Genomic DNA, 72089 nt, shown 5'->3' with positions numbered 1-72089 from the left:
AACCCTATTATAAGACTTTCTCTGTGTTATCCTAGAGGGTGTAAAATTCCAGGTCCCTTCATTTTAGCAGTTGAGTGGTCAAGGGAGAATTATTGCTTCCTTTATTTTATGGCCCTAGTGAGTCTCCAGGATGTGCAACTGAAAAATCAATACCAGATGGCTCAGTAGGAGACAAGTCTAATGGTTCTGTGTTGCTCTCAGTCTCCCCAAGAGGAAAGCTATACAGTGGGTTACACAGGATTGTCATCTCAAGTGGTTAATAACATTCGTTCAGTATTCACAGTGTGCTGAGGTCTGTGTTACATACATTGTCTCATGAAATCATCACTGCAACCCTGTAAGGTAGGTATGGTATTATGTCATCTATATTATTCGTGTCATAGCTGAGGCATAAGTGACTTTCTCAAAATCAGACACCCTGGAGGCAGCAGAATCAGAATTTGAGCACATAATTTTTTTGGCACCAATGTCAGTGCTTTGAACTCTATTTTGATGCCATTGGGTGAAATGTTGGTACCAAGAAACAAGTAAGTTAACATCTCAGTATATCAGTGAAATCTATAACATATCCAGATGGGACAAAGTCTCCTTTGAATATGTTTTCTAGCAGCCTTTCTCAATGGGAGTTTCACAAGAAAATTAAACTCTACCAAAAACTGATTTGAATATTGTCTTCTCATTTCTTCAAAGGAGGATGGCACATAACTAATATTCTAGATGCAAATGAGAGAGGTTAATTCACTATATACAATAGATGCCTTAAGGCATTAGGGTTTATTTTCTCTCTCTCTTCTCTTTCTCAAGTTTGCAAGGGTAACAAGGATACACTGCAATTATCAGCTGAATTTTCCCCAGTTTCATTAACAACACTTGAAGGAGGTCTTTTACTCAGGACTTTATATTGCTGACAAAAGGATAAATGCTATATTGTGTATTGTTACTCATTGTGCCACATTGTGTAGGGTTAAATAAAACCCATCTGGTGAGATTTTTATGGTTTGCAGGGTGTGAGTCCCCAGGCCCTTACATAGGAATTTGGGCAAAAGAGAAAAAAGATCAGAGTTTAGACCTCACCAACATGCATACATAGAAAACAGATTATCAATAGAAGGAAATGTACCAAACATCACAAATATTTATGTCTGGTTAATAATATTATAGCAAAACTAAGCAACCACTTATAACACAACAGACTACAAATAAGATATAGAGTACTTCTGGTAGTCACTTTAATCTGTCATTGTTAAGGGATAGGCAAATTAATTTCTGAGCTGGGAGGACCAAAAGAGAAGTTCCTCACCTTGCCCTTTGCCCTATGTAGATGGTTTTTTGTGGGGTTTTGTTTTGTTTTGTTTTTGAGACAGGATCTCACTTTATCACCCAGGCTGGATGGAGTGCAGTGGCCCCATTTTGAACACCTGGGCTCAAGTGATCCTCCACCTCAGCCCCTCAAGTAGCTAGGGCCACAAGCACACACCACCATGCTCAGCTAATTTTTGTACATTTGTAGAGATGGGGTTTCATCATGTTGTCCAGGCTTGTCTCAAACTCCCGGGTTTAAGTGATCCCCCTACCTCAGCCTCCCAAAGTGTTGGGATTGCATGCATGAACCAACGCACACACCAATCGTCTTTTTTAAATTTGTCTTATTCATCATTGTTCGGTGATCCTTTTTGGAGTTCTGTGCTCCCTATTGGAGGGGATTTACAGGTTACTACTTGTATTAATACAATTACTCAGTGTTCAAACTTTAACTACAAAATCTCCATCAAAGCTAATTTGTATCTCTGAAATGTGTTGCTGCTGACTTGCTAGTCAAGAAATAATGGCACTTGGAGTAGTATGTTTGGATAGTGGTGCACACTCTACAGTTTGTTTGGATAGCAGTGTGCATGTTCTGTAAATTCCAAATAACTAGGACTTCCTTTTCAATTTCTCTCCCTTTCTTTCTTATTGTTCCTTAATCTTGCTCTTTTATTTTTCAAAAGAGATCAATGATCAGGTTAAGTGCGAGGTGAAAAAGTCTTTTCTTTTGATACTGATATTCCCATAACTTAATGAGTGTCATTGTTCATGGTTAGGTGTGACAATTTGGTTGCTTCGTGCTGACTTTCATTTAAGCAAATCTATCATAGATAGCTATCAATGATTGTTTGGTGTTCCAGAAAATATCCCTCATGCTAGATAGTTTGATGCCAAAGAATGTCTTTTTTTAAGTAAATATGGAATGTTTCAATAATATTTGCTTTGTGTAGAAAAGTAAAAAGTATAAATTTCATGAAGTGTTTTCAAGAAGGTTTATAGGATGTCTTATAGACTGTAATTGGCTTGTAGGACCTAAATACCAGCAACATCAGTGACAACAAGAAAAGTGTCACAGGGCATGCCAAGTTCTCTTGTTTTTCATCTTTGGATACCTGATATAGTGGAATGATGCCAGTTCCTGAACTATTTCTTTGACTCACCCTCTATTAAACCTCCAGTCACATGGGGCTTGTGATTAAGAGTGTGGGCTTCAGACTCAGAGCACTCAAGCACAGCTCCACCATTCCTAGATAATAATACCGAGGCAGAAGAATAGGGTCTGGAGGCAGGGAACCTAAGGACTTCCTAGAACTAAATCAAACAGAAAAATCCCCAACCTTCTACACCCAAGTAAAAAACTTTGTAACTTTACCTCAGCTACAGTAGCAAACATCCTCTTCATTTGCATAAGGTGTACACTAAGTAAATAATCTTATAACTTCACTTCATGCTCTTCATTTACATAGGATGTTCACCAAGTAACCAGTGGGAAACCTCTAGAGGATAATAATATTTAAATCCTAGAAAATTCTGTAATTGGTGCTCTTGAGCTACTTGCTCTAGCCAACTCCCACTCTGTGGAGTGTACTTTAGTTTCAAGAAATCTGTGCTCTTTGGGCTGGGTGTGGTGGCTCACACCTGTAATCTCAGCACTTTGGGAGGCACAGGCGGGTGGATCACCTAAGGTCAGGAGTTCGAGATCAGCCTGACCAACATGGTGAAACCCTGTCTCTACTAAAAATATAAAAATTAGCCGGGCGTGGTGGTGGGTGCCTGTAATCCCAACTACTCGGGAGGCTGAGATGGGAGAATTGCTTGAACCCGGGAGGCAAAGGTTGCAGTGAGCTGAGATTGCACCATTGCATTCTAGCCTGGGCAACAAAACAAGACTCCATCTCAAAAAAATAGTAATAATAAAAATTAAAAATGTGCTTTTCTTTCATTGCTATGTTTGTGCATTTTGTCTGATTCTTTATTCAAAACACCAAGAACCTGGACACCCTCTGCCAGTACAAATACTACCACGTAGGTGTGCTGTGAGGGTAAAGGAAACAAGGGATCACTTAGCACAGTATGTGGCACAAAGGCATACTAATAATCATTCTAATTTTTTTTTTGCCGTGATTGATATTTATTGAGTACACAATGAATGCCAAACATTATGCTAATAACTTCTATGGATCATCTAATTTACTCCTCACAACCACCTTAGGAAGAAGATACCATTATTATTTTCATTCCATAGGTGAGAAAACTAAGATAAAGAAAAGTTAAGCAACTTGTCCAAAGTCACATTGCCTATGTGAGAGTCTGGGTACCAAATCAGGCAATCAGACTACACTGCACTATGCTGTTCTGCTAAATAAAAAACTCTTAGCAAAATATGATTTTTGATCCTCTGTGATCCTTGCAAGCAACCTAAAGCACTGGACATTTAAGCAGAAGTTCCTAATTTAAAGAACTAAACTCAGAAGCCTTTCAATGTTGCTCATTGTCAGAATTAAGTAGCTAAAGCATCATCCATAATCAGTTGCCACTATCCTTGGGAAGGTAAAGCTTGAAAAAAAAATATTTTCCCACCAAGAACAACAATGAGCTCATTATCTTTGAGATTAGGAAGTGTGAACTGCTTAAATCTTCATTCAAAGACTGTAATCTTTCTCCCACATTTTCATCCTTCTTAGGATGGTTGAGAGGGAATTTTATACATCCTAATGGCATTGGGCACACAGGTCTATGGTTCTATATGTGATCTTTTGTGCTTTAAAATGTTCCTGGGATTTGTTTTAATTAGGTATGACAAGACATGCAGATGGAGAAATGACTGTTATGAATGGAGAAATGGCTGTCATGCAAGGCCACATGGGGAAGCACAAAAGTCAGTGAGGAGGCCAAGGAAGCAAGAGGAAAGCATGGGAAAGAGCCCTTATCGTGGTTTTCACAGGAAGGAAATGGTGGGGCAGGGTAAACAGGTTTAAGATTGGCTAGTTTGAAAAATCTTGCAAGTTCTCCGACATTGGGACTGCCCCTAGTTATCTGATACCTGGCCCTGGGATGAATAAAGCAGGGCTACAGTGGCTTGGCCCGGTAGAGGAGGTGGTTGAAGGTACGGGGCCTGGATTGGTTGATTTGAAGAATATACTCTTGGGCAAATGTTTTCTGTCTCTAAGATTTAGCTAACCCTGGAAAGAGCAGACTCTCCCCAGCGAGCGGGGCCTCAAGATGTCAACGTATCATAACATACAGAAAATAAAAAAACATGATTAATATACTCTATTTAAAGTGTCTTATCCCATTTGTCTCCAACATTGTCCTTGGTCCTTAACTATTTCTACTCTTAAAGTGTCTGGAACCCATGCCACCTTGCTTGATATGAGCAAGGTGTTTGCTTCAGGACAGCTCAGCTTTTTCTGTGGCTGACTAGGCCCCAATCTCTGCTATTCTTTATACTGATGATTCTTTAATTTTAATTACAACTCCTATGCAACCCAAGCTTATGTAGGTGGTTAGCAAAGGGGTTGACAGAAATGGCAATACGAAGGCAGCTTGTGTCCTTTTGGAATCACTGAGAAGGTTACCTTACAGAATATCTTCATGTCAATAGCATTCAGTTGCAGTGGAGTCAAAATGGCAGCATGATGTGTTTAGGCAGAGGGCGAGTCTGGGCCAGCACCACCAAATTTTCAGCAGTTCCTGTTTGACATTGAAGAGGTGCAGAGGTTTACTAGTGTCCATTATGAGCGTGAGAGGAAAGAATGTTACCTGGGGTAGAAAAGAAATATCAAGTGACTTTTTTTTCACATAAGAGATGCAGTGGGTAAACTGCCAACTCCAATCTACAGAGAACATTTGGTAATAATAATTTTGAAAATAGTAACAAAATAGACAAACTTCTAGGTAGGCCGATCAAAATCAAAAGTGACAAAACAGCAACATAAGGAATTGTAAATACAATAGTCTTATTAAAATAATTAAAAGCTATAGATAAATTTGAAAATTTCAGTGAAATGGTCAGTTTTCTAGAAAAAAAAGTTACCAAATAACTCTTCAAATGTATCAGAAATATTCCTATCTCAGGGTTGTCTCAGAGTTGTTTAACTTCTGTTTCCTCTGCCTGGTATATTCTTCACCCAGATAGCTGAAGAGCTAGGCTCCCTCACTTTCCACAGGCTTTTTTCAAGTTTGCATTTTTATGAGGACTTCTGTGGCCACTCAACTTAAATTTGAGCTCTTCTTACAGAGTTTGTATTTCTTTTTTCTTGTTCTTTTCTTTAACAGTGATCACTGTATAACATAATATATATGTTACTTACTAATCATAATTTTTTTTGTTTTTGTTTTGTTTTGTTTTTGTGGTTTTTGAGACAGAGTCTTGCTCTGTTGCCCAGGCTGGAGTGCAGTGGCGTGATCTCGGCTCACTGCAAGCTCCGCCTCTCGGGTTCACGTCATTCTCCTGCCTCAGCCTCCCGAGTAGCTGGGACTACAGGCACCCGCCATCACGCTCGGCTAATTTTTTGTATTTTTAGTAGAAACGGGGTTTCCCCGTGGTCTCGATCTCCTGACCTCGTGATCTACCAGCCTTGGCCTCCCAAAGTGCTGGGATTACAGGTGTGAGCCACCAAGCCCGGCCTATTAATCATAATTATTAACCGATTCCTTCAATGTAATCGATGAAGGCAACGATTTCTTAAAATTTGTTTTATTTACTGCTGTACTTCTATTGCCTAAGTGCCTGTCACGAAAGTATTCAGTGAGTACTTACTAAATGAATGAATGAACGAAAAAGTCCCGAAATTGCCATGTTTAATTAAATTTGTGTGTGACCAAATGGATTCATGCTAGGAAGGCAAGGGTGATTTAAAAATCAGGAAAGCCTATAAAATTAATAATATTTACCATATTAAGCAATTGAGGCTGGGCGCAGTGGCTTACACTTGTAATCCCAGCACTCTGGAAGGCCAAGCCGGGCAGATCACGCGGTCAGGAGAATGAGATAATCCTGGCCAGCATGTTGAAACTCTGTCTCTACTAAAAATCCAAAAAAAAGTTAGCTGGGTGTAGTGGTGCGCGACTGTAATCCCAGATACTGGGGAGGCTGAGGCAGGAGAATCGCTTGAACCCCGGAGGCAGAGCTTGCAGTGAGCCAAGATCACACCACTGCACTCCAACCTGACAACAGAGCAAGACTCCATCTCAAAAAAAAAAAAAAAAAAAAAAGAGAGAGAGAGAGAGAGAGAGATTGACAGAGAAATGCCATATGCTCCTCTCAATAAAGCAGAAAAACCAACTCAAAAAATGTGTATAGACGGCAACTTCACCTACCCAATCAAGTGAATCTACTAAACACTGACAGCAAGTATTAGTCAAAATGGTGCAACTTCAGAAGCGTTTATATTAAAATAAGAAATAAAACATGGATACCCACAATCGTTTTACTTTCCAATATTGTACTGGCATTCCTAACAAAAGCAATAATAAGGGAAAAAAGAGATATAAGGTATAAGGATTGAAAAGAAGAGAGGAAATTTTCATCAGTAGACTATATAATTGCCTTCCTAGAAGAAATCTAAAGAGTCTTCAGCTAACTTGCAAAATTTAGTGAATGCAGAAAATTACCCAATCTAAAATCGATTGTCAAAAAGCAACACCATACTTAACAGCAATAATGATTAGAAAAAGCAATACAGGCCGGGCGCGGTGGCTCAAGCCTGTAATCCCAGCACTTTGGGAGGCCGAGACGGGCGGATCACGAGGTCAGGAGATCGAGACCATCCTGGTGAACACGGTGAAACCCCGTCTCTACTAAAAAATACAAAAAACTAGCCGGGCGAGATGGCGGGCGCCTGTAGTTCCAGCTACTCGGGAGGCTGAGGCAGGAGAATGGTGTAAACCCGAGAGGCGGAGCTTGCAGTGAGCCGAGATCGTGCCACTGCACTCCAGCCTGGGCGACAGAGCTAGACTCCGTCTCAAAAAAAAAAAAAAGAAAAGAAAAGAAAAAGCAATACACTTATTTAGAAAATTGGTCAAGACATTTATGGAGAATATTACAAAGCTACATTAAAATTCATAAAATAAATAGAGTACAAACACAAAAATATAATTGGGATGCATACACCAGATGATGTCAAACTTCAGGAAAAGGGAAAAGAATGGGCCTGGTGAAGAAAACACACAGTATTTTAAAAAGAAAAGAAAATCTGAAGAAAATAAAAGTTGTTTGTTCATTTTGGTGGTGAGCATTTATCATAGATATTCATTGCATTTTCTGTATTTTGGGGCCACCCCCTCCAAATATGAATAAGGGAGGGATCTCATTAATCTGAAAAAAAGATCTTGTGAAAAATATTAATATTAATATCTTCATTGATAAACTATTACCATCTCATGTTCATAGCCATTTATCAATGTTTTCAGAAATATTACAATATCCTTAAATCCTCTCTTCAGAGCCTTTTAGGCATCATCCACTTCCTGGGTTGCAACAGAAGTTTTTGAGACTAGATGACATAAATTGCTGCAGAGATTTCCGGGCTTTATTCTCGTAGATTTGTCAGAGGTGTTTGAACCAGAGCAACTCCATCTTGAATAGGGGCTGGGTAAAATAAGGCTAAGACCTGCTGGTCTGCATTCCCAGGAGGTAAGGCATTCTAAGTCACAGATACAGGTCATAAAGACCTTGCTGATAAAATAGGTTACAGTAAAGAAGTTGGCTAAAAACCCACCAAAGATGGTAATGAGAGTGACCTCTGGTTGTTCCCACTGCTACACTCCCACCAGCGCCATGACAATTTACAAATGCCATAGCAACATCAGAAAGTTACCCTATATGGTCTAAAAGGGGAGGCATGAATAATCCACCCCTTGCCTAGCATATGGTCAAGAAATAACCATAAAATGGGCAACCAGCAGCCTTTGGGGCTGCTCTGCCTATGGAGTAACCATTCTTTTATTCCTTTACTTTCCTGATAAACTTGATTTCACTTTACTGTATGAACTTGCCCTGAATTCTTTCTTGCACGAGATCCAAAACCCTCTCTTGGGGTCTGGGTCGGGACTCCTTTCTAGTAACAGATTGAACACTATTCTCAGGTACTTTTTTTTTTTTTTTTTTTTCCAGAATCTGCATCCTGGTCATTGAAGCTACATGTAGAATGTGAGAGTATTAAATAACTGAACAGCCTTAGCATGCCTAGGCAGATATCCCAAAACCTGTACTCTCTACCTTCTGCTGCCCTATTTGGCAAGACATTTTTGCCCAACATTAAAGAAAGTCTTTTATTGGAAAAGACTCAAAATTCTATGGCACAGTGAGGCAGTCTTACATGTTTTCAGAATCTTGAGTTCTTTTTCCATTTTGAATTATGGGAAATTCTAGTGTGTGGGGAGAGATTTTATGAGCTTGGTTTTATTTTATGTAATTGTTCCAGAGTTTATGCACTTTTCAGAATATGCTTTGTGAGTTAATTTATATGTTAATAACTACCACCCAAAGGGCAAACGATATACAAAGTATTAAACCAGACTGGCTCCATATTATCTTTTTTTTGGACAATTACTTTTTCCAAATAACACCAATCAGACAGCTATAATTAGTTTGCGTCCTGCTAATAGAGATCTGGTAGAGAGCTAGCAATCAGAGAAGTCACTATCTGAGGCTATAAGGAAGACTGTTTCTTAGAATGTCTTATAGGCATAGATTTCATTTAAATAATAAGAAAGTTACCAGTTTACTTCATGAGAGCAATATGTATGTTTTGACCTAATATGTGAACATTTTGGTTTACTTTTTATTCACTGATCTACTTTATAACAACTCTCAATATGATACTGCTTCTGTATATATAGGAGTTGGGCAAACTCCGATGTGACTATTAAAAAAAGAATATTCATAACAGGTGTCAAAGTGGGGAGGGGAATAAGCTCAGAGTATTTTTCTCTGACCTTTTTCTGAACAGTTTAGTTCTGAAACAGAGCCTCTGTTCAGCAAAACTATAAGACAAACAAACTGATATGAATTTGGTGTCCTTCTACCTCTTTTTGTGCCTCTCTCCTTTCTCCTCTTCCATTGTAATTCATACTCCCATGGCGTGTAGTACTGCCCTTCATTGCATTCCGTAGACTTGGGCAGCACCCAGGGTATCAAAATGACACTTTCTCCCTCCCCTCACATCAAAATCCTATTTCTGTAGTACTGCACTCTGAGGCATTAGCTCTGGAATAAAGTAATTCCTCGCGAACTTGCTAATGATTAGTGTTGACTCTATATGGGCCTCTACAGACAGCAACGCTGTAGGAACTGTCTAGCGTTCCTCTAATTGTTCTATGGGCCTACTCACACATCCCATCTCTCCTAGTAATGCCAGCACCAATCAGAGACCCAAGAGACTGCAGGGTCATAGAGCAAATTAAGTGCCAAATTCAGCCATGTTGACTTTGTCTTCTTATTTCAGAGGACGTGGCAGTAAAACGATCACAGATAACTTATAACACTGGAAAAATACTTTCTGTGACTCAAAGCCTGAAGAGCACTCTGAATGTCATAATAATTCTGTAAAGTCTACCAAGCCTTTAGAGGGGATTATCCTGGGATTTGTGGGAGGGAGACATAGTATAGTTAATGACAGCTTCAGGAAGTCACTCCTTCGCAAATAGACAAACTACTCTGATATTTTGTAAACATATAGCAGTCAGAAAAAGTATGGAAAAAACATTTTTAAAGTGAATACTGGAAAGTGGAATGGTTCTTGTTAAGTCTTAAAAACTTAGGAGACATAGAATTCAGAATAAAGCCTAGATACCTAAAGTCTATTTGTCTTTTAAGCTTCAGTTAAAGACTTTAGAGCCTTTGAAAATTAAATCCAGAGCAAATCCAGCAGGAGGATTATATGGTAAATATACAGATGTTTGGAATGAGGGTGGGTTTTTTTTGTTTTGTTTTGTCCTTAGAAATAATCATGTACATGAAAGAGGATTGACTAGTAAATGGACATAGATTGACTCTACTATTAAAACTATCCAGGGTCAGGCACGATGGCTCATGCCTGTAATCCCAGCACTTTGGGAGGCTAAGGCAGGCAGATCACCTGAGGTCAGGAGTTCAAGACCAGCCTGGCCAACCCCGTCTGTACTAAAAATACAAAAATTAGCTGGGCATGGTTGCACGCACCTGTAGTCCCAGCTACTAGGGTGGCTGAGCCAAGAGAATTGCTTGAACTGAACTGGGGAGGCAGAGGTTGCAGTAAGCCAGGATCACACCATTGCACTCCAACCTGTGTGACACAGCAAGACTGCATATCAAAAATAAATAATACATAAATAAATAAGTAAATCTGAAATATTTTAGTTTCCTTCTGTAATGTGTGTGTATGTGTGTGTGTGCCTCATGAAAACTAATGAACTATGAAGTGAAGAGAAATTTTAAAAGTCTAAGTGACTTCAGTTTCCTCTGTTAGAAAGTCACAATCACCTAATTTATACTGCAACCTTTTATTCTATGATGTGAGTAAATAAACATTGAACAGAAAGCACCATTAGGGAACAATGTTTTCTTTTTCTTTTTTTGAGACAGAGTCTTGAGGGAGCAATGTTTTCTACAGCTCCTTTTGAGGAAAGGGGAAATAGACTGTGAAGAGGATCAGAACATGTCACCCCAAAATATACCACTTTGTCATATTTATTATTGTGAGTTGAAAGCCATTGAGAAACAGCAGCCGGAGGGAGTCTCTGTCTTTCCACTTTCTACCTGAAGGCAGGGCATACGTTTCCCATGAGAAAGGTGACCTCCCTATACCAGGAGGAGGAGAACATTCTTACCACCAAAGGCAAGCCTTACTATTAAAAAAATAGCTCTTATCATTCATTAGTTTCCCCATATATTTTATAGTTACTTTTCCACACTTCCCCACCTGTAGCCCAAACCTCTTTTTCCTTTGCTTTGTCATGTCTCCATTTTTTGTTGCTCTTTGTGAGAATGACATAGAAGACCTGGACCTAATGGCTTCCTTAGAATTTTCCCTTCTTTCTATGAAGCCCCCTGCACCACATAAAAATATTAACATCAAACAAAATCTGTATGCTTTTTCTCCTATTAATCTGTCTTTTGTCAGTCCAAATCACAGGCCAGAGCAGCAGAACCTAAGAGAATAGAGTAAAAGTCTTTCCTCCCCAACAACTACAAATATAAGAGATTTAGATGTGAGTTTCGTTATCTCAGGAAATTTTTTCAAAGAGGACAAGTATTGACCCATATTTCTGTGCTCATGAAATTCTCTCTCTTTTTTTTTTTTGAGACCGTCTTGCTCTGTTGCCAGGCTGGAGTGCAGTGGCGCTATCTCGGCTCACTGCAACCCCCACCTGCTCGGTTCAAGCAATTCTCGTGTCTCAGTCTCCTGAGTAGCTGAGATTATAGGCACACGCCACCACACCCAGCTAATTTTTGTATTTTTAGTAGAGAAGGGGTTTCACCATGTTGGTCAGGCTGGTCTCAATCTCCTGAGCTCATGATCCACCCACCTTGGCCTCCCAAAGTGCTGGGATTACAGGTGTGAGCCACTGGGCCCAGCCAAAAGTCTTACGTTACTAAAAATTCTTAGCTTGTGAAGAAAACTAAGACCAACTAGCTTAAGAAAAAAAAAATGTGTTGTTTCATGTAATTGAAAAGCAAAGTTGACTTTAGTCCTAACTAGATCAGGGAGTTTAAAAACTGTCACTGGGACTTAATTTCTCCATCTTTCCAACTCATGGCTCTATCTTTTTCTTTGTTGATTGTGCTGTCAGGCAGACTTTCCCCTTATGATACCAAGATGGCTCACCAGCAGCTCCAAACTCACATCTCTGCCAGCATGACAACTCCAGAGGAAAAAGTAATTTTATTTTTCGGTTGTCCCTATAAAACTCCAGGATTGAGTCTCATTAAACCAACATGTAACTACAGATTAAGCACTGTACCATCATGGGATTAGCATGGTGACCAAGGGTATGGGGTACACTGACTGGCTAAATCTAGTTATTTAGCATTCCTTGGAGCTGAGGGTGGGTCACCACTACACTAACCATATAGATTGAGGGTAAGAGGATAGTGGTTCCCCAGAGGAAAAGGAAAATGCTGCTATCAAAAGAAGAACAAGTAAATGCTGAACAGATAAAAATAACGATGTTTGCCACTTTCCCACACGTGGTATAATCCTAACCACCTTTTAAGATTCAAAACAAATCTTTTTCTCTCCACTAATACCCAACCCCAAATACCACTGGACATACATATTTAGCAATTGCAATTATTAGTACCACCTGGGGACATCTCCATCATTGTTATCTTGTATGTCATAAACATATTAAGGCCACATAATAACTATTATATAACTAGAAAAACTATCACGATTTCAGCCACAAATTATAGATATGCTGACTCAACCTAAACAATTATGCTAAACAATAAAGAAAATTATTATTATTATTTTATTTGTTTATTTTTTAGAGAGAGTCTCACTCTGTCACCCAGGCTGGAGTGCGGTGGTGTGATCTCTGCTCACTGCAACCTCCACCTCCCGGGTTCAAGCAATTCTCCTGCCTCAGCCTCCCAAGTAGCTGGGATTACAGGTGCACATCACCACGCCCGGTGAATTTTTGTATTTTTAGTAGAGATGGGGTTTCACCATGTTGGCCAGGCTGGTCTCAAACTCCTGACCTCAGATGATCTGCCCACCTTGGCCTCCCAAATTGCTGTGATTATAGGCTTGAGCCACTGCACCCAGCAAGAAAATTATTTTATAATGTAGTAGCAAATCCTATGGTGGACTACATGGTTAATCTATCAGCTCAAGAACTTCAGTTCTTGCCATTTGTTGGCTATGTCATCCTCAATATTAGTGTCATTCTCAAAATGGCAAGATGGCTAGGAATATAATGGACAGAAGAGGAAAAATGGTATCTTCCTATAATTCTGTCTTTGGAAACTTTTCTTCAAAGTACAGCCTTCCAGCATATCCATATTTCCTCTCACATATCAGTGCCAGAACTGTATCTCATAACTATTCCTGAACTAATCATAGATAAAAATGACATTTTTTACTTAGACCAATTAGGTCCACCTCTGGAACTGAGGGTGGCATTTGCTTCCCAATACTTATGGCTGCATGGAGGTGGGAGATACACACAAAATTTAGGTTTTTATTATGAAGAAATAAGGGGGAAATGGATGCTGGGTAGACAATAAACAGTGTCTAATGCACCTTCCTCTTACACTTATGAGAAGCTTTACCTAGATAATGACGTTGTGTATAATCTTTTTTTTTTTTTTTGAGACGGAGTCTCGCTCTGTCACCCAGGCTGGAGTGCTGTGGCCGGATCTCAGCTCACTGCAAGCTCCGCCTCCCGGGTTCACGCCATTCTCCTGCCTCAGCCTCCCGGGTAGCTGGGACTACAGGCGCCCGCCACCTCGCCCGGCTAGTTTTTTGTAGTTTTTTTAGTAGAGACGGGGTTTCACCGTGTTAGCCAGGATGGTCTCGATCTCCTGACCTCGTGATCCGCCCGTCTCGGCCTCCCAAAGTGCTGGGATAATCTTTAATCCATTCATTTTACAGGTGAGGTAGCTGAGACCAAGAAAGATTAAGTGACTTGTACAAATTCACAAACTTGGCAAAGCTGCAGTTAAAGCCTAGAAGTGGTTGTCTCCCTTTATGAATTAAATTGCAAGCTATTGGGCCGGGTGCGGTGGCTCATGCCTGTAATCCCAACACTTTGGGAGGCCGAGGCCGGCGGATCACGAGGTCAGTAGATGGAGACCATCCTGGCTAACACAGTGAAACCCCGTCTCTACTAAAAATACAAAAAATTAGCAGGGCGTGGTGGCGGGAACCTGTAGTCCCAGCTACTCAGGAGGCTGAGGCAGGAAAATGGCGTGAACCTGGGAGGCGGAGCTTACAGTGAGCCAAGATGGCGCCCCTGTGCTCCAGCCTGGTGACAGAGCGAGACTCCATCTCAAAAAATAAATAAATAAATAAAAATAAAATAAAATAAATTGTAAGCTATTAAGAGGAAGGGATAAAGTCTTTTGCATTTGTGTTCCTATCGGTGTTAGAATGGTTCTGATGCTCGAATTAGAGGTTCAAAGCACATTGTTCATTCTGGAGGGATGGTTTAGATTTTGATAATGTTATATCCACAGACAGCAAATTGATCTATCTTCTTAGATCTTGGATTCAGAAAACGTTTACCCTTTCCTGAACATTTAATAACTTAAATGTTGTAGAGGTCTATATGAGGAAAACTACAAAACTCTAATGGGAGAAATGTTTAAAAACTAAATAAATGGAGACATATTTCTGTTCATGCATAAGAAGATTCAATATTGTTGAAATGTCAGTTTTCCTCAACTTGGTTTATAGATTCAATGCAATCACAGTAAAAATCCCAGCAAGTTATTTTGCAGATATATCAAGAAGCTGATTCTAAAATTTATATGGAGCCGGGTGTAGTGGCTCACACTAGTAATCCCAGCACTTTCAGAGTTGAAGGCAGGAGAATGGCTTGAGGTCAGGAAGTCTGATACTAGCCTGAGCAATATAGTGAGACCTTGTATCTACAAAAATTTTCAAGATTAGCCAGCCGGGTGGCATGTGGTTATAGTCCCATCTACTCAGGAGGTTGAGGTGGGAGGATGACTTGAGTTGGGGAGAGGGAGGCTGCTGTGAGCTATGATCGTGTTACTGCACTCCAGTCTGGGGGACAGAGTGAGACCCTATCTCAATAAATAAATAAATAACAAATGTATTTATTTATATGGAGAAGCAAATTTATATGGAGAGGCAAAAGACCCAGAATAGCAAACATAATATTGAAGGAGAAGAACAAAGACAACTGACACTACCCAACTTCTTAACATACTATAAAGCTACAATAATCAAGACAATATGGTATTGGCAAAAGAATAGACAAGTAGATCAATGGAACAGAGGAGAAAGCCCAGAAGTAGACCTACTTAAATATAGTCAACTGATCTTTGACCAAAGAGCAAAGGCAACACAGTGAGGAAAGACACCTTTTTGACAAATGGTGCTGAAAAAAATTGGAACGCCACATTAAAAAAAAAAAAAGAAACTCGATGCTGACTTTGCACATTTCAAAAAAATTAACTCAAAAATAGATCACAGGCCTAAATGTAAAATGTAAAACTCCTAGAGGATAACATGTGAATATCTGGATGATTTTGGCTTTGGCAATGACTTTTTAGATACTACACCAAAGGCCTGATTCATGAAAGAAGGATTGATACGCTGGAAGTAATTAAAATTGCAATTTTATTTCCCACACTATTATCCCCCATACTCAGAGATTATATACCATAGCAAGAGGGGGCACGTATGTTTAAGACAGGATGGGTAGGCATTTGCCCTAAGGGCAGGACATGCAATCAACCTAGGTGCTCATCAACAGTGGATTGGATAGAGCAAATGTGACACATATGCACCACAGAAAACTATGCAGCCATAAAAAAATGAAATCATGTTATTGGCAGCAACATGGATGCAGTTGGAGGCCATTATCCTCAGAGAATTAACACAGAAACAGAGAACCAAATATCACGTTTTCACTTATAAGTGGGAGCTAAACATTGGGTACACATGGACACAAAAGTGGGAATGAAAGACACTGGGGATTCTAAAAGTGGGGAAGAATTGAAAAACTACCTATTGGGTACTATATTCACTACTTGGGTGATGGGATCAATAGAAGTTCAAACCTCAGCATCATGCAATATACCCATGTAACAAACCTGCACATATAATCCTTAAATTTCAAACAAAATAATTTAATAATTATTAATAAGTATATTAATAATAATAAATAATTATTAATAATTATTAATAATAAATAAAATAAAATAAATCCTTAAATTTCAAATAAATAAAAGAGTCTGTTTAAACATTAAAAGAACAAGACACAGATTGGTAGAAAATATTCACTATACAGCAGGGCACGGTGCCTCACAACTATAATCCCAGCACTTTGGGAGGCTGAGGCAAGTGAATTACTTGAGGCCAGGAGTTTAAGATCAGCCTGGCCAACATGGCAAGGCAAAATCTGTCTCTACCCAAAATACAAAAATTAGCCAGGCATGGTGGCATGCCTGTAATTCCAGCTACTCAAGTGGCTGAGTCACGAGAATCATTTGAACCCTGGAGGCAGAGGTTGCAGTGAGCCGAGATCAAACCACTTCACTCCACCTGGGTGACAGAGTGAGACTGTGTCAAAAAAAATAATAATAGTAATAATAATAATAAAAGGAAAGAAAGAAAAGAAAGATGAAAAGGAAGGGAGGATGGAAGGAAGGACGGAAGGAAGGAAACATTCACTATACATAGACCAGACCAAAGACTTGTATCCAAAATATATAGAGAAGTCTTGCAACTAAAAATCACCAAGAAACAAAATTTTTAATGGGCAAAAGTTGTAAATAGATACTTCAAAAAATAAGATATATTAACAACCAATATACACACAAAAAGATCAAAATCTTCAACATCAGTCATCAGGGAAGTATAAACTGAAACCACAGTGAAATGCCACCCAAAGCCTATTAGAATGGCTCAAATTAGAAATACTGATAATACAATATGTTGGTAAGAATACAAAGCAACTGGAACACTCATATACTGGAATTTAAAATAGCAAACCACATTGGACAATTGGCAGTTTTTATACTGTTAAACACATACTAACCATACAATCCAGTGATCCCACTTCTAGGTATTTACTCAAAGGAAATGAAAACATGTCCACACAAAGGATTGTATATGAATATTAATATGCATAGCAACTTTATCAGTAAAAGCCCACAACTGGAAATTACCCAAATAATTTGTTTAGCAGACTAAACAAATTATTCTAAATCCATGCAATGAAATTATTGAGCAATAAAAAGAAATAAGCTATGCGTGCATGCAGCAACACAGATGAATTTTAGAAACATACCGGATAAAATCAACCAGACAAAAGATTACACACTATGTGCTTTCATATATATAAAATTCTAGGGCAGGCAAAACTAATCCATAGTGACAGAAAGCAGACCAGTAGTTGCCTAAGGTCAGGGGTGGAGTATATTGAATGAAAAGGGACACAGGGTGATAGAAATATTCTGTATCTTATGTTACTGTTATATAGGCGTATTCATTTGTCAAAATGCATTGAAGTGTATGCATATAGTTGTTGCATTTTATTGTATGTAAATTATTTCTTAGTAAAGTTTATTTTTAAATTTTTGGGAAAATATTACCTTCAAAAAAATGAATTGTAACAGAATTGTGATTGAAGGTAGTATTATAAAAAACAGTGAGTGAGTACCACAGATGTCCTATACTAAATTATGAAATAGGTTAAACTTTTAAAATGCTCTTTAACTTTTTCTATAATATGTTCTTCTTTCTCCCAGCTTCCAAAGGAAAGGAAGGAAATTGATATGCAAAAAAACCATACAAAAGATAAACAAATCCAGGAGTTGGTTATTTGAAAGATGTAATAAGATAAATAAACTGCTACCTAGACTAATAAAGAAAAAAAGGGAGATGGTTCAAATAAGCACAATCAGAAATGACAAAGGGGATGTTACCACTCACACCACAGAAATACAAAAAACCATCAGGAGCTATTACAAACACCTCTGTGCAAACAAGCTAGAAAACCTCAAAGAAATGGATAAATTCATGGAAATATTCAACCTCCTAAGATTGAAGCAGGTAGAAGTTGAATTCTTGCACAAACCAATAATAAGTTCCAAAATTCAATTCGTACTAAAAAGCCTACACTTACTATTTTTTATTATTTTTATTCAATGATGGTGCTGAAACAATTACCTATACATACAGGGGGAAAAAAGAACTTTGACCCTGACCTTATCTACACAAAAATGAACTTGAAGTACACGAACAACGTGTAATGGTGAAACTATTACAATCCTAGAAGAAAACAAAACATTTATGAGCTGAAAGTACGTAAACATTTCTGTTTCACAGTGGGCAGGCCTATGCAAACCTATCCCAAAGTCAAAGAAAGCTGAGAGGCCAAAGAAAGAGACTGATGAATGCAGTTTCTCAGAAAGCAACATTTAATAGGAACTTATGAACAGAATCCATGTTTGTGTCTCAGGCAGTGAGTGGCAAGACAAGATGGTGGATTCCTACACTATAGTTACAGTTTCGCCAATGCACCACAATGTAGCAATCTCTCATTGTCTGAGGTAGTACCCGAGTCCTTTGTCTCATGACCAAGCAAGTTAAGGAGTGCAGACACCAAGGGTGAGATTGGAGCAAAAGTTTAGTAAGTGAAAAGAGAAAGCTCTCTGCTGTGGAGAGGGTACCTGGAAGAGAGTTGCCATTCTTACAGTTGAATGTAAAGGCTTTTATAAGAAACTGATGAGGGCTGGGCGTCTTATTTGCATAAGGGGTGAATTTCTGGTAGCTCCACCCCGTCCTCCTAACGAGCATGTCAGCCCTTACTTAGCTTGAGTTACTCCATGTTGCTTTGTTCCCTTTACTGTGCATGTGCCAGGGGACAGAATTTTTCATTGTGGGCATGACTAGGTAAGTCGCCCGTGTAGCCTTTCTTATCTGTGTGGCTGTGGGCATGTCTTAGGCAAGCCCCCCTGTGCAAGTTCCCTTATCTGTGCCTGCAGGCTGTTTTTTCGTTTGAAAGAATTCAACCACGGACCCACCCTCACCGCCTGCCTGACCAATTTCTTCCTATCTCCCCTCTTACTATTATCCCCCAGACCCATAATGAAGGGGCACAGGTGCTTGGGTTGGAATTTCCCCTAAGGGCAGGATTTACGGTAAGTACAAGTTTGCCAAGATTGATTTGCTCTACAGGCAAGATTTACATACAGTAAATGCATGATCTTAAACAAGGAACAATAGATAAACTAGAAATTTCAGAGGCATTCCTGGAACAAGGGTTGGTCAGAAGTCAACATGGCGGATTAGCTTCCAAGATGGAGTTGCTTTGGCCTCTGCAATTTCATAAACAGTAGAAAATTCACACTAATCATCAAAGAAAAAAATTCATAAATTAGACTTCATCAATATTAAAACCTTTTGCTCTCTAAAAGAGTCCATTAAAAAAATTAGACCATTGGAACAGAATAGAGAACCCTAAAGTAAAGACACACACTACCAACTGATTTTCAACAAAGCCGACAAAAATAAACAATGGGAAAAGGATATTCTATTCAACAAATTGTGCTGGGAAAATTGGCTAACCATATGCAAATGAATGAAACTGGACCCCTACCTCTCACTATATACAACAATGAACTCAAGATGGATTAAATACTTAAATGTGAGACCTGAAGCTATACAAATCCTAGAAGAGGTTATGTGCCGTGGCTCATGCCTGCAATCTCAGTATTTTGGAAGGCCAAGGCAGCCGAGTCATCTAAGTTCAGGAGTTTGAGACCAGCCTGGGCAACATGGCAAAACCTTGTCTCTACAAAAAACACAAAATTAGCTGGGTGCAGTGGCATTTGCCTGTAGTCCCAGTCACTCAAGAAGCTGAGGCAGGAGAATTTCTTGAGCCTCGGAGGTACAGGTTGCAGTGAGCTGAGATCACGCCATTGTACTCTAGCCTGGGTGAAAAAAAACAAAAAAACAAAAAATAAGAAAACAAAACCTAGAAGAAAATCTAGGAAATACTCCCCTGGATATTGGCCTAGGTAAATAATTGATGAGTAAGTTCTCAAAAGCAAATGCAACAACAAGAAAACAAATGGACAAACGGGACCTAAGTAAGCTAAAGAGCTTCTGCAAAAGAAACCATCACAGAGTAGACAGAAAACCTACAGAATGGGAGAAAATACTTGCAAACTATGCATCTGACAAAGGACTGATGTCCAGAATCTACAAGGAACTTAAACAAATCAACAAGATTAAAAACAAATAATCCTACTAAAAAGTGGGCAAAGTATCTGAACAGATATTTCTCAACAGAAGACATACAGCAGCTAACAGGCATATGAAAAAATGCTCCAAATCACGAATCGTCAGAAAGATGCAAATCAAAACCACAGTGAAATACCATCTCACACCAGTCAGAATGGTTATTATTAAAAAGTCAAGACAGGCTGGGTGTGGCGGCCCGCAACTGTAATCCCAACACTTTGGGAGGCCAAGGTAGGCGGATTGCTTGAGCCCGGGAATCTGAGACCAGTCTGGGCAAAATAGGGAGACCCCCATCTCTACAAAAAATAAAAATAAAAAAAATTAGTGGGGCATGGTAGCACATGCCTGTAATCGCAGCTACTCATGAAGCTGAGGTGGGAGGATTGCTTGAGCCTGGAATGTCGAGGCTACAGTGAGCTGAGATCATGCCACTGCACTCCAGCCTGGGTGACAAAGTGATATCCTGTCATTAAAAAAAAAAAAAAAAATTCAAAAAATAATGAATGTTGGCAAAGTTGTAGAGAAAAGGGAATGTCTATATACTGTTGGTTGGAATGTAAACTTATTCAGCCCCTGTGGAAAGTAGTTTAGAGATATCTCAAAGAACTAAAAATTACCATTAGACCCAGCAACCTCATTACTGAATATATACCTAAAGGAAAATAAATCATTCTACCACAAAGACACCTACACTCATATACTTCCAGCTTTTCCACATTTGGTATGATGTTGACTGTTTTTCATAGACTGCTTATTATTTTGAGGTATGTTCCTTCAATGTCTAGTTTGTTGAGGGTTTTTATCATGAAGAGATATTGAATTTTATCAAAAGCCTTTTCTGCATCTATTGAGATGACCCTGTGTTTTTTTCTTTTTTTAATTCTGTTTATGTGGTGACTCACATTTATTGATTTGCTTATATTGAATCAAACTTGCATCCTAACAATAAAGCCTACCTGATGGTGGTGGCTTAGCTCTTTGATATGCTGTTGGATTTGGTTTACTAGTATTTTGTTAAGGATTTTTGCATCAATGTTTATCAAGGATATTAGCCTGAAGTTTTCTTCTTTTGTTGTGTCTTTGCCAGGTTTTGGTATTAGAATGATGCTGGCCTCATAGAGTGAGTTAGGGAGAAGTACCTCCTCCTCCTTTTTTTGGAATAGTTTCACTGGGAATGGTACCAGATCTTCTTTATACATCTGGTAGAATTTGGCTATGAATTCCTCTGATCCTGGGCTTTTTCTGGTTTGTAGGCTTTTTATTACTGATTCAATTTTGGAACTCACTACTGATCTGTTCAGGGATTCAATTTCTTCCTGGTTCAATCTTGAAATCAGAGATGACACAAACAGATAGAAAAATTTTCATGGACATGGATAGAAAGAATCAATATTGTTAAAATGGTCATACTCCTCAAAGCAGTGTACACATTCAATGCTATTTCCATCAACCAACCAATAACATTCTTCATAGAATTAAAAATAAAACTATTTAAAAATTCATATGGAAGCAAAAAAGAGCCTGGATAGCCAAGGTAATCCCAAGCAAAAAGAACAAGACTGGAGGCCTCACATTACCCAACTTAAAACTATACTACAAGGCTACAGTAACCAAAACAGCATGATACTGGTACAAAAACAGACACATAAGCCAATGGAACAGAATAGAGAACCCGGAAATAAAGCTGCACACCTACAACTCTCTGATCTTCAATACAGCTGACAATAACAGGCAATGGGGAAAGAACTCCCTACTCAGTAAATGATGCTGGGACAACTGGACAGTTAACATGCAGAAGATTGAAACTGGACCCCCTTACTTACACTATATACAAAAATCAACTCAAGATGGATTAAAGACTTAAATGTAAAAGCTAAAACTACAAAAACTCTGGAAGATGGGAAATACCATCTCGGACATAGGACCTAGTAAAGATTTCATGATGAAGACTCCAAAAGCAATTGCAACAAAAACAAAAATGGACAAATGGGACCTAATTAAACCAAAGAGCTTCTGCACAGCAAAAGAAACTATCAGCAGAGTAAACAGGCAACCTACAGAGTGGGAGAAAATATTTGCAAACTATGCATCCTACAAAGATCTAATATCCAGAATTTATAAGGAAATTAAACAAATCAATAAGCAAAAAACACACACAAACCCATTAAAAAGTGGGCAAAGGACATGAACAGACCCTTTCCAAAAGAAGACACGCATGTGGCCAAGAAGAATATGAAAAAAATGCTCAACATCACTAATCATTAGAGAAATGCAAATCAAAACCACAATGAGACACCATCTCACACCAGTAAGAATGGCTATTACTAAAAAGTCAGAAAATAACAGATGTTGGTGAGGTTGTAGAGAAACGGAAACATTTACACATGGTTGGTGAATGCAAATTAGTTTAGCCATTGTGGAAAGCAGTTTGGTGATTTGTCAAAGAACTAAAAAGAGAACTACCATTTGATCCAGCAATCTCATTATTGGGTATATACCCATTCTACCATAAAGACACATGCATGTGTATGTTCATTGCAGCATTATTCACAATAGCAAAGACATGGAATCAACATAAATGCCCACCAACAGTAGACTGGATAAAGAAAATGTGGTACATATACCCCATGGAGTATTAGGCAGCCATGAAACAATGAGATCAGGTCCTTTGCAGCAACATGGATGGAGCTGGAAGCCATTATCCTAAGCAAACTAACATAGGAACAGAAAACCAAATACTGGCTGGGTGCGGTGGCTCACACCTGTAGTCCCAGCACTTTGGGAGGCCGAGGCAGGTGGGATCGTGTGAAGTTAGGAGTTCAAGATCAGTCTGGAGAACATGGTGAAGGTGAAACCCCATCTCCAGTAAAAATACAAAAAGTAGCCAGGCATGGTGGCAGGCGCCTGTAATCCCAGCTACTTTGGGAGGCTGAGGCGTGAGAATTGCTTGAACGCAGGAGGTGGAGGTTGCAGTGAGCTGAAATCTCAGCATTGCACTCCAGCCTGGGTGACAGAGTGAGAAGAAAGAAAGAAAGAAAGAGAGAGAGAGAGAAGAGAGAGAGAGAGAGAGAGAGAGAGAGAGAGAGAGAGAGAGAGAGAGAGAGAAAGAAAGAAGAAAGAAAGAAAGAAAGAAAGAAAGAAGAAAGAAAGAAAGAAAGAGGGAGGGAGGGAGGGAGGGAGGGAGGGAGGGAAGGAAGGAAGGAAGGAAGGAGAGAGAGAGAGAAAGAGAGAGAAAGAAAGAAGAAAGAAAGAGAGAAGGAAGGAAGGAAGGAGAGAAAAGAGAGAAGGAAGGAAGAAAGAAGAAAGAGAAAGAAAGAGACGAGGGAGGGAGGCAGGGAGGGAGGAAAGACGGAAGGAAGGAAGGAAGGAAGGAAGGAAGGAAGGAAAGCAGGCAGGCAGGCAGGCAGGCAGGCGGAACCAAATGCTGCAAGTTCTCACTTATAAGTTGGAGCTAAAGATTGAGTACATAAGGACACAAAGAAGGAAACAATAAATATTGAGCTGGAAGGAGGGTGGGAGGAGAGTGAGGATTGAAAAATGATCAGGTACTATGCTGGTTACCTAGAGGATAAAATAAGCTGTGCACCAAATCCCTGTAACATGCAATTTACCTATATAACAAACCTGCGTGTGTACCCCTGAACATAAAAGAAAAGTTATTTAAAAAGAAAGAAAGAAAGCTGGGCCTTATTTTCTTATATTCTCAGCTCCTGGCTAGAGTTCTTGCCACAGAATAAATCCAGGACCTACAACCACGATGTTGTTGCTCGAATGCGTTTTATTACTCCCTGGCTTTGGACTCCCACTTCCTATCAGATAAAACTAACTTGAGTATTAATGACAGCTGGAAGCAAGCTTACTATACCTTTTGGACTTACCATATTAGACTGCTGACTAGTCTATAGGGACTCAGTGTGGTTAAAGTGAGGCCAAAAAAAAAAAAAATAGACTTCAGTCTGGCAAATCCGCTAATCCTATTACCAGCTTCTTTTCCCTACCAGTCTCTGCCACTAAGGTCTCAGCATGCTTTTCAGTTACACTGCCTGAGTAATAACTAGAGCAGACAGGAAGCTTCAGGAAAGAAGTTATGGGCAGAATGTCAGTTTTTTGAGAAGGAATTGAGCAAAGTCGTAACTCTAGGACTGAGTAACTTGGCTTGTCACTAAGTTCATGACAGAATAAACTGTCTTGTACACCAAATACTTCCAATGCCTAGAACAGATGTTAGCACCTATTAGTAGCCAATTTGTTCCTAATTTGCCTATTAGACAAATGAAGTACTAAGCAAGGATATGAGTACAAAATAGAGAGAAGCCTGGTTATGAAAACCAAGACTATGAATACACCAAATATTCCCTATCTGCCAACATCTTCTGATAAGAAAATCTGCCTATACCACTGAGTCTTGCCCCATATCAGCAGAATCAGGTCCATAATTTATGGGGCCCTGTGTAAAGTGAAAATGCAGCGCCCCTTGTTCCAAAATTAAGAATTTCATTATAGTGACAGCTGAACATTAAACTGAGTATGCAGATCTTTTCTGAGCCCAGGACCCTGGGCAACTGCACAGGTCACAAGCCCATGAAGCTGCCTGTCCAACAGCGCTGTTTACATAAGTAATCCCTGATCCCCAGACTCAGCTAACCCAAAAAATGTCAATTTGATTCTCTTTGAAGAACTGGATCTAAGAGATAGAGAAACTTAGTTAGATAGGTATGAGCACTGAGCTCTAAGCTGATGTGGCCTTAGGGCTGGTGGCCATTTTCAACTGTATACGTCCAGTTTTATAAGCAGAAAAAGCCAATCATGAGAAAAGTCAGACAATGTAGCAGCTTTGGGTGAGATAATCAAGACCACATGACCACAGAAGAATGAGAGGCAGAGAGAGAAGCTGTCTGATAAGTTCTTGGGAGACCCAATTGTGTAGACCATTTTTCTGTTCTCTTGAGGCCCAGCTGAGCTTTTGACAATCCTACTCATAATTTGATCTAATTGGAGTAGTGGTTATGGTGGGGGTTTTGCTGTTTTTGTTTTTGTTTTTTTTCTTTCAACCTAAAAATCCCTGAAAAAGCCAGGAAGACATAATAAGCCAACATTGTGGCATCCTAAAGGTTTGGGTTGCAGTTTCTTGATCTCTTTTGCCTGTCTGCTGGTGGTAGAAACCTTAACGAGACTAGCAACAGAGATGGCAGTCAAGGGGTCCAGGTAGAGGGAAGAAGAAGGCTATAGAGTCTCAGAGAAAAATGGTTCAGTAGAAGCCACTTAGCTGCTATGATATGGATTAATAGCTGGTCGAAATAGGGGATGAGGTAGGGAATCATAAAAACTAGGATATATGTTAAGTATTTTATAAATTTAAAACACTTAGTGGATATTTTCCCACCAAATTTTGTAATATAGGGCCAAAGCCTTATTTTACTAGTACATTAAATAGAGTTCAGAATAATTTTTCTTTCATCTTCCACCCATAACACAACATTGCTGACTTCCAGTTCTGATTTCTCTAAATTGTGTTAGGAATTTAAAGGTTCATGCAAATTTATTTTATGTGGGTGTAAATTTTCCCCAAATTTTTATATTTATTAATCTTTTATAATTGCCTAATTAGCAATTCATTTTGACAGCCACTTTTTAGTTACTTGTTGAGTCTTTTCAACCATGTAACTTACTTTTTAAAGAAATACTTTACGTACAGTTAAAATTGTCAATTTTAAGTGGACAACTCCATGAATGTTGACATATGCATACACCTATTTAACCACTATTCCAATCAAGGTGTAAAACATTTCCATCCCCCACCTAAATTTCTCTTGTACCCTTGCACAATCTCCTCTCCCATTACCCAGCCCTTGGAATCTACTGATTGGAACTAGTGCTTTCCATAACTCTAGTTTTGTCTTTTCTATAATTTTATATAAATAGAAAAATATTGAATATAGTCTTCTGGGTCCACTTTTTCACTTAGCATAATGCTTTTGAGAGTATCTATGTTTTTGCATGTATCAGTAATTCATTCCTTTTTTATTAGAGTAATATTCTGGTGTATTAACTTAGAACAATTCTTTTATACACTCATTTGCTGATAGACGTTTAGATTGTTTTCAGTTTTTGGCTACTACAAACAAAGCTAGTATGAACATTTATGGGTAAATCCTGGTATGGACTTCCATATTCTTAAAAGTAAAGTGACTAGGTTGTATGGTAGGTGTGTTTTTAACCTTTTAAGGAACTGCAAAATCTTTTGCTAAGTTGGTTGTGCGATTTTGCATTCCCGCCAGCAATGAACCAGTGTTTCAGTTGCTCTACATCCTCATCAATTCTTGCCAATGATCCTTTCTATTTTAGCAATTCTAGTGAATGTGTGATGATATCTCATGTGGTTTTAATCTGCAGTTCCTTGATGACTAATGTTATGTATCTGTTTATATATTTCTTCTTTGACATCTGCATATACTCTTTGATCAAGTGTCCAAATCTTTTGACCTTTTTGTTTGTTTTTGATGATGACAAGTTTAGTGTGTTATTAGAAAAATGGTTTTAAATGGAGAGTAGACCTCTGAGAAAGACCACTTTTCCTTACTAGAAAGATTATTTGATTTAGTGCCACAGTTCCAGCTGTAGTTCTGCCACAGACAGACAAGTGATGCAATCTCTTTCAGACACCAGCTACAACATGGGGAAAATAATTATACTCTTCTCATTCAGTTATTTCAAGAATCAGACCAGACAGCTGATATACAACATCTAGCACTGACATTGAGGATGCATTCAGTAAACAATGGTGTTTGTAATTATGATTATATGGTATTAAGATTACATATTGCTTTTTCTCTTTCTTCCCTTCCTCCCTATTTCTCTCTCCATTGTTTTTGTTTGTGTGTGTGTGTGTGTATGTGTGTGTGTATATATATACATATATATTTTTATTTTTATTTTTTTTTTTTGGAGAGATGGCATCTCTCTATGTTGCCCAGGCTGGTCTTGAACTCCTGGGCTCAAGCAAAACCTCCTCACCTCCATCTCCCAAAGTGCTGGGATCAAAGGTTTGAGCCACTGTGCCCAGCCTCTGTTGTTTTGAATTGCAGAATACACAAGTCATACAAAACCTGGTCTCCAGACAGCTCTGACTAGTGGCCCCTGCTACTTTTCCTTACCATATTGCAGCTGCAAACCCAATCTCCTACACAATCCTGTCTGGTGCAACTGGGATGAGAATTTCTCTCTCTGCCCTAGTCACAGACCAGCAAGTATAGCATGTGATTGGGTCAGAAGAGAAACCACGTGATAATTAGGCCCATTATCATTTTGAAGAATTTCTGGAAATTTTATAAGTTAAAATGGTGTTTGGAATATTTGCATTTGAAAGAACAATAAAATCTATACTTCATAGATTGTATTTGCAAAAGCTAGTGACCCGTGACTGGAAAAAAAATTGCCAGCGGTTCAAAATTTTTTTCCTGGGGACCCAACAAGGGCTCTAGGGTTAGGATCAAGGCTATACTTTTGGAGATTATTTCCATAGTTTCTTACTAGAGAATAAACCTTACCATATAGAGTATTGAATACTAGGAGGAGTCGTTTCTCCCCCTTTGCATGAGGTAAGAGGGAGGGAACAAAGTCTGAGTGCTCTGTTTTAATTTTGGCTTCCAAAGCTGACTTTTCTTTAGTAGTGTTCTCTTGTATATCTTACTCTATTTGTCAAATATTTTTCAGTGTTTTCCAGTGTTTGCCACTTTTTGGCTTTAAGGTAGTATATTGATTAAATGAGTAATTATATTTTTGGTTATAAGTTTGAAAAAATCAACTGTTTACTTTGGAATAATTTATAGTTGTGCAAAAGTTGTAAGATAGTGCAGAGAGTACCCTTAGACCCTTCACCCAGTTTTAGTTTCCCTTACTGTTATACACTTACATTATGATAGTACATTTGTAAGAAATAGACTTTAGGCCGGGCGCGGTGGCTCAAGCCTGTAATCCCAGCACTTTGGGAGGCCGAGACGGGCGGATCACGAGGTCAGGAGATCGAGACCATCCTGGCTAATACGGTGAAACCCCGTCTCTACTAAAAAATACAAAAAAAAAACTAGCCGGGCGACGAGGCGGGCGCCTGTAGTCCCAGCTACTCGGGAGGCTGAGACAGGAGAATGGCGTGAACCCGGGAGGCGGAGCTTGCAGTGAGCTGAGAGCTGGCCACTGCACTCCAGCCTGGGCGGCAGAGCCAGACTCCGTCTCAAAAAAAAAAAAAGAAATAGACTTTAGTATATTATGATTAACTAAGGTCAAGACATTATTTGAATGTCACCAGGTTTTCCATTAATTTGCCTTTTTTGTTCTAAAATCTCATCCAGGATATTTCATTGCATTTAGTTGTCATGGCTCCTTAGTCATCTCTGATTTCTGACAGTTTCTTAGGCTTTAGTTGTTTTTCCTAACCTTGAAAGTTCTAAGGAGTACTAGTCAGGTATTTTGTATAATGTCCCTCAAATTGTGTTTGTCTGATGTTTTTATTTTGGTTAGGCTGGGGTTATGGAATTTTGAAATGAATAACACAGAGATGAAGTGCCTTTTTCATTGCATTGTATTAGGGGGCATATGATATTCATGTGACATTACCTGTGATGTTAATCTTCATCACTTGGTTAAGGTAGTGTTTACAGGCTTTTCCATTGTAAAGTTACTGTTTTCTCTTTCCATACTCTATTCCTTGGAGTGAATCACTAAGTCAAGCCCACACTCAGAAGGGAGGCAGGGGAAGAACTAAGCTATACCCCCTGGAGGAAGGGGACCTACATATATTATTTGGAATTCCGTAATAAAGATTTGTCTCTTTTCCTACATTATTTATTCAGTCGTTGATTTATATCAGTATAGACACATGACTATTTATTTTATCCTTTGGGTTATATGCCTTTACTATATTTATTTTATTGATCAAATTGTTCCAACTTTAGACATCAGATATTTCTTCAGTTTGACTCTTGTGTCCCTTATACAGGACCCTGCCCTTTTCTGGAGGGGTTAAGGAAGGAGCACTTCGCTATTTTCTGGTACTACAAGATGTTCCAAGCTCATCTTATATTTTCTGTGTCCCAGTACTAGAATCAGCCATTTCTCCAAGGAGCCCTGGTTCTTTGGAGAATAAGATTTAGAAACCAAGATTTGGGCACTGGGACTACTTAGTGTTACAGAAACATCATTACCTTTAAGACCTCTTAGCAGAGAGAGCTAGGTAAATATGTATACTAACTCACTGACGTTCAGAGATCTCTCATTATTTCTGTATCTATCCATTTGTATACATATTAAGCCAATACAGACTGATATCTCCAACAGTAATCCAGCACCACAGGGGTCATTCTAGCCTTCTCTTCTTTCTGATTTGTAACTTTCCTCTCCAATAGTGGGAAACTAGGTCTTACCATCTACCCTCCATTTACCAATTTGTTCAACGCTTTTGATTAATTTTTTAAAAATAGGGTTGTTTATCTCATTATTATTGTGTATACGAGTTCTTTACTTATTCTCTATTATTGTGGATATTTCTTATATCAGGCATATATGTTGCAGATATTTTCTTTCCGTTCATGTCTTGCCTTTTCATTTTCTTTTGAATATTAAAAGTTTTTCACATTGATGAAGTCCAATTTATTGTTTTTTTTTTTCTTGTATAGTTGTGCTTTTTGTGTCCCATCTAAGAAATGTTAGCTTATCCCAAGGCCTCAAAGATTGTCTCCTACATTTTCATCTACATATTTTAGAGTTTTAGCTTTTACATTTAGTTCTGGTTAACTTTTGTCTACTAGATTTTCATAAAACAATAACACTTTTATTTTCATACGTTTTTGTTTATATAATATTCAAAGTACATTATTATAAGTACAACAGCTTAGGGAAGCACAACTGAGTCTTAGTAAATACTAACTAGACTGGCATAGCAGACATGTAGCATATACTAGAGAATAACCTCCCCAGCCTTGGTCTTCAGCATTGTGGGCTTTATGGGTAAGTTTACCGAGGTAATGAAGAGTTTGGTTAATCTGATGTGTAGATGAACAGAAAGTGAGTTTTTAAAAAATCTACCAGATATAGAACAGTAAGCTGATAGATCAATTCTGTGCTTGCAAAACTAGCCCTAAATTATATCTTTCTTTTTGGCTGTCATATTTCACAGAAACTGATCAACTAGAAAAATGGTTTACAAACTGTTCTGCAGAGTTTTATGATTCCATTGCAGTTACCTGTAGGGCAATAATAACTCCCATAGGTTCTTAGTTGGAACAGATCCCTGTTACAAAAGACAGATGAACAAGAAAAAGACAGAAGTTTATTCACATGTATATTTTATATATTTACATGGGAGACATCCAGAAAATAAGTAGTTCTCCTAGAGGTGGCTTTGACTTCCAGTTTAAATAGCATCTTCAAGAAAGGAAAGTAAATTTTTAAAGACATGACAAGACAAAGGAAAAGGACTTTGAGTTTTTAGGTGCTAAAATTTGTGGAAAAGTAAAAAATTGACTGATAAATTCTAGTTAGTAAAACCAATAAATGTAGATTCCACTGGTACCTCTCTGGGATGACAAATTGTCTTCAGTGGTTAACAAAGTTTAAACCTTTGTTCTCCCTGGTAGAAGAGGGTTGGGGAAAGGATGGAGGGACTGGGGTGAGCCACAGGCCGAATATCTTTCTTTTGTCTTTGTAAATCTATGTCCTGCTTTTAGGCTTATAGAAGGAGAGCAGAGAGCTTTCCTGTATCCTCTTAATTGTCTTAAGTTCAACAATCCTTTATATTTTGGGGTGGCATATTCTGGTCTCCCATATTAGAATGCTCAAGTGAAAGAAGTTGTTAGTTTTTTGTTTTGTTTTGTTTTCTATTTTGCATAGATTGCTTTTTCTTCATGGGTTCTGTAGCTTATAAGAAAAGGAGTAAAGGTTAGAAATCATGATTGAACAGGTACTCACTCAGAGGAAATCAATCAGTTGTAGGTATGTTGGATAATATGTACGAAAGACAGTGTTTGTTGCCTAACCAGAAGCCATTTCCTCCTATTTCTTGCTAACCATACCTTGATTTCATACCAGTAGCAAGGTACTCAATACAGTAGACACTAGCATAGCTGCTGCAGGTAGCCAGCTGCAGACACCCAGTATTCAGCCCCCAACCTGCTTGATCCTACCTCAAGAAAATCTCTGGTCTCAAGGCATTTCTCTAAGTTTTCACTTGTTGCTTATTTGGCCTTTGTGGCAGCCAAGGAAGGTTGACAGGTAAATGAGTAAATGGTGACAAGGTATGTGATATTATAAGGAGGCTCTGATTCAATTTAGTTCCTTAAGACTGATTTATAAATAGCCTCACCAGGTTAACATTTAGACATTTCAAGGGAGAGCACTTTCTTCAGTTTCTTTAGAAGACAATTCACTTGCCTTATCAGTTTTAAAGTCAAGATGTAGCATATTTGTTTTGTTCCCCTAAGCAAAATTCTTCTCTGTAAAGATGAGGTTAGAATGTGGTGTTATCTCACTTTCAAAATATTTTTAAGCTTGAGTGATGATGTGTTATTGAAGAAAAACCTTCTTATTTGATCTGTTTTAATTAAATCAGCAGTCTCATTCTATGGTTTAGATATGCATAATCTTAGAATATGATCATTTTGGCTTATTATTAATTTAGACTGTGCTGAGAACATCATTTTTGTTGTTAAAAGAACCTGCCTAATTTATTCCCTGAACTGATAAATTTCATTATCAGTTTCTTTAAATTTCCTTTGGAAGCATCCTTTCAAACATCAAATCATAAAAGCCAGTACTGGTATTCTGACTAACCTAAAATGCAATGATCAGTAGGCACAAAATAAGAAACAGTTTAAAATGGTGTTCCAGATAAATTTGAGATATAAAAATGTAATAAAAAATGTAATCAAAGGAAATACCTGCCTCAGCTCCATCACTGGCAGGCATGGCTGGAAAGGAATCACAATGACACCAAATAAGAAACATGAAAGTCATTTACTCCAAACCATCATTTCACAGAAGTGGAAATGGGCTCAGAAAGGCCAAGTGATTAACCTTAAATCACATGCCTTCTCTTTGGCAGGAGACTAAACTTAGGCATCCTAACTTCCAGTCCTATATTGTTTTTTCTTTAAATTACTTCTAGTAGAGCTGATAACATCTGTTATGGCCATCTTTGTAATGAATGTCAATGACCAGCCTAATTGGTCAGTCATCATTATTAAGGTGAGCAAAATAATTATAGAGGTGAATACTTCCATCTCATTCACTTCTGATGAATGAACTTCAACCTTGTCACAACTGCTCTGGTTTTTAGGCTTGGTTGTGTTAGCATAAGTCCATCAATCTTTCCAGTTTTCTTTTTCAATCCTAGGGGAAAATAATTAATAGATATTAGCCTGGGCAACATGGCAAAATCCCGTCTTTATAAAAAAAATTTAAAAATTAGCTGGGCATTGTGGCATGCACCTGTAGTCCCAGCTACTTGGGAGGCTGAGGTGGAAGGATTGCTTGAGCCCAGGAGGTCAAGTTTGCAGTGAGTTGTGTTTGTGTTACTGCACTCCAGCCGGGGTGACAAAATGAGACTCTGTCTCAAAAAAAAAAAAAAAAGAATTAATAGATTTAATTTAAAGGCCAGGCACAGGGGCTCACGCCTATAATCCCAGCACTTTGGGAGGCTGAGGCTGGTGGATCACAAGGTCAGGAGTTCGAGACCAGCCTGGCCAACATAGTGAAACCCCCCTCTCTACTAAAAACACAAAAATTAGCCGGGCATAGTGGCAGGTGCCTGTAATCCCAGCTACTTGGGAGGCTGAGGCAGGAAATCACTTGAATCCAGGAGGCAGAGGTTGCAATGAGCCGAGATTGCGCCATTGCACTCCAGCCTGGGCAGGAGAGTGAGACTCCACCTCAAAAAAAAAAAAGATTTAATTTTGTATGTAGAGTTGTATAAGTGTAGGGACCAAGGGAAAATTTCTCTGTTACCCTCTGAAGTTTCACTGAAAAGCAACTGACAAAAGGCAGATTAATAGGAGAAAAGGCATACAAAATTTCATTTTAACATGCATGGCATGGGGGATTCACAGGAAAATGTTTATCCAATAACCCAATAGAGGACAGAAGGTTATTTACCCTTTTTCATAGAGGAGAGATACATGGACCTGAGAGGCAGGAGATGGAGCTGCACAGAAACAAAGTTTGTCTTATTATGCAAATAAAGTTATTCAAATAATCTCTTGGAGCTTCCTTTCAAAGAACAGATGAAAAGTCTTCAGCCAGGTGTGCTGGCAGTGAGCCCAGGAGTTTGAGCCTATAGAGTACTATGATGGTACCTATGAATAGTCACTGCACTCCGGACTAGGCGACATAGCAAGACCACTTCTCCAAAAAAAAAAGTCTGTCTGGCGTGGAGACTCCCAGTCTCTCTAGATGTTAATATTTCCTGGTTATTTGATAAGATCCTTAAGGAGTCCATTTAAGACAATTGCTTTTTTGTTTGTTTGTTTGGAAAGAAGCTTTTTTGGTCTGATAAGGAAATTTCATAGAGAATCCCTCCACGCACAGGCAGGGATGGGGCTGTGGGGGAACAAGACAATGTTAGAGAGACCATGATTCCAACACAGCTTCTAAGGTCTCTCAGTATGTCAAAGTGTCAGTCTTTGGGTGTACTGCTTTCTGAGTGCCAACATAAGTTAATCAAAGAATGAAGAAATCTCATATTTGTAAAGCACCTCGCAGATGATGAAGTACCTCAAATATATCACAACACTGTCAGATATTATTCTTGCTTTGCAGATAAAAGAATTGTTAAACTGACTTGCAAAGCCAGACTAGAAACCAGTTCTCTGTCCAAATCTAGTGCTCTTTCCACATTTTACCTTTTGCAGATCACTTAAGAAATGATTACTCTTCCATTTGTGAATCCCGAATATGTGAGACAGGTCTCAGGTAATTTAGAAAGTTTATTTTGACAAGGTTGAGGACTCACGCCCACAATACAGCCTTGGGAGGTCTTGATGACATGTGCTCAAGGTGGTCAGAAAACAGTTTGATCTTACACATTTTAGGGAGACATGAGATATCAATCATATAAGATGTAAGATATGTAAGATGAACATTGGTTAGGACGGGAAAGGTGGGACAACTCAAAGCAGGGGAAGGGGCATCCAGGTCATAGGTAGATAAGAGACAAATGGTTGCATTCTTCTGGCTTTCTGATTAGCCTCTCCAAAGGAGGCAAGCAGATATGCATTTATCTCAGTGAGCAGAGAGGTGACATTGAATAGGATGGGAGGCAGGTTTACCCTAAGCAGTTCCCAAGTTGACTTTCCCCTTTAGCTTAATGATTTGGGGGCCCCAGTATTTGTTTTCTTTTCACACACTATAATGGACATAATTAACTGATGTCCAGAAGGAAAATGTGTGAAGGCCAAATGTTTTTCTCATCTACTGTTGTTCCAATACTTGAAAAAAAAAAAAAAAAAACTTAAGCTAGGAAGGTTTGAACATTTATAGACGGATATATTAATTCACAACAAACATACACTGAGCACCTACTATGCACCACACATTGTTAGGTATGAGGAGACAAGCCTATTGCTGGGAGTGATTTATAAACACTAATGTACAGTGTTATTATTTTAACAGAAAACTCACAAATTAGTTAGAGCCTATAAATCCTTGGATATTATTAGACCAAGGCCTAAATGAAAGATTCAAAAATGCTTAGTTAAAAGGAATTTTCCCAATCACCTACTTCAATAACCACCTCTTCAAGACAAGGAAATCTGGAAGGAAAATGTTAACTGACTAGCCAAGCATCACTTCAAGCATCTGTTAGTGTCTGATAAAAGCCAGATAGTTCTTTTAGAAAAGGTTAAACTGTTAGGACACAGTGAGAGGTCTTGAGACTTTTGGAGGGACGTAAGAATTCAAGACCCTGTCAATGATTTGACTTGCCTACAGAAAGTAAACATAAAACACAAAGGGAACGTTAGCCATTTTTCAATAACATGGCAACTTTGTGGTCCCCCCTCCCACCCTCGCATCTCTGCACACACTCTCTCTTGCCATTGCAGAAAGATGACTAATGGTTTATATACAAGAGATAGCAGTTAATATAAGGCACATGATGTTATACAATAATTAGGCAAAATTAGAGTATTTATATTTCAACTACCTTGGATTTTTTTTTTTTTTACAAAAGTGAAAAATAGTGATGAGTTGATACAGCCCCCTGGTAAAGCTCAAGTTGTCACTTTCAACTGTTATGCAGGATACTTTGAGGTGGGAATTTTAAAAGGTGTTATTTTCACAGGACATTAGCATAATAAACACACATTACCCTCAGTCAATTAGCATCACCTTATGCATAATTAATGGAATGTAGATATGTGAGATGTGATCAGTGAGTGAATGTTTTGCTATAAGTCTTTATTCATATCAAAAAGTTTCCTCATAATTCAAAACAATTTCAACTATCTGTCATTAACTTCTAGTGTAAGAAATGGAGTAATCCATTAATGAGCATTGTATGTCAAATGGCAGTCCATATTCTTTTAAATCAGTGGAACACTATCTGGCATAGAACCCCAGGGTATATGATACTGTTAGCAATTTGGTATCCATTCACCTTAGTGAATGGCAAATAACAAAGGCATGCAAACAGATATAAAATACTGGCCAACTCAACTGTTCTTTAAAAAAACCTGTCTCGGCCGGGTGCGGTGGCTCAAGCCTGTAATCCCAGCACTTTGGGAGGCCGAGACGGGCGGATCACGAGGTCAGGAGTTCGAGACTATCCTGGCTAACACGGTGAAACCCCGTCTCTACTAAAAAATACAAAAAGCTAGCCGGGCGAGGTGGCTGGCACCTGTAGTCCCAGCTACTCGGGAGGCTGAGGCAGGAGAATGGCGTAAACCCGGGAGGCGGAGCTTGCAGTGAGCTGAGATCCGGCCACTGCAGTCCAGCCGGGCGACAGAGCGAGACTCCATCTCAAAAAAAAAAAAAAAAAAAAACCTGTCTCAAAATATCCTGCAAAGTGTATACGGATGATAAAAGGAGAATGAGACAAAGAAGAATGATAAAAAGAGAATGAGACAAAAGACAGATACAGAAGGATCTGTGATGATGTCAACTTCACTCAGTTGCAGCACTAAATTGGCCACTGCTTACTTAGTCTGTCTACTCTGGGCAGTACAGGCCTGACTCAAAATGTTAATTGCATCCACCAAATTTGAGTATTTCACCTATAAAATTTTTGAGGATTATTTTGCATAAGCACCAGTTTAAAACAATAAAAAATCCTCTGTGAAGATTTAACTAACATAAGTATACATAGCATTATAAGTAATAAGTAGACATAGCATTATACATAAGTATACATAGCATTATAAGTCAAGTATTAGGAATAAGTATTCATGGTAAATTGCAAGTGACATAGAAATAACAATCCTACTTCAATGGGTATTAATAAAAAATAAATCTGAGTAATGAGGATGGACACTTCTTGTTAAAGTATCATTTTCAAAAAGCAAAACCATGACTCTCAAGCAAATATAAAATTATGGGAGAACCAGTAAGATGTTATGATAGGTTGAAAGAGCAGTTAAGCAGCTGGATTATTGATAGGACATTTAACAAACAAATGTTAGGATAAGATTGCTGGGTTAGATATAAATTGGTAATGACGAGTAGGCCATAAATCCCTATAGTCATCTGTTCCGCAGAAATTACCATTATCTCTACCTGACAAAGTCTCTCAGTTAATGAGTGACTTACTAAGTCTGAGCCTATAATTACACTAGCACTGAGAAGAACAATCTTTGGGTGGCCTTTTCTACTGTTTCATACTGAAAATCATGCTGTCACCATTTTGTTTTGTTTTTGTTTTTGCCTCATTTCCAAGTTTTGGGTAAATTTTCTGATGGGTCTTTTCATTAATTAGCTTCTACAGAATCATAATCTAAGTGGGTCCAAACCATTCCATAGATCAAAACTAATACTCAGATTGGACAAGAATTCTCATTCTTTCTGCCTGCCTTATTTCATAGTCATTAAAAGTATAACTTTCAAACCAAGCTACATGGATTTCATAAAACATACTTTCTATTGCCCTAGGTTTTCTGTTCTTAGTTAATTTTGCACAAATGTGGAATTGCCCTGAGGAAATATTGGAGATGTTCCCATTATATAAAAATATTCTTCATTACAGCTTCCTGAAAAATGTCTGACAGTGTTTTCTTTGTGTTTAGGATAACCCTATAGCTCTCACTAGCTTTAGATAGTGCAGAGAAAAACTTTCAGACTAATATCTAACAGAAAGACTTTCTTCCATTACTCAAAACCCATCTCCTCTGTGGTTATTTCTTGCCTTTCACTTTTACATGTTCCTATCTCTATTTCCTTACCTTTCTCTATATACAACCTGATAAAATTTGACCACTTTTCTAGAATTTTGATGGTTACTGTTTTGTAGCCTCTGTATTTGTCCATTCTCACACTGCTATAAAAATACTACCTGAGGCCGGGCGCGGTGGCTCAAGCCTGTAATCCCAGCACTTTGGGAGGCCGAGACGGGCGGATCACGAGGTCAGGAGATCAAGACCACCCTGGCTAACACGGTGAAACCCCGTCTCTACTAAAAAAAATACAGAAAACTAGCCGGGCGAGGTGGCGGGCGCCTGTAGTCCCAGCTACTCGGGAGGCTGAGGCAGGAGAATGGCGTAAACCCGGGAGGCGGAGCTTGCAGTGAGCTGAGATCCGGCCACTGCACTCCAGCCTGGGCGACAGAGCGAAAACTCCGTCTCAACAAAAAAAAAAAAAAAAAAAAAAAAATACTACCTGAGACTAGGTAATTTATAAACAAAAGAGGTTTAATTGACTCACAGTTCTGCATGGCTGGGAGACCTCAGTGGAAACGTACAATCATAGCAGAAGGTGAAGGGGAAGCAAGGCACATCTTACATGGTGGCAAGAGAGAGAGCAAAGAGTTGCCACACTTTAAAATTGTCTGCTCTCATGAGAACTGATTCAGTATTATGAGAACAGCCATGGGTTTCCCCCATGAAAGTACCTATCCTTATGCCCTAAGGAAGTTTATGCTAGGATTGATGTTGGCATTCACCTGCAGGTCAATTCTTGGGCCTTCCTGTTGCTTACTCAGATGCCAGTAGTGGCAGCTGTGGCCTGGGCAGGTGGGCATGTTCATGGGAAACCACCTCCATGATCCGATCACCTCCCACCAGGTCAACTTGTGGGGATTACAATTCGTGATGAGATTTCAGTGGGGACACAAAGCCAAGCCATATCAACCTCTTACATATAAATCATTTTAAAATGGAAGACAAGGAGGGGCTTCAAGACGGCTGACTAGAGGCATTGCATGCCTACCTCCTCCACTTAGAAGAATCAAAATAGTGTATAAATAAGTGTATTTTGAATATTTTACTCAAGAGAGAACACTGGAATTCAACAAAGAAGTGATAGGAAACACCAACATCAAGGAAGAGGAAGCACAAGAGGAAGCCAACTTGTCTGGGATCAGCTGGGAGGTTGGAATGACTTCCCAACATGGAGAGAGTGTGAGAGACTTCCAGGGACCCACAGACCCACCATAGAATCACACAGTCCTCGTCACAAGAGAGCCCGTTGACACTTCCAAGCCCTGAAACTAACACAGAGAGCTGCCAGGAGACCATGGGACGGAACAGCTACAGGGAGGGAGCTTGTGCTGGGTCCTACACCCTTTCTGAGACCTAAGCAGCTACAGGGCTAGAGCAAGGTGCCACTTTCAAACCTAGCCTTTGGAAGACTTCACACTGTCCTGGGGTCTGGTGGCACTGGGTCTGAGTTATTAGGGAAACTCAGGCTGTCACTGCTGTGACTAGGGTGTGTGCTGAGAGTTCTCCTGCATCCAGGACTGAGAAGCATGCTAGGAGTGAGCTGCAGCTGCTGGGGCTGGGAAGTGAACACTGCCAGGACTGAGACTGGGATGTGAGCAGAGAATAGATTGCCATTGGGACTGAGTTGCAAGCTGCATGGGGGCTCCTGCAACTAGGGCTGGGACAGGAGCTAGATGTAGGCTGTGGCCATCAAAGCTGGGGAGCAAGCCTATGGGGACTGGGACATGAAAGGGACAAGCATTTCCTAGCCAACAGGCAAGGCCATAGTTATTGAGGAATGCCCCACTGAGGCCCTGCCACTGAAGGCTGTTACAGACCTTCAACTTAGGACTCCACCTGGGGCCTGAGAATTGTTCTGTTCCTGCTGACCATGGCTAGTGCTTGCTCTCACCACTAGGGAACTTGAGCACAAGCCTACCCAGCAAGGCTTTATCCCTACCACTCTGAGAGAGATGACATATCCCAGAGTCCTGGGGATGGCCCAACCCAATTCACCACACTGAGTACCTGAGTGCTCCGGGGGCTTGAATTTGGGCCTAAATTCCTGGCCAGTACCACCTCAGCTGGCGCCTCCCCGCAAGCACCACCTGTGTGCCTGGAGACTGGCCCACCTAGGTCATCACAGCCACTTCCAACATCAGCACACACTGCTTGGGACCTAGACATTTGTCCCACCACTGCTACTGCCATCACCCATCTCTCATACCAGTTTCCCAGGGGTCTGAGAACATGCCCATCTGCCCAGACCACTGTTGCTACTGCTGGCATCTGACTAAGCCACAAGAAGGCCCAAGAATTGGTCTGCTGGTAACTGCCAACACCAGTGCTAGCATAAACTGCCATAAGGCGCAAGGATAGGCACTCTTAGCCCACCCCTGCCACCACTAGGGTCTGAAGACTGGCCTACCTGGCATCTCAGTCCCAGCTCAACTTCACCACAAACTCCACTAAAAAACACCCTAACCTACCAAGGAAATCACAGATAGCACTAACACTGTTTATACCTTAAAAAATCATACAGAGACCACATTACTCCACACACCCAGAATCAAAGCCAAAGTGCCCTATCCAGCCAACACTCAGATACATCTATAGGAAAAAAGGTTTTCCCCTATAAAATTAATGTAAAAATAGGAAGAAGTGACTATTACACCAGATGTGTAGATGTCAGCGTAAGGACAAAGGAAACATGAAAAATCAAAGAAATGTGACCTCCAAAGGAACACAATAATTCTCCAGTAATATATCTTAATTTTTAAAAAGGTCAAAATCCCAGATATACTTTGCAACTCTGATGTGCTAAAAAAAAAATCAAAATCCCAGATGAAGGATTCAAAATATTGATTTTAAAGAAACTCAGTGAGATACAAGAGAATTCTGAAAAATAATACAAAGAAATCAGAAAAATAATTCAGAATATGAATCAGAAATTTACCAAAGAGATACATTTTTAAAAAAAAGATACTAAATAGAAATTCTGGAACTGAAGAATTCATTGTAGAAAATAAAAAATATGTGTAAAAGTTTCAACAATAAACTAGATCAAACAGAATAAAAATTCTCAGAATTTGAAGACAAGTCTTTTGAAACAATTCAGCAGGTAAAAATAAAGAAAACAGATTAAAAAGGAAGGAGCAAAGGCTTCATGACATTTGGGACAACATGAAGTGACAGAATATTTAAACTATTGGCATTCCCAAGGGTGAAGAAAATGTGAAAGGATTAGAAAACTTACATGGGCCGGGCGCGGTGGCTCAAGCCTGTAATCCCAGCACTTTGGGAGGCCGAGACGGGCGGATCACGAGGTCAGGAGATCGAGACCATCCTGGCTAACACAGTGAAACCCCGTCTCTACTAAAAAAAAAAAATACAAAAACTAGCCGGGCGAGGTGGCGGGCGCCTGTAGTCCCAGCTAGTCGGGAGGCTGAGGCAGGAGAATGGCGGAAACCCGGGAGGCGGAGCTTGCAGTGAGCTGAGATCCGGCCACTGCACTCCAGTCCGGGCGACAGAGCGAGACTCTGCCTCAAAAAAAAAAAAAAAAAAAAAAAAGAAAACTTACATAACAAAATAATAGATGAAAATTTCCTAAGTCTAGCAAGAGATTTAAACATTCATATAAAGGAGGCTCAGTGAACCTCAGGCAGATACAATGCCAAAAGGTCTTCTCCATAGTACCTTATAGTCAAGCTGTCTAAAGTCAAAGATAGGGAGTGACTCCTAAAAATAAGAAGAGAAAAGCATCTAGTAACCTATAATGGAAACCTCATCAAACTATGTGAATCACTCCACAGAAACCTTACAGGCCAGAAGAGGATGAGATGATATAATCAAAGTGAATTTTTAAAAAACTATCAGCCAAGAATACTATATACAACCAATGTATCCTTTAAAAATGAAGGAGAAATAAAATCTTTCCAGAGAAGCAAATGCTGAGGAAATTATTACCACTAGACTTGTCCTACAATAAATGTTCAAGGGAATGCTGAACCTGGAAGTGAAAGAATGACATTTAACATCATGAAAACACATGAAAGTATAAAACTCACTGGTAAAGCAATTACACAAAGGAAGAAGATAAAAGAATCATGATACTACTCAGAAATCCACCAAAACACAATGACAAACAATAAGAGAAAAAGTAAAGAACAAAGCATATATAAATCAACCAGAAAAAATTAACAATATGGTAGGAACAAAGCCCCACATATCAATAATCTTGAATATAAACATATTAAATTACCACTTAAGAGATACAGAATGGCCAAATGGATTTTAAAAATAGTATTCAACTATACACTGCTTGCAGGAAACTCATCTTACCAATAAAAACATGTATAGACTGAAAGTAGATGGATAGAAAAAGATTCTATGCAAACAGAAACCAAACGTGAGCAGAAGTAGCTACATTTACATCAGATAAAACAGACTTTCAGTCAAAAGCAGCAAAAAATACACAAAATACAAAGAATGTCATTATATAATGATAAAAGGATCAATCCAGAAAGAGGATATAACACTTCTAAATATATATGTACCTAACACTTGTGTGCCCACATTCATAAAGCAAATATTACTAGGTATAAAGAGAGAGAGACTACAAAACAATAATAGTGGAGGACTTTAACACCCACTCTCAGCAGTAGACAAACCACATAGACAGAAAATAAAAAAAGAAACACTGGATTTAAACTGCACTTTAGACCAAATGGATCTAACAGACATTTACAGAACATTCTATCCAACAGCTGCAGAATATACATTTTTTTCATCATCACATGAACATTCTTCAGGAGAGACCATATGTTAGGACACAAAAGGAGCCCTTACAGGTTTTTTTTAAACTGAAGTCATATTAAGTGTCTTCTAAGACCATAATGGAGTAAAACTAGGAATCAATACCAAGCAGAACTTTGGAAACTATACAAATACATGGAAATTAAATAATATGCTCCTGTATGACCATAGGGTCAATGAAAAATACATGGAAATTAAACGATATGCTCCTGTATGACCATAGGGTCAATGAAAAAATTAAAATAAAACCAAAAAATTTCTTAAAACAAATGAAAATAGAAATACAACATACCAAAACTGTAAGATACAGCAAAAGCAGTTCTAAGAGAGAAGTTTATAGCAACAACTGCCTACATCAAAAAGGTAGAAAGGTTACAAATTAGGCTAGGCGCAGTGGCTCATGCCTGTAATCCCAGCACTTTGGGAGGCTGAGGCAGTGGATCACTTGAGGTCAGGAGTTTGAGACTAGTCTGGCTAACGTTGCAAAACCCCATCTCTACTAAAAATACAAAAATTAGCCAGGCATGGCGCCATGCACCTGCAATCCCAGGTTCTCCAGAGGCTGAGGCATGAGAATTGCTTGAACCCAGGAGGTGGAAGTTGTAGTACAGTGATCCGAGATTGTGTCACTGCACTCCACTCTGGAAAACAGAGTGAGACTCAGTCGCACACACACACACACACACACGAAAGATTACAAATTAACAATAAAACAATTCACCTCAAGGAACTAGAAAAGCAAGAACAAACCAATCCCCAAATTAGCATAAGAAAAGAAATAATAAAGATCAAGGTAGGAATAAATGAAATGGAGACTAAAAAAAATACAAAGGATTAATGAAATGTGAAGTTGGTTTTTCAAAAAGATTTTAAAAAGTTGATAAATTGCTAGCTGTACTAACCAAGAAAAGAGGAAAGAAGACCCAAATAAAATCAGAAATGAAAAAGGAGACGTTACAAATGATACCACAGAAATACAAAAGATCATCAGAGACTTATGAAAAACTATACACTGACAAACTGGAAAACATACAGGAAGCGGATAAATTCCTGGAAACATATGACCTGTCAAGATTGAACTAAGAAGAAATATAAAACCTGAACAGACTAAAAATGAGTAGTGAGATTGAATCAGTAATTTCAAAAATCTCCCAACAAAGAAAAGCCCTATACCAGATGGATTTAGAGTCGAATTACACCAAATGTACAATAAATTAATACCAATCCTTATGAAACTATTACAAAATATCAAAAAGGATGGAATTTTTTCTAATTCATTTGACAAGGCCAGCATCACCTGATACCAAAACCAGACAAGGACACAACAAAAAAAAACAAGATTCCTGATGAACAGACACAAAATTCCTGAAAAAGCATTTAATAAAATTCAACATTTCTTCATGATAAAAACTCTCAAAAAACCAAGCATAGAAGGAATATCCCTAGAATAATAAAGACTATATATGACAAATCTGTAACTAACATCATACTGAATGGGGGAAAAGTCAAAAGTCTTCTCCAAGAATGTAAACAAAACAAAGATGTCCGCTTTCACCACTCTTATTCAACATAGTACTAGAAGTCTTAGCTAGAGCAATCAATATCTAGAGTCTAGCTAGAGCAATCAGGCAAGAGAATGAAATAAAAGGCACTCAAACTGGAAAAGAGAAAGTCCAATAGTCCCTGTTTGCTGATGATATAATCTTATATTTTGAAAAACCTAAAGACTCAACCCACAGTAACGGATAAAAAGAAAACTAATCTCCTGAAAAACATAGATAAAAACTTACAAAAGCAGCCAGGGTACTCATTGGAACAGAGAACCATGAAGATGAAACAGAGAGATAAGAAAGTTGTGACAAAGACCTTTCATGGTGCTTTGTTGTTCCAGTAGATAAAAATGATGTTAGGTACAGAGAAGTGCCTGAAACACATGCTGACCTCAAGAGAATCTGCAAGGCAGAAGTTGAGACTGAAAGTTTTTGCTCCCATTCAGGAAATGATGACTTTTGTGCAGTTTGCTAGTGATGAATGTGATTATGGGATGGGGCTTGAGTTGGGAATGGACCTCTTTTGCTATGGCTCACATTATTTTCATAAAGTTACTGGTCAGCTTTTACCTCTTGCATATAATCTGTTGAAGAGGAATCTGTTTGTAGAAATGATTAAGGATTATCTGGCAAACAGAAGTAAAGAGAACATAGACCGAATTGCTGCATGAGTAAGGTGGCTTTGGTGTACAATATTTCAAAGGGTTAGTATTAAACTTGTGATTTTTGTTTTGTTTTTAAGGAATGTAAACAATAAACATTTACTAAAAATGTTAAAAAAAAGACTCAACCTGAAAACTCTAAGATTTAATAAACGAATTCAGATAAGTTGTAGAACACAAAACAATATGCAAAAATCAATAGCATTTTATTCACGAGTAATGATCTAGCTGAGAAAGAAACCTCATTTACAATAGCTACAAAAACAAAACAAACAAACAAACAAAAAACACCAAACCTAGGTATAAAGTTAACCAAGGAGGTGAACAATCTCTACAAGGAGAACTACAAAATACTAATGAAAGAAATTGAAGATGACAAAAACAAGTGGAAAAACATCCCATGCTCATGGAACAGAAGAATTAATATCATTAATATGACCATATTGCCCAAAGCAATCTACAGGTTCAATACAATCCCTATCAAAATACCAATGCATTCTTCACAGAATTAGAAAAAAACAATCCTAAAATTTGTGTGGAACCAAAATAGAGCCCATATAGCCAAAGCAATCCTGAGCAAAAAACAACGAAGATGGAGGTATCACATTACCTCACTTCAAAATGTATTACAAAGCTATATAGTAACCCAAACAGCATCATATTGGTATAAACATAGACAAAAAGATCAATGGAACAGCAAAGAGAATCCAGAAATCGTCACATATTTGCAGCCAATTGCTCTTCAACAAAGCCTAGAAGAACTTAAGGAAAGGATACCATGTTCAATAAATGGTGCTGGGAAAATTGGATAGCCACTTTCAGAAAAAGGAACTGGATCCCTATTTTCCACTGTAAGCAAAAACCAACCAAAAATGGATTAGTGTTAAACATAGGACCCACACTATAAAAATACTAGAAGGTAACCTAGGAAAAACTCTCCTGGGCATTTGTCTAGGCAAATAATTTGTGACTAAGGCTTTAAAAGCACAGGCAACAACAACTAAAATAGACAAATGGGACTTAATTAAACTAAAAGTCTTTGCACAACAAAGGACATAATCATCAGAGTGAAAATATGACCTGTTGAATGACAGAAAACATTTGCAAACTATTCGTGCAACAAGTGACCAATATCCAGAATATACAAGGAAGTCAAACAAATCAACAGGAGAAAAATAGTCTCACCAAAAGGGGGCAAAGAACATGAACAGGTATTTCTCAAAACAAGACATACAAATGGCCAAGAGCTATAGGGAAAAAATGCTTGACATCAGTAATCGTCAGATAAATACAAACCAAAACCACAATGAGATAGCATCTTAATCCAGACTGCAGAATGGTTATTATTAAAAAGTCAAGAAATAATGAATGTTGGTGAGGATGCAGAGAAAAGGAAACTCTTATACACTGTTGGTGGGAATGTAAAATAGTACAGCCACTATGGAAAACAGCATGGAGATATCTCCAAAACTAAAAATAGAATCATCATTCGATCAAGCAATCTGACTACTAGGTATTTACTCAAAGGCAAATAAATCAATCTATCAAAGGGATACCTGCACTCACATGTTTATTGCAACACTATTCACAATAGCAAAGATATACAATCAACCTAAGTGTTCATCAGTGGATGAATGGATAAAGAAAATATGGTATACAACGGAATACTCTTCAGCCATAAAATAGAATGAAATGTCATTTGTAGCAACATGATGGAACTGGAGGTCATTTCAAAAAGACAAATATTGCATGTTATCACTTTATGCAGGAGATAGAGAATGGAAAGATAGGTAACTGAGACTGAGAAGCATAATTCCGAGAAGTGGGGAGGTTGAAGAGAGGTGGGCTAAAGAGCACAAACATACTGTTAGAGGAGTAAACTTCAGGTCTTAAAGGAGGGTGACTATAGTAATAGAAATGTGTTGTATCTGAATAATGTACACCCTAAATACCCTGACTTGATCATGACACATTATACACATTAACAAAATTTCACATGTACCCCATAAATTTGTACAAATAAAAGTAATTTTAAAAAATAATTTTAGCTGGGTGCAGTGGCTCACCCCTGTAATCCCAAAACTTTGGGAGGCCGAGGCGGGTGGATCACGAGGTCAGGAGATCCAGACCATCCTAGCTAACGCAGTGAAACCCCATCTCTACTAAAAATACAAAAAATATCGGCCGTGAGCGGTGGCTCATGCCTGTAATCCCAGCACTTTGGGAGGCTGAGGTGGGCGATCACGAGGTCAGGAGATCGAGACCATCCTGGCTAACACAAGTGAAACCCCGTCTCTACTAAAAATATTAAAAAATTAGCCAGGCGTAATGGCGGGTGCCTGTAGTCCCAGCTACTCGGGAGACTGAGGCAGGAGAATGACGTGAACCCAGGAGGCGGAGCTTGCAGTGAGCCGAGATTGCGCCACTGTACTCCAGCCTGGGCCACAGAGCAAGACTCCGTCTCCCCTCCCGCAAAAAAAAAAAAATCAGCTGGGCATCGTGGCGCACGCCCATAGTCAGAGGTTGCAGAGAGCCAAGATTGCACCACTGCACTCCAGCCTGGGCAACAGAGCAAGATTTCATTTCAAAAATAATGATAATAATAATAATAATTTTAATGGCTTAAAAAGTAGAACCAATCTAAATCGCCACCAACTGACGAACAGATAAATAAAAGGTGATATATCCATACTAATACATGCTACAACACGGATGAACTTTGGAAAATTATTCTAAATGAAAGAAGCCAGTCACAAATGACTAAAGTGTACATATAACTCCATATATATGAAATAAGCTAACCTGTAACAACATGTTTAGTGGTTGCCTAGAAATGAGGAGTAGTGGGAGGCCAAAGAGTATAGGGTTTCTTTTCAAGTTGATGAAAATGTCTAAAATTGATTGTAGTGATGATTTCACATCTCTGTGAATATATTAAAAACCAATGAATCATTTTTAAAAAGGAAGATGAGGAATATTATTAAGTGAAACTATAAGCTCAATCTGAAATCCTTCCTCAGCCCCCAAATAAAAGACTAGTGCCATTTTTAAAATGAGTTCAGAGAATTATCTTGTTCAGTAAATTTGTGTCTAAATTTCTGGTTATTCCTTTTTGATATTTTTCCTAGAAATGGAATTACTGCTTCAAAAGGTATGAACTCTGGATTCAGACTCCATGTCATTCTCCCATCTCAGATCTCTTACCAGCTTTGTGACCTGAGTAATGAAGCCCTTGGTTTTCTCATTTGTAACGTGGGCATCATATTATAGAGCTGTTGAATAATATATAAAAAAATTTTAGCCCAGGCCTGTGACTCAATAAATGGTAGAAACCAAGAGCACCATCCACTCCCTACTTCATCATACATTCCATTTCAATGTCATCTCTTGACAGGTGTCTTCTTTGCCTATCCCCTTTAACCGAGATATTCCCTACCAGAGTTCCCTGTTTGTTTCTTTTACAGAGCTTTTACAATTTGTAATTATTTATTTATCTTATCTTTCTTGCCCATAAAACTAGAAACTCCAGGAAGCTAGAGTAATGTATACCTTATTCACCATTGTATATCCAGAACCCAGCCTAGTGCCTGGCACACAGTAGACATTTAGTAAATATTTGATAATGAATGGATCTAAGCCCTACACAGGACTGCAATCATTGAACATCACAGAAGAGAGCCTCTCATATAAATTATGTGGAAATCCTTTTTCTCCTCCAGCTTTTGCCACTGTCAAGGAATTGAGAAGATAATTTCTGGATGCACAAATACTGTTAATGTTCTTTATGTCATGTGCCAAAAGTATATTATAAGGATATTTCTAAGTACTGTGTAATTAGTGAATATTAAAATATACAAATGTACACCTTTTATTACATTCCTAAGTATAAATGTAACTAAATTTGAATAACTTATGAGCATTCTTAAATGCGAGAGATTTATAAACGTGATCACTCCTTCATTACTTACTATGCTTTTGATAGATTACTGAATACACAAATTATAGGCATCCATCACCTTCATTTTTCATCCGGCATTTAGATCTCCTTCTCTGCATTTAATTTAACACAACCCACACCTTTAGCTAACTCAAAGAAAATGCATCAAAATAGAAAATCCATATGCGTTCATTTGAAATGCACACTATAGTAAATAATCTGGGTGTGGTGCTGACAGAGCTTAGTTTTGCAAAACATATATTTAGTCAAATGATATCTACAGAATTACTTTATGAGTCCACAAATCTGATAGCATTTGCCCTCACTATCCTTATTCAATCTTCTGGGAATTCCAGCTCACTTTATCAAAATAAAACTAAATGGACATTTTGTCCTCATCATTTCTCTCCTAATGAGAAATGTTCTTGCTATTTTTGCATCCTAATTATTTTAAGTAGTCAAACCCAGAGGCTCAAGATCAAGCTTAAGGTAAAAAAAAAAAAAAAAAAAAAAGGGAAAGTAAATTCTGAAGGTAAAGTGGCTTAAATATATGTTTTTGAGTTCTGGATTGAGGAGAAGCACTGGAGTAATGATGGGACTATTCAGAATGAACTCTGTCAAGGTTAAGTACATTTGAGAGAAAAATCATAGGGATTCAAACAGGTATAAAACTATATAACTCAATTTATCCTTTTACTTTCTAGACTATTGTTAAATTAAATGAAGAGACTATGTTTTATACTGTTGTTTCATTTGATTACTCTTTGTGTTCAACACATTTCCATTTTAAAAGTTAAAACAGAGAACCAAATAGAAAAAAGTAACACACACTGAAATGTGAAATCATTTCAGGCATAACTTCTACCTTATCAATTACATATAAATTATAACACATAGGTGCTACAGAAAAAGCTTTAGGTGAGGGATTTTTAGACTTAGAGGTATGCATTGATTAAATCTCAAGTCATTCTGTTGATAAAATATCAGAAAGACACAAAGCCTATAAAGTAAATATTAGTCACTATTTGGCTTTGGCCTAAAATAACTGAACCTAGAGAAAAATCAGCTAGCAGATATACAAGCAATACCCTCTAAAGTTCATTCAAAGTCATTTTGCTTCATCAGATTAACCTACATTATGAAACAAAAAGGCTTTGGTGTTTTCTGGAATCTGTAGATTGAAAGAAAAAGGGACCCAGATTCTAGGCTGTAGAATTACAATTACGATGCTCTGTTATTGACAGGAAATTGTAACCTCATCCCTCCAGGCCTCAGTTTTTTAATCTGTAAATTGGAGGAATTAAATTAGATCATACTAAGTATCCTGTGAGCTCTAATGTCCTAGACATCAATGTTCCTTATGAATATCATAATGTTAAGAGCATTCCACCCACCTTAATACTTAATACATAAAGCCTTTGATGAAGATTCTCCTTCTTATCAAACACTATACTTTTAAAATGGGTTTCTATTGGCTGGGAATTGAGAGCACAAAACACAGACTTTTGTCTTCTTCAAAATTTTGTGTAGGTATGACCACTGCCTTTTCTTTGTCCTTATATGTTGCAGTAGCATAGTGGCTTTGGAATCAGGTAGACCTAAGCTGAAGTGTCAGCTTTACTGGTAACTAGCTTATGACCATCTTAAGCAAGTCAGTTGATCTCTTCGAAATGAAGTTTCTTCATTAGTAAAGTAAGCATGTGAATAATACCTATTTCATCAGGTTTTGTAAGGATTAAACAAGATGACACATAAAATTTATACAAACATACACAATATATTTATACAAACATACACAAAGCCTTTGGATTTGAGGATCAACCTAGTGTGTGTGTGTGTGTGTGTGTGTGTGTGTATACATATACACATATATATATATATATGTAAAGCCTTTGGTGTGCTGCCTGCCACGTGGTAAGTGTTCAATTATTATTGACTGTCTCTTCCTATCTTAATGTGTGCTATGGATTTGTGTGGTTGGAGGGGCTTTGGGCTTACATTTGAAGGTGAGCAGAGATTGGTGCAATAGAGCAGGTTAAAGAGAATGGATTTGGAGGGGCAAACGTAAAATGCCAAATTTAAGCTTCAAAAAGAAAATTTGTATAACAGTGATTTTAAAGTCTATTTATAAAGTTAAATTAAGCAATACTAAGGGAACTCTTATCTTGTTTCCATTTAGCAAATTGGTGACCAAATGCATGTCTGCAATTAAGAATTTCCAAACTAAGCTCAGTAATCCCAAATTTGGATTCTCTCATTAAAAACTACCTTCTGCAAATTAAAGAAAATATCCACAAATGTTACTTAATAGCTCTGAGTGGTAAGAGTGTAGGTAACATTTACCCGCTCCTTTATATATACTTCATATATTTTCCAAGTTTTTGTTTTCTAAAATAATAATATTCCTTTATAATAAAAAATTAGTCATTATGGAGAAAAAAGATGTGACTCTTTCATGGATATGTTTTTAGAAAGTAGATTCTCCAGTAGCTATTTAGTATTTCCACTTTTTTTCCTGTTAATAATGTATTTATTTAGCCCTCCTCTGTGTCTGCAGCATCAAAGTTGCTGCCTCAAAGACTGTGAAATTCTAAGATGATTTCAATACATCAAACACTCCCACTGGATTACAGTAGAAAGATCCAAGTTCAGGGTGAAGGGGGGAAGCAGTCAAGGAAACCAAGATTTTAAAAAATTTTATATACGTCTACTTTATTATGCAGACACATACATTTACACAAACATACACATAAATATATACATAAACTTACTTACACATACAAATAAACACTGCTCCCACATCATCACTTTCTGTTGCTTTTTATACTGGATGAAGTTTGATTATTGCTAATGATACCCAGCTGTGCAATTCCTTGAGCTCTATACCCAGGTTTTTCTTTCTAAGATCGAATTTCTCTTGCCATTTAAATAGTTTTCCAAAATGAGGGCATTCTGACAGACCCTGATCTAGCATACGGTTGGCAAATACCCAGTGAATACAGGATGCTTAGCCAGATAATTCAGATCCCACAGATGTGGCCTCTGCCTAAATGACCTTAAATGGATCCCAGGGCCTAGAGGCTGAAGGCATGCTAAGAGACCAAATGAGAAGTCACAGTTAATGGGAAAGTGCATTAACCCCCAACTTATTCATCGAGGAATAGGCATATGTTCAGAATTATTCGTGGCTTTTAGGGAGGGCCAGCTTTATATATTTATTTCCTTTCAGAATTAGAGAAGAAATTAGAAACCATGTAGTCCTACTATATCCTTTTCACATATGAAAAAACAGAGCCAGAGATGCTAAGTATTTCACAGAGAGCCATCATGCCTCCTAATACCTTGAATCTAATGTGAGTCTTTGGCTGTAAGCAATAGAATCTTCCCTGGCTAACCTAAGCAAAAATAATCACGCTGGAAGACTATGGGGTGCTCAGAGAAGTAAAGCAAAGCCTGGAGTACCAAGATCAGAAAAAAAAAGCAAAACCAGTTAGCTTTGTTAGTCTCAGGAATAGGAACTGAAAGAGAGCCATCACTGAATAAGAGGTGCCAACTGTTGTTTTACCCTTACCTCTGCATCATTACATTAAAGAATTAAAGAACCAGGAAGAAACAATCAGATTGACCTGCCTTGAGTCATTCATCCACACCCTGGCCACTGGAGGCAGGTGCTTTATTCATGGTCTCACCAAGTTTTCACTTAATAGGGGAAGTAATTCCACAAAAGGAAATTGGAATACTATTATACTATTACTCAAAAAGGAGAATGGATTTTTAAAATACTATGTCTACTGTACTTATCCAGTGTTCATTTTACCACATCAAACTGTCTTGTTGAGGTAGAGAAAGTCATGTGTTCATAAACATCTTCCTCATATTGCTTACAGATTTATAAATTTCTAAAATTAACAATTTACATATTCTAACTTTGTCCTCTGTCACTTGTTGACAAGCAAATACTCCTGAAGTAGGTAATACATTTATAAATTAGGCATTTGAGAACTCTGTGTGTGTAACGTGATGGGAAAGGGCAGTGAAAGGAGAAGTCAAGGATACCAATGCCAAACATTGTCTTCATGCTTGTGTCTAGTCTTGACCCTGGTATAAGGCTCACAAAAGTTTGCATTTTTGTTCTACTCCCTTTCAGCTAAATCCTCTATTTTGCAGGAATTAACTAAGTAGCTGAAGATTAGTTATTTTCAACAAGGGCCCTTAGTCAGTGAGCTGATATTTCTTCATGAGATTGTGAAAAAGACATAGAAAATACATAGAAAAGGACGTAGAAAAATTCAGAGAAAAAGAAAATGCCTCCCAATGCCCTTCTTTTTCCTCAGATATCCCCCTTGGAATAGGAGAAATAAAAATTGAATAATATTTTCCAATTTACCAGGAATAAGGCTTGCTTTCCAAAATGTCTGCACAGGGCCAAAAATGCATAGCAATACTAATGTTCAGGACAGAACTTTTGCAGGTGGGGTGCAGCAAGATGGCAAAAGAGAAGCCTATACTATTTGTCCCCCCTGTAGGAACATCAGATTTTAACAAATACCTGCATGTAGAACAGAAGAGTCACAAGAACCAAAACCCAGGTGAGCAATCACAGTACCTGGTTGTAACTTAATCTTGCTGAAAGAGGCGTTGAGGAAGGGAGGACAGACAGTCTTGACTCACTGATGCCACCTCTTCCCCAGTATACAGCAGCAGCCATGTGGCACAGGGACAGAATCTGTGCATTTGGAGGAGGAAGAGTGCAGTGACTACAGGGCCTTACACTGAACTCAGTGCTGTTCTGTCACAGCAGAAAATAAAGCCACGTTGGGCTTAGCCAGCACCACTCCATCCACAGAGGGAGCATTTGGACCAGGGCTAGCCTAAGGGGAATTACCCATCATGCAGTCAGAGCCTGAGTTTCTCAGCAAGCCTTGCCACTGTGGGCCAAAGTGCTCTGAGTTCCTAGGTAAACCTGAAAGGCAGTCTAGGACACAAGGACTGCAATTTCTAGGCAAGTCTTCATGCTGGGCTGGGCTCAGAACCAGTGGACTCAGGTGACATGTGACCTAAGGAAACACCAGCTTGGGGAGTTGAAGAAGTACTTGTGCTAGCGTCCCCACCCCAATCCCAGCCAGCAGCAACAAAAGTGCTGGCAGCAACAAAAGTGACTCCTTCTTTCTGCTTAAGGAGGGGAGAGTTAAGAGTAAAGAGGACTTTATCTTGCAACTTGGATACTAACTCAGCCACAGGAGCATAGAGCACTGGTCAGAGTCATAACACTCCCCACTCCAGGCCCTGGCTCATGGAAGATATTTCTAGACACATCCTGGGCCAGAAGGAAACCCTCCAGCATGAATGGAAGGACACCGTCCTGACTAAAGAGCCCCTGGGTCCTGAATAACCGGCAGCAATAACCAGATCATACACCATGGGCCTTGGGATCTGAAATATACTGACTTCAGGTGTCTCCAAGCACATTCCCAGCTGTGGTAGTTACGGTGAAAGATTCCTTCTGCTTGAGAGAAGCACAGCAAAAAGTAAAGGGGGCTTTGTCTTGCACTTCAGGTACCAGCTCAGCCACTGGGGTAGAATAATAAGTTAGCTCTTGGGGTCCCCAAGTCCAGGTCTATGCTCTTGAACAGCATTTCTGGACCTGCCCTGGGCCAGAGGGGAGCCCATTCCCCTGAAATGGGGAGCCCATTCCCCTGAAATGGGAATCCCTGGCTTGGCAGCATTCACTACAGCCTGACTGATGAGTCCTTGGGTTTAAGTGAACATCAGTGGTGGCTTGGAAGAACCCGCTGTGTGCTGGTGATGGTGGTGGCCACAGGGAGAGGCTCCTGTACTTGTGCAAAGGGGAAGCGAGAATGTGAAAGACTTTGTATTGCGGTTTGAGTGCTAACTTAACCACAGTAGAGTAGAACATCAAGGAAATTTCTAAAGTTTTTGACTCTAGTCCCTGGCTCCCAAACAGCATCTCTGGACCTGCCCAGAGCCTAGGGAAACTCATATCCTGAAGGGATGGATATAAAACTGGCTGGTTTCACCACCTGCTGATTGTAGAGCCCTAGGGCCTTGAGTAAACATAGGGGGTATCATATCACCCCCAGTTAAAATGACTTTTATCCAAAAGACAGACCATAACAAATACTGGAGATGAAGAGAGAAGGGAACTCTGTACACAGTTGGTGGAAATGTAAATTAGTACAACTCATATGGAGAACAGTTTGGAGGTTCCTCATAAAACTAAAAATAGAGCTACCATGTGATCCAGCCATCCCACTGCTGGGTATATACCCCAAAGAAAGGAAATCAGCGTATCAGAGAGATATCTGCACTCCCATATGTGTTGCAGCCCTTTTCACAATAGCCAAGATTTTGAAGCAACCTAAGTGACCATCATCAGATGAATGCATAAAGAAAATGTGGTACATATACACAAGAGAGTACTATTCAGCCATAAGAAAGAATGAGATCTAGTCATTTGCAACAACATGGATGGAATTGGAGGTGATTATGTTAAGTGAAATAAGCCAGGCACAGAAAGACAAACATACGTCCTCACTTATTTGTGGGATCTGAAAGTCAAAACAATTGAACTCATGGAGATAGAGAGTAGAAGGATGGTTACTAGAAGCTGGGAAGGGTAGTGGGTGTGGGACGGGGAGTGGGGATGGTTAATGGGTACCAAAAAATGAATGAATAAGACAGTATTTGATAGCACAACAGAGTGACTATAGTCAATAATAATTTAACTGTTCATTTTAAAATAATTAATTAGTATATCTGGATTGTTTGTAACATAAAGGATAAATGCTGGAGGGGATGGATACCCCATTTTCCATGATGTGATTATTATGCATTGCATGCCTGTATCAAAATATCTCTTTTTTCTTTTTTTTTTTTTTTTTTTGAGATGGAGTCTTGCTCTGTCGCCCGGGCTGGAGTGCAGTGGCCGGATCTCAGCTCACTGCAAGCTCTGCCTCCCGGGTTTACGCCATTCTCCTGCCTCAGCCTCCCGAGTAGCTGGGACTACAGGCGCCAGCCACCTCGCCCGGCTAGCTTTTTGTATTTTTTACCCCATAAATATATATACCTACTATGTACCTACAAAAATTAAAAATCAGAAATTCTTTTAAAAAAGGAATTGTGTAGATTCAGTTTTCTCTTGTCATATAATTCTAAAGTAATTGGAAATAGGTTTTTTGTTTTCTTTTCCTGTCTTTCAAAATTTATGTTTAAAATATAATTTCCAGACGGAGGAAAGAACTAACATTGTTTGAATACCACACATTAACTCTACACAATAGGTATTTTTATTGCCATTTTCTTTAGAGATATAAAAACAAAGTCTTAAATTGATTAAGTGACTTGTTGATTTTTAAATTGCAGAATAAGTCCTGCTCCAGAATTAATACGTGTGTTTAATCATAACATTTACATACTTTTTCCGTAATGTTATTATCCTACTCATCACACCCACAAGAAAAACCTACAGTGCAGAAGATGAAAACTGAAAGATAATTTTTATCATATAATACTGAAAATATATAGCATGGAATTCTATTTTAATCTGTCAACCAACTATCATACAAGATCTGTAGGTGGATTTGCATGTGTAATATTTAGTTAATCCACTATATTTGGGGGGAAGGTGACTATATCATTGGGGGAGGGTGACATATCTGTTTTGTTTGCTCCTATATCACCAGTGCCTAGTATGGAACCTGGTACATAGAAAGAGCTCAATAAATACTCATTGAATGGATGTTCTTGGATGCTTCAGTTCACTCACTATCTCATAGATTACTAAACTTTTATACTGTTTTCTAATCTACAAATTTTCTTCTTTAATCAGTTTGCTAATTGATTCAGCAATTTTGATACAGAGGAATAAAATCTAATCATTCATGATGCCACTTTAATTTTGTTGTGGCTGGGCACGGTGGCTCACGCCTGTAATCCCAACACTTTGGGAGGCTGAGAGGGGTGGATCACCTGAGGTTAGGAGTTCAAGACCACCAACATGCTGAAACCCTTCTCTACTAAAAATACAAAAATTAGCTGGGCATGGTGGTGCGTGCCTGTAATCCCAGCTACTTGGGAGGCTGAGGCAGGAGAATCGCTGGAACCCAGAATGCAGAGGTTGCAATGAGCCGAGATCACACCACTGCACTCCAGCCTGGGTGACAGAGAGAGACTCCATCTCAGAACAATGAAAATAAAAATAAATAAAATAGAAGTTATTTTGTTATTTTTGTTGTATGCTGCCAGACTGATGGTGCTAGAAAAGAGAACGCACTTTGAGAACCATTCTTATAGTGGACACTGTTGGGGTCTCACCCAGATCCTCTATTCCAGGGAATTATCCTCAGCTGACAGAAGCTGCCTGGCCTGCTAGGTTTATACCCCTTTCCTTACAGCCTACCTCTCACAACCCCTTCCAGGAGACCCCACAGCAAATGACTGACTGAAATGTATGTACCAAAAGCCAGTCCTTTCAGCTCAATGTGAGATTAATTCTGTGGTACAATTTGTGTGTCAGAACTTCCTTGTGGAATCAGACTGAATCTAGTCTGAAGCTGAGACCACATTGATGCTTAGCTTTCCCCTCTGTCCTATCCTGCTTCCCTATCTTCCTATGTGACTCTCCTTTCCTGAAATAACTTTCTAAATAAAACATTTGAACAAGAATTCTGCTTTCAGGCTCTGATTCTAGGGAATCCAGTGCAACAATATAGGAAGACACAGAGTAATGCAAATTAACATTTCTAATATAAAGTTTGATACAAGTAATAAGAACCCAAGCCAAAAACTGACATTCTGTTCCAAAAATTTATCCTTATTTTCAATTACAATATCTACTTCTTTATAATAACTTTTCATCAAAACCTAAAATAGGCTGGGCATGGTGTCTCATCCTGTAATCCCAGCCCTTTAGGAGGGCAAGGCTGGAGGATGGCTTGTGCTCAGGAGTTTGAGACCAGCCTGGGCAACATAGCAAGACTTCGTCTCCACTAAAAATAACAACAAAACAAAACAAAAATCCTAGAACAACAGAATAATAGTTCCTGAAAGTTAATGTGAATTAATTTTCTTTTTTTACATTATACCCTCTGGGGTTTTTACTTTCAATAGTCTTTGGGGTATAGGTGGTTTTTGGTTACATGGGTAAGTTCTTTAGTGGTGATTTCTGAGATGTTAGTCCACCTGTCACCCAAGCAGTGTACACTGTACCCAATTTGTAGTCTTTCATCTCTCACCCCCCTTACCTTCTCCTACATGAGTCCCAAAAGTCCATTATATCACTCTTAGGCCTTTGTGTCCTAATGTGAGTTAATTTTCAATAAATAATTTAATCTATGTGTAAAATAATATAAAATCCACTGCTGAAATGAAAAAGGAGTTATACATATGCGTAAGAGTTTTAATCAACAAACACTGACAGTCACAAACCCTGAATTACTAGTCATTTATCAAATATTTAAGAGGTTTTAAATATTTGAAACTACTAAAGTAGATCCCTTATATGCAAATATAAATACAATATATCACTTAATATAAAGGAGCCTAGAATCTTCCTAGATGAAACAGATATCTAAACAGATAAATGATTCCTAAACTAACTACTAACACTCTTTAGTTATAAAATAAATAATGATAATTATAGAAAAACTTAAAAATTATCAAATTTCTACTGTTCAGAAATTAATACTAAATTAATTTAACATTCTTTATATATAATATATATTTATATATTATATATATGTAAATACATATCCTTTTAGTTCTTTTCCTATGTTAAATATATAGAAACACATTTTAATAAAAAATAAGATTACATATATGCTATTTTATAATCTGCTTTTAAAAAATTACAGTATATTATCAGTATATCCTCATGTAATTAAATATTCTTCTATAACATCAATTTCAAGGATGCACAGTATTGCATTATACGGGCATATCATATTTTGTTTATATAATTAATTAATTATTATTGTATGCTGATTTTTTGCAGTATTGCTTTCTTATTAGTATTGCTACAGGTAACCTGTGAAACTAAATCCATGTGAATGTAAATGATTATTTACTTGGGATAGATTTGTAAAGTGGAATTGCTGAATCAAAGCAGTGAGTGCTTTTAAGGCTTTTGTTATTTATCACCAAATTGTCTTTATGATTGTGCCCGTTTCACCAAACTTTAGCCAGTAAAGACTGCAATAAAAAGTATATACATGGTTGGGCATGGTGGCTCACGCCTGTAATCCTGGCACTTTAGGAGGCCGAAATGAGTGGATTGCCTGAGCTGAGGCGTTCCAGACCAGCCTGGGCAACGTCGCAAAACCCTGTGTCTACTAAGCATACAGAAAATTAGCCCCCTGTAATCTCAGCTACTTGAGAGGCTGAGGCACGAGAATCGCTTGAACCTGGGAGGTGGAGGTTGCAGTGAGCCGAGATCATGCCATTGCACTCCAGCCTGGATAACAGAGAGAGACTCTGTCTCAAAAAAAAAAGTATGTACACATATACATATATAAATATATATATAAGTATATACACATATACATATTTAAGTATATATAAAAGTTATATTTTATAAGTATATAAAATTCTTATAAAAATTATAAGATTTTTTGTCCAATTTGATAAGTGAAATGGTACCATATTTAAACTGTTTTTCTCTGCTGAAGACGGAGTCTCCGTCTTGTCACCCATGCTGGAGTGCAGAGGCACAATCTAAGCTCACTGCAACCTCTGCCCCCTGGGTTCAAGCAATTCTTCTGCCTCAACCTCCTGAGTAGCTAGGATTAAAGGCACCCACCACCATGCCCAGTTAATTTTTGTACTTTTAGTAGAGACAGGGTTTTGCCATGTTGGCCAGGCTGGTCTCGAACTCCTGACCTCAGGTGATCCGCCTGCCTCGGCCTCCCAAATTGCTGGGATTACAGGCATGAGCCACTGCACCTGGCCATTTTTTTTTTTTTTTACTTTTAACAGATAATGTATGATGCAATTTAGTTTTTAAATTGAAATATTAATAACAATATTTCAGGCAATAAAACATAAAATAAATGATTTTCATTAGTAATATTTGCAAAAAGATTGATTTGTTATCTTATGACCCTGTTTGTGAACTAGGTACTACTATTGTCTCCCATTTTCTGAATGAAGAAACTAAGGCTTAAAGAGGCTAAGTCACCTAAGATAAAAAAATAGGAGAGCCAGATTCTAACCCCAGGCTATCTAAATCCAGATTCTGAGTTGTTCATCTCTACCATACATTCCCACCTTTAAATGCAAACTTGCAAATTGTCAATATGAAATTACAATTTTTTTAAATGACATATTGGGGAACACCAAACATATGCCTGGATACAACCTATCTTTCCAGCCTTCATTCCTGTCATTTCCCCAGAAGTCTTCTCCTATATCATCCTTCAAGGCTCAATCTTTAACATAAACCCCTCTGTTAAATCTCCTCAATCTTCTTTGTTTCAATTAATATGTTTCACTTCTTACAACAGTTTTAGTTTGAACTAATAGATTTAATTAATTATAAAAGTTTTTGATTTATTAAAAAAATTGAACAGAAAGATCAGAGAATTTACACGTACTCTCTCTGCCTTTTGGGCACTCCCCTGATTTTTGAAGGCAGAAATAGACTCTGCCTTTGCTGTGTGCTAATAATAACATATACACAATTCAGTATTATCCACATGGCAGTTACAGTTCACAGTAAACTACAAGTTTCTTGAGAACAGGTATGTTTTACTGATCTCTGTTTCTCAAAGACCTAGCACAGCTTCCACCATGTGTATAATTGCAAAATAGAAAAGTTACCAGGCACCTGTGAAGTCGGATTTGTTATCTTATGATCCTGTTTGTGAACTAGGTACTATTATTGTCTCCCATTTTCTGAATGAAGAAACTAAGGCTTAGAGAGGCTAAGTCACTGAAGATAAAAAATGGGAGAGCCAGTTTCTATCCCAGGCTGTCTAAATCCAGATTTTGAGTTGTTCATCTCTACCATACATTCCCACCTTTAAATGCAAACTTGCAAATAGTTTAAAACTTGTTTCTTCATCCATTAACTGGAGTTATATCAAAGAACCTACATACCTCATAGGGTGTTTGGGAAAATTGACATGATTCTCTATTTTACAAGCTATTTTGATAATTATTAGTACTGTTTTCAGTTGGGAAGTCTTCATCAAGCCTCCAATTTAGTATAGTTTAGCCACTATACTACACATAAGGAATGGAAAAATAAAAGAAATAAGAACCTTATGAGAATGAACTTACCAAAGTGCAAACACAAGTAATATGTAAGTGCTGTTATACAGGTAGCTATTAATATATCAACAATGTGAGATGGAGGAATTAAGTCCACATGTGACATTCAGAGAGAGTTTCACAGGGAGGAAATGCTAGCTTGAAAGTGTCCCTATGTTACTAGACAAGAGCTTCTGTCCTTTTTTCCAAACATTTTCTTGCCATTTAAAATATTTTTATAGATTTAGGGGGTACAAATACAGTTTTGTATGTGCATATATTACATAGTGCCGAAGTCTGGGTTTATAGTGTAACCATCACCTGAATAGTGTACATTTTACTAAACAGATAATTTCTCATCCCTCACTCCCCTCCCACCTCTCACCTTTTGGATTCTTCAAAGTCTCTATGTCCATGTGTACACGTTGATTAGTTCCCACTTACAAGAACATGAGGTATTCGACTTTCTGTTTCTGAGTTATTTCAGGTACTATAATGGCCTCAAGTTTTATCCATGTTGCTGCAAAAGACATGATTTCATTCTTTTTATGGCTGAGTAGTATTCCATCCTGTGTGTGTGTGTGTGTGTGTGCATATCACATTTTCTTTATCCAGTCATCGATTGTTGGACACAAGTTTATTCTATAACTTTGCTATTGTGAATAGTGCTGCAATAAACATACAAATACAGGTATCTTTTTAATATAGCTGCTTCTTTTCCTTTGGGTAGATACCCAGTAGTGAGATTCCTAGCTCGAATGTCAGTTCTATTTTTAGTTATTTGAGAAACCTTCATACTGCTTTCTATAGAGGTTGTACTAATGTACAATCCCACCAAAGTGTTTAAGAGTTCCATTTTCTCTGCATTCTCATCAACATCTTTTGCTTTTTTGACTTTTGAATAATAGCTACTCTAGCCAGGATGGTGACTCATTCCTATAATCCCAGAACTTTGGGAGGCTGAGGCAGGAGGATTGCTTGAGCGCAGGAGTTCAAGACCCACCTGGACAACATACGGAGATGCTGTCTGTACACAATTTAAAAATTAGCCAGGCATCACGGCATGCATGTGTGGTCCCAGCTAGGGGAGGGGGAATTGCTTGGGCCTGGGAGGTCGAGGCTGCAGTGACCCATGATCATGTCGCTGCACTCCAGCCTTGGAGATAGAGCAAGACCCTGTCTCAATAATAATAATAATAGCTACTCTGACTGGTATAAGATATTATATCATTGCGGTTTTAATTTGCATTTCTCTAATAATTAACGATGTTAAGCATTTTTTTCATGTTTGTTGGCCATGTGTACATCCCCTTTTGAAACATGCCTGTTCATGTCCTTGCCCATTTTTGAATGGGTTTGTTTGCTTTTTACTTGTTTGAGATCCTTGTAGATTCTGGATATTAATCCTTTGTTGGATACATAGCTTGCAAATATTTTCTCCCATTCTGTAGGTTATCTTTTACCTGTTGATTACTTCTTTTGCGGTACAGAAACCTTTTAGTTTAATTGTCTCATTTGTATATTTCATTGTTGTTGCATTTGCTTTTGAGGTCTTAGTCATAAGTTATTTGCCTATGACAATGTCTAGAAGATTTTCCCTAGGTTTTCTTCTAGGATTTTCATAGTTTTAGGTATTACATTTAAGTCTCTAATCCATCTTCAGTTAATTTACAGACTTTAAATCAACAATAGTAAAAAAAAAAAAAAAAAAAAAAAAAAAAAAACTCCTTTTTATTTATATATATTTTAATTATACTTTAAGTTCTAGGGTACATGTGCACAATGTGCAGATTTGTTACATATGTATACATGTGCCATGTTGGTTTGCTGCACCCATTAACCCGTCATTTACATTAGGTATTTCTCCTAATGCTATCCCTCCTCCATTCCCCCACCCCACGACAGGCCCTGGTGTGTGATGTTCGCCGCCCTGTGTCCAAGTGTTCTCATTGTTCAATTCCCACTTATGAGTGAGAACATGCAGTGTTTGTTTTTCTGTTCTTGTGATAGTTTGCTCAGAATGATAGTTTCCAGTTTCATCCATGTCCCTACAAAGGACATGAACTCATCCAAAAAAAGTCTTTATATAATGATAAAGAGATCAATTTAACAAAAAGATCTAGCAATCCTAAATATATATGCACCCAACACCACAGCACCCAAATTCATAAAGTAAATACTAGTAGACCTAAGGAAATTGATAGACAGCAACACAATAATAGTGAGGGACTATACACTGACAGCACTAGGCATACCATTGAGGCAGAAAATCAAAAAAGAAACTCTGGACTTAAATCAGACCCTAGACCAAATGAACCTAACAGACATTTATAGAACATCCTGCCCAACAATTGCAGAAAATATATTCTTTTCATCAATGCATGGGCCATTCTCCAAAACAGAACATATGTTAGGCCACAAAATAACTCAATACATTTTAAAGAATCAAAATCATATCAAGTATCTTCTGGGCCAACAGTGTAATAACACAAGAATAATACCCAGAGGAACTCTCAAAACTATACAAATACATGGAAATCAAATAACCTGATTCTGAATGATATTTAGGTTGATAACAAAATTAAAGTGGAAAGTAGACCAGGCACGGTGGCTCACACCTGTAATCCCAGCATTCTGGAAGGCCAAGCTGGGTGGATCACGAGGTCAGGAGTTCAAGACCAGCCTGACCAAGATGGAAACTCCATCTCTATTAAAAATACAAAAATTAGCCAGGCCCAGTGGCAGGTGCCTGTAATCCCAGCTACTTGGAAGGTCGAGGCAGGAGAATCTCTTGAACCTGGGCAACAGAGGTAGAAGTGAGCCAAGATCATGCCACTGCACTCTAGCCTGGGCAAGCAAGTGAGTCTCCATCTCAATTAAAAAAAAAAAAAGTGGAAAGTAAAAATGTTTTTGAAACAAACGAGAATAGAGACAAAACATACCAAAACCTCTGATACAGCAGAAGTGATACTCAGAGGGAAGTTCATGGCATTAAAGGCCTACATCAAAAAGAAAGATTACAAATTAACAGCCTAACATTGCACCTCAAGAAAAGAGCAAAACAAGAAAAACCAAAGGTAACAGAAGAAAATAAATAACAGAACAGAACTAAGTGAAATTGAGACCAAAAGCAATATAAAGCATTCATAAAACAAGAAGTTGATTTTTTGAAAAGATAAACAAAATTGATAGACCACTAGCTAGAAGGACCAAGAAAAAACAGAAGATTCAAATAAACACAAACAGAAATGAAAAAGAAGTTACTACTGATGCCACAGAAATACAAAAGATCATCAAAGAAAACAATGAGCATACTATGAGCATGCACAAACCAGAAAAACTAGAGAAAATGGATACATTCCTGGAAAAAAATCTCTTAATACTGAACCAAGAAGAAATAGGAATCATGAACAGACCAATAACTAGTAATGAGATTGGATGAGAAATAAAAAAATCTCCCTACAAAGAAAAGCCCAGGACTACAGGGATTCATAACCAAATTCTACCAGAATTACAAAGACAAACTGGTACCAATCCTACCAAAACTGTTTCCAAAAATCGAGGAGGAAGGAATTCTCCCTAACTCATTCTACAAAGCCAGTATCATCCTGATACCAAAGCCAGACAAGGACACAACGGAAAAGGAAAACTATGAGTCAATATCCCTGATGAACATAGATGTGAAAATCCTCAGCAAAATAGTAGCAAACTAAATCCAAAAGCACATCAAAAAGATAATACACCATGATCAAGTGGGTTTTATTCGAAAGATGCAAGGATGGTTCAACATATGCAAACTCATAAATGTGGTTCATCACATCAACAGAATTAAAAACAAAAATCCTATGATCATCTCAATAGGTGCTGAAAAGCCATTTGGCAAAACTCAGCATCCTTTCATGATAAAAACCCTCAACAAACTAGGCAGAGAAGGAACATACATCAAAGAATAAAAGCCATATATGACAAAACCACAGCAAATATCATACTGAATGGGGAAAAGTTGAAAGCATTTCCCCCAAGAACTGGAACAAGACAAAAAGGCCCACTTTCACCACTCTTATTCATCAGAGTACTGGAAGCCCTGGCTAAAGTAATCTGGCAAAAGAAATAAATAAAAAGTATCCAGATTAGAAAAGAGGAAGTCAAGTTATCTCTGTTCACTGATGATATGATCTTATACCTAGAAAACCCTAAACACTCCTCCAAAAGACTCCTAGATTTGATAAATTACTTCAGTAAAGTTTTAGGATACAAAATCAATGTACAAATATCAGTAGCATTTCTGTATACCAAAAACAAGCTGAGAACCATATCAAGAACTTAATCCCACGTACAATAGCTACAAAAAATTTAAATGCCTAAAAATAAATTTAACCAAGGAGGTGAAAGATCTCTACAAGGAGAACTACAAAACACTGATGAAAGAAATCATAGATGACACAAACAAGTGGGAAAACATCTCATGCTCATGAATTAGCAGAATTAATATTGTTAAAATGAGCATACCATTTAAAGCAATCTACATTTATTTAATGTAGATTTATTCAATGCAATTCCTATCAAATTACCAATGTGATTTTTCACAGAATTAGGAAAAATAATTCTAAAGTTATATGGAATAAAAAAGGAGCCCAAATAGCCAAAGCGATTCTAAACAAAAAGAATAAAGCTGGAGACATCACATACTGGTATAAAAATAGATCAATGGATCAGAATAGAGAACCAAGGAACAAAGCCACATACCTACAACCAACGGATCTTTGACAAAGTCAAGAAAAATATACATGGGAAAAGACACCTTATTCAACAAATGGTGCTGGGAAAATTGGATAGCTGATATGGTTTGGCTCTGTGTCCCTGCCCAGCGAGGTGTCAGAGCACTGGCACTAGAAAGGGGTCAACTTGCAAGTTGGTAAAAATAATTTATCGACAACAGTTTAAGTTTGAAAAAGCAAAGTTTTATTAGAATGGAAGAACGCTGCAAAAGGATGCAGTGGGGTGCCTGACTGAGATGACCGAGTGATTCCTTAGGGGTATTTATGGACCTTATGGTGGGAGCTTAGGGTTGTAAAATGAGTTTCAGCATGGCATTCCAGAGATATATAGTTTTAGTTACTTATAAAAGTTGAAAGGGTCCTGAAACCAGATGTAACCAGGTAGCTTTTGCTGCCTTCTAAATTCCTCAGATAAGGAGTTTTTGTCTCTGGGGTCTGTTTAATCGTCACCAGGTGATTTTTGCTCTCCTCATTTTCCCCCTGACAAATATTTTGGTCAAATCTTTGACCCTTTATATTCCCCCATGCTCATGTCCACGTGCTGCCTTTTGGGGTCTCAATAAGAGGGGCATCAAGTCTGTATAGCTACTTCCTGCTGAAAGGGGCAATGAAAGGATAGGTTGTGTTTTTCTCTTTCTTGCTCTCTGTCATGAAGGGAATGAAGGGTCATGAAAAACTCATTAATGGGGATGGGGGGCAGAGACCAGATTTCTATCACAAGGCCCCATGTAAATGGAAGTGCTGTTGCAGGTTGGAATTGAGATTACATAGCCATCTGTAGGTGGAATTTTTGTAATCTGTAAGATAGAAACGTAATGAGAGTATTAAAAAGGCAGGGACTGAATATTAGAAGAATGATAAGGAACAAAGATCCAAAGAATGGGAGAAGCCAAGCGGTTTTTGGAAACCAATCAGTGAAAGTTTTGGTCCAGTCTTGGTTACTCTGGGAAAGTGTGTGTAACTATTTGGCTTGTTTGAAAATTTCTTGGACATCAGTTTCCACTCCTCCGGACACATTAATGTAGGTGCAACAGGTTTTGTTGATGGCAGCAGACTCCTCCTTATTCAACTAGGAGGTAATCCAAAGCTCATCTATCAAAAACCATCCCTGCTAGTGAGTCTAAAGACTTTTCTATTGCTTATATACTTGTGCCAGTTTTTGTTAAGTCTGTTTCAAAGGAGGCGGTAAGTTCTTGTAGTGTGACTTCATGGTAAGTAAAACCTCCCCAAGGAGCAAGAATTGCGATAGTTCCCACAACTCTGGCCAGAATAAGTCCTAGGGCCCTTTTTTTTTTTTTTTTTTTTTTTTGTATAATGGAATTCTGAATTGGATTGGAAGTTATGTTCAAGACAGTGATTTGGGTAAGAGCTGCTGTTCTCAGAGTACAATCACCATAATGAAGAGAATTAGTAAGGTGGGATAGGGCCAAAGCTTAAAAAGGCTTTAAATAATTATTGGTGGTGCCACAAAGCCATAAGAGTCCAGGAGGGGCAGGTAATATAGTTTGAGGTTTTTTTGGACTAAGAGGGCCATTGCTGCTAGGCACAGGGGCTATCCCTTCGAAACCAAGTCTAAAGTTTTTGAGAAATATGCTATAGGCCAGGAGCAGCAAGTCAAGCCTATAATCCCAGCTACTTGGGAAGCTGAGGCAGGAGAATCACTTGAACCCAGGAGGCGGAGGTTGTGGTGAGCTGAGATCATGCCACCGCACTCCAGCCTGGGCAACACAGTGAGATTCCGTCTCAAAAAAAAAAAAGAGATCTTATCTTACACATGACAACTCCAGTAACTAAACAACAGCTTTGGTCCTTTCGGGATATGGCTGGGTCTGGCAGAATATGGATTCCTTCCTTTGGATTAATAGTGAAATCTTTGTATGAAGCCCTCAAGGGAACTAAGGAACAACCTTTATCCTGGACTAATGATATGAAGGTTGCTCTAAATACTTTAAAACGGGCCTTAATCTTGGCCCTGGCCTTAGCTCTACTAGATCTAACTAAGCCTTTAGCTGGTTACAGGCACGCATCACCATGCCCAGCTAATTTTTGTATTTTTTTTCTAGTACAGAAGGGGTTTCACTATGTTGGCAAGGCTGGTCTCAAACTCCTGACCTCGTGATCCACCCGCCTTGGCCTCCCAAAATGCTGGGAAGATAAGATCTTTATGAGTGTTAGAGATTCTATTTGTATGGGGAATTAAGATAAGATCCCAAAATTGAAGCTTTGTGTGGATATTTGTACCTTAGAAGGAGATACTTTGTACCCACAATCAGAAAGATTGTTTAGTACTAACACTGTATTTTGATCTGAAACTGTTAGGACTACAGATTAGCAAGTCATCCGCATACTGGAGTAGATTGCTATCTGGGAGAAGCTGCAGGGTGGACAGGTCTTTAGCTAGGGCCTGTCCAAAAAGGTGGGGGCTATCTCTGAATCCCTGAAGCGAAACTGTCCAAGTTAACTGCTGAGTTATTTGAGTATCTGGGTCTTGCCATTCAAAAGCAAATAAAAATTGTCTATCCAGGTGTACAGGAATGCAGAAAAAGGCATCCTTAAGATCAAGTACAGTAAGCCTCCATTTGTTCAAAAAGGGGGTAAGGGTTTGGGACAATAGGATTAATAGGAATAACAGCTTCATTAATAATTCTATGGTCCTGTACTAGTTGGTAGGAGCCATCTTGTTTCTTTACAGTTAAAATGGGAGTATTGCAAAGCGAGTTACAGGGGCACAATAATTCATAGCTTAAAAGTTTTGTTATTAGGGGCTTTAACCCTTTTCATGCTTCTGGTTTCAAGGGATATTGGGGGGTTCTGGGAAACTTATTGGGATTTTTAAGCTGAATGACGATGGCAGCAGCTGATAATTGAATGGAATAGAAGTATTCCAAACTTCAAATGGCACTTGTTTTAGAATGCGAGGTTCCATAGACTGTAGTGGCTCTTTCAGTGAAGTATGAGTTAAATGGCTAGAAATTGAGGTCTTAACTGTAAATTAACTTGTAATTCTGTGAGCAAATCATGAGCCATATTGGAACAGAGCAGTTTGGCAGGATTAAAAAGGAGTGAGTAAAGGAATAGCCTTCCATTTTACAAGGGAGTGGTGGTATGAAACAGCCTCATTGAGGTTTTCCATCAATACCTGTAAGAAAAATGGAGGACTGGCACATTGGGCTGTAATAAATGTTTAAAGTTGAATAACTGGCCCCAGTATCTATATGGAGCATTATTTCTTGTTCAGCCACAATCAAATTTACCCAAGGTTTGTTCATAGAGATGGAAAAGATAGGGGCCTGGATGGCCTCAAGGCCCCATCAGTCATCTAGAGGACAACTTTCAGAGGCTTGATTATAATCCAGGAATAAAGTTAGAGGTGCTGGTCCTTGCCCTTTCTCTTTCCCTTGCCCTATCCTGTCCTGCAGGACCCTTGGGAGGTTGGTGAGGTTGTGGCTGTGACAGCCCAGAAGGAAGAGGTGGCCTTCCTCATGAGAAGAGAGAGGACACTTGCTCTTCCAAGGACCCTCTCGTTTGCAATGAGGTCCTGGAGGTGGCTTGTAACCTGAAGGTTTGGAACATTCTCTATTCCAGTGTCCTGGATTTCTGCAGCAATGACAGCTCCCCATTCTGTTAGTATTATGGGGATGAGCCTTGGGGTTATTAGATAAAGAAAAAGAATGTCTCAAGGCTGTTGCCATGTAATTAGCTTGGTGGTGGCATTTTTCTTCCTCCAATTCAGCTTTTTTATTTGTGATGTTTTCTCCTGGTTATTGAAAACCTCAAAGGCTGTATTTTATAAAACAGGAAAGGGAGTTCGTGGGCCTTGTTCTAATTTTTGAAGTTTTTGTCTGATGTCTGTGTAAGCCTGACTTATAAAATGTACAGCGAGAATGGATTAGCCTTCGGGGCTTTTGGGGTCTAAATTTATATATTCATGCATGGCCTCCACCAGTCTAGCATGGAAAAGGGCGAGGTTCTCAGATGGCTTCTGGGTGACTTCTTGTAATTTAGAAAATTTAACAGGTTGTAGCACAGCCTTTTTCATTCCTTCCAATAAGCAAGTTATCATATAATCTCATCTGGCCCTGCCTCTGTTTGGGCCGACATCAGCAGCCTAATACTGCCAATTGGTTTCTATGTCAGGGACAGCTTTTCCCCAGCTTTATTATCGTTAGGATTGTGAGCATGAGCTGCATGTGCCCAAGTTCGAGCTGAAGACCATATGTGTGATATTTCTTTATGGGAACAATAAGTAGTTAATACCACCAATATGTCTTGCCAGGTTAAATCAAAGGCAATAATTAAAGCCCAAAATTCTCAAATGAACTTAGAGGGATTCTGGCTAAATGAATCCAGCATGGATTGAATTTGTGAAAGATCAGACACTGGAAAAGGGACAGGAACTCGAATTGTTCCCAAATCTCCATTTGCCACCTCATGGAGAGGCAAAATATTTTGGGGATTTTCTGAGGACTCTTTGCACTAGTGGCGTAAGTCACTCCTGTGCACGTATATGAAGAGGATAAATGTATTTGGATATGGAGGGGGTTGACTGGGTGATGGAGCGGATGGAGAGGGTGTAGGTGAAGCGGGAGCAGGCTGAGGATGTGATAGGCAAAAGGAAGGATCATCTAAGACATCAGAATCAGAGAGAGAGGAATTTCCTTGGAATCATATGTGACTATTTTTATGTAATTTGGGGTTTTGGGATAAAGCTAAAAAGACCTGAACATATGAGACCTCTGAATACAACAGAAAATTATACACTTCTTTTGAGAGTTTGTGAGTTAAAATGGGACCAGTTTTTAAGAATGCAACCCAAAGATGAGAAGGAATGAAATGAAGAATGAATTGAACCCATGTTGGGTTTTGATAAGGGACTACAAGATCGCTGAGGCATGCCTGAGAGATTTGGACCTTCCTTTTCCCTTTGACTCACTCTATTCAGGGGTATCCCACCACAGACAGAGGGTCTTCCCTTGCCTGGATGACCAGACCAGGCGTGCCCTTGCTTGAGTGGTCAGCTCAAACTTAATGTGATGGAGAACTCACCTGTAACTTGGGATCTGGTGCCTATGACAGAGTTGAATCCAAAAGTGGGTCTGCAACCAGTGGAGTGCATCCGCGCAGAGGTGAGATCACTGCTGCCCATTTCCAAGGCACAGTTTACAGAGTGTTAAGTGAAAGTGGACTTGCTACCCTAATAGGCAATAGCAAATTCGCTCTTTTGTCTTCGCCTTCAGGTAACATGAGGGAGTACCCTCGGCCAGAAACCCTCAATTGCCAAAGAGTACTCAAACTAGTTCACTGGCAGTCTGAAAATAGAAAAGAACCCTAAGGACAAGGAAGGACAAGTATCCCTTCTCTAGGGCTTCAGAATCCCACAAAGAGTATCCTCGGCTAGGGACCGTCAATTCCCAAAAGTAAAGAACCAGACCATCGAGGGAAGCAGGGAGGAAAAAGCAGGGAAAAAAGAATGGAGAAATCTCAGTAAAGTCCGCATAACGGGTCACCAAGATGTTGGATGATGTGTCAGAGCCCTGGCACTGGGAAGTGGTTGACTCACAGGTTGGTAAAAAGAATTTACCAACAACAGTATAGGCTTGAAAAAGGAAAGTTCATTAGAAAGAAAGAACGCTCCAAAAGAGTGCAGCGGGTTGCCTCAGCAAGAGGACTAAGCACACCATGGTGGATTTTCCCTAGGGGTATTTGTGACCTTAAGGAGGGAACTTAGGATTGTAAAATGAGTTTTGGCATGGCATTCCAGAGATGTATAGAAATTTTAGTTACCCATAAAAGTTGAAAGAGGTCTGGAATTAGATGCAGCCAGGTGGTCTTTGTTCCTTTCTGAATTGCTCAGATAAGAAGTTTTTGTCTCCAGGACCTCTTCAATGGTCACCAGGTGATTTTCACTCTCCTCAGTCCCCACACAAATCTCATCTCGAATCGTAATCCCCACTGTATCAAGGGAGGGACTTGGTGGGAGGTGACTGGATCATGGGGGTGGTTTCCCCCATGTAGTACTCGTGATGGTGAGGGAGTTTTCACGAGATCTAATGGTTTTAAAAGTGGCAGTTTCCCCTGCGCACTCTGTCTCTCCTGCTGCCTTGTGAAGAAAGTGTTTTTTTCCCCCTCTACTTTCTGCCATGATTTTAAGTTTCCAGAGGCCTCCCTTCCTCTTTTATCTATAAATTGTTTATAAATTATAAGTTCATAATTTATAAATTATAGTACCTTAATATAATTTTTATATAATTTGTATATTATAAATTATATTAAATTTATATAAAGCTAACATATTTTCTGTGGATACATATATACATATATATTTATATATAATATATTTATATATTATTATCTAATATAGCATTTATGTATAATGTATAATATGCATATAATTTAAAATTTTAATGTATCAATTATAAATTATAGTATCTTAATAGCAGTGTGAAAACA

The 72089-nt window shown here is 38.5% G+C and overlaps 1 pseudogene; it reads left to right on the top strand.

The window, feature by feature from the left end:
- Positions 1–27728: 27728 nt before the first annotated feature.
- Positions 27729–27865, top strand: LOC117091285 (annotated as a pseudogene).
- Positions 27866–72089: the final 44224 nt, after the last annotated feature.

Source organism: Trachypithecus francoisi, unplaced genomic scaffold (genome assembly GCF_009764315.1).
Source record: "Trachypithecus francoisi isolate TF-2019V2 unplaced genomic scaffold, Tfra_2.0 Lachesis_group11, whole genome shotgun sequence".
NCBI classification, from domain to species: Eukaryota; Metazoa; Chordata; class Mammalia; order Primates; family Cercopithecidae; genus Trachypithecus; species Trachypithecus francoisi.
This window is presented reverse-complemented; position numbering and strand designations above follow the sequence as displayed.